General features: G+C 39.3%; 3 protein-coding genes across 6 annotated transcripts in view; 2 read left to right on the top strand and 1 right to left on the bottom strand.

The window, feature by feature from the left end:
• Nucleotides 1–16,761: 16,761 nt before the first annotated feature.
• Nucleotides 16,762–41,870, bottom strand: AP3S1 (adaptor related protein complex 3 subunit sigma 1). Of its 3 annotated transcripts, XM_057430835.1 has the most exons (7): nucleotides 41,733–41,870; nucleotides 39,499–39,590; nucleotides 37,193–37,304; nucleotides 29,495–29,566; nucleotides 26,819–26,926; nucleotides 24,026–24,067; nucleotides 17,897–18,035 (listed from the first exon to the last, which is right to left on the bottom strand). In XM_057430835.1, the coding sequence occupies exons 1-6, from the start codon at nucleotides 41,799–41,801 to the stop codon at nucleotides 24,032–24,034; spliced, it is 489 nt and encodes a 162-aa protein (XP_057286818.1). In that variant the 5' UTR covers nucleotides 41,802–41,870; the 3' UTR covers nucleotides 17,897–18,035; nucleotides 24,026–24,031. The 3 variants fall into 3 exon arrangements, with proteins under 3 accessions (XP_057286817.1, XP_057286819.1, XP_057286818.1); XM_057430834.1 differs by lacking the exon at nucleotides 24,026–24,067 and having other exon boundaries at nucleotides 16,762–18,035; XM_057430836.1 differs by lacking the exons at nucleotides 24,026–24,067; nucleotides 37,193–37,304; nucleotides 39,499–39,590 and having other exon boundaries at nucleotides 16,762–18,035.
• Nucleotides 41,871–42,066: 196 nt separating this feature from the next.
• Nucleotides 42,067–45,012, top strand: ATG12 (autophagy related 12). Its single transcript, XM_057430845.1, has 4 exons — nucleotides 42,067–42,248; nucleotides 42,387–42,523; nucleotides 44,124–44,186; nucleotides 44,560–45,012. Exons 1-4 carry the CDS (start codon nucleotides 42,077–42,079, stop codon nucleotides 44,617–44,619), a joined length of 432 nt encoding a protein of 143 aa, XP_057286828.1. The 5' UTR covers nucleotides 42,067–42,076; the 3' UTR covers nucleotides 44,620–45,012.
• A 9,568-nt stretch (nucleotides 45,013–54,580) lies between these two features.
• CDO1 (cysteine dioxygenase type 1) overlaps nucleotides 54,581–60,948 on the top strand; it is a 9,827-nt gene continuing 3,459 nt past the window's right edge. Inside the window, exons 1-3 of one of the 2 annotated variants that reach the window (XM_057430838.1) lie at nucleotides 54,581–54,902; nucleotides 57,107–57,184; nucleotides 59,370–59,527. In XM_057430838.1, coding sequence (XP_057286821.1) covers nucleotides 54,688–54,902; nucleotides 57,107–57,184; nucleotides 59,370–59,527 — 451 coding nt within the window. In that variant the 5' untranslated portion in view covers nucleotides 54,581–54,687. The remainder of the gene's footprint in view (nucleotides 54,903–57,106; nucleotides 57,185–59,369; nucleotides 59,528–60,948) is intronic. The other variant, XM_057430837.1, reaches the window with a different exon arrangement.

Genomic DNA, 60,948 nt, shown 5'->3' with positions numbered 1-60,948 from the left:
GAATATGAAGCCACTCTGTCCCTTTAAAGAGGAAATGAAGAGAGAGGAAGAAGGGAAGCAATGATGAAGTGGCATGGCATGGCATGGCACTTTTCCTACTTAAAATTGAGACATCTGAGAGCTGACAAGCCAGAGCAAACCCCAGATTGGCTTAACAAGACTGAATTTTTATCAAGAATATTAGTATGAAACCAAATTAGTGCAAATGGTATGACTCTGCTTCCTAAATTTTGCGTTTATACTCTGTTGAATTAAAGAACTAATGACTTGCATGGGGGTTACACCCACTTGTCCCACACAGCATTGGCTGAGGAAGACTCTTGTCAGTTATAATAACATTAAAACGAAGAAAACATTCTCAGAGGAGCAGACAGGAATGGAACCAAATCACCTTTTTCTCAGCCACATCAAGATTGCTTTTTCTCTTGAGCCCAGAATATACTGTCCTCCGCCTTTGAGGTGTTTGGCTGAGAAACAGTGTAGGTATCCCACATAAATTATCATTGATTCTAAACTTACTGTATGCTGTTATAGAGCCTACAGTGTCAAAGAGCTTTACATAGTCCTAGGATTTCTAAGGCAAAGGTAATAAGCTCAAAAGAGCTTTTTGCAGAGTATTTCTCAACTGAAGAAACATGGTGTAATGGATGGCTGTTTAATTTTCAGTTGAAGTCATTGTAAGATAAAAGACTTTATCCCAGTGCAGATATAGCAGAGAATGGAAAATGTAAACCATCTGCCTGTGAAAAAATGTAAAGGATTTATGGAATGGTTTGGAAGACTTCTGCACAATGTATAGCCCATAGCAAGCTTTTGCTTTCGATCAAGAGACAGGATATGCTGAAGCAGCCACAGACTCTTTGTCAGCTCATGGTAAAAAAACCCACAGCAGTCGGTGGAGACACAGTTCTGACTTTAGAATGTGTAGGGAGACACAGTCCCAGACCTGTTCACTTCAGCATTTTACCACCTTTGCATTTATTGTCTTAGGCTGTTTAACAAAGAGAGCTTTACCCTAGAGATATTTGAATAAGCCAGCTTGTCGTGGTTTAAACCCTAGCCAGACAGCTTGTTCACTCACTCGCAGTGAGTGGTGCTGGGCTGAGAGCAATCAAGGGCCTCCCCTCCCCCCCAGGGGCTCTCCCCTTCCCCGCTCCCGGAGGAACGGGGAGTAGGATCGAAAGGGGGCAACTCCTACGGGTTGAGACAAGAACAGTCCAGCAACCAATGTACAACACAAATCACCACCGCTACCACCAACGACAACAATGATAAGGGAAAATAACAAGGGAAGAGAATACGATACCACCGGCCAAGAAACGAGTCCCACCCGGAAGCCCGTGTCCTTCCGGGTAACTCCCAGTTACCCCCCACCCTGGGCATGACGTGCTGTGGTATGGAATACCTCTTTGGCTAGCCTGGGTCAGGCGCCCCGTCCCTGCTTCCTCACGGCTTCCCCTCCTCCCTGGCAGAGCATGAGCCTCACAAAGTCCTTGGTCATGGTAAACATCACTTAGCAACAACCGAAAACATCGGTATCACCAGCGCTGTTCTCAGGCTGGAAGTCAAAACACAGCACTGCACCAGCTACCACAAAGGAGAAACATGACTGCTACTGCTGAACCCAGGACACAGCTATATGCCCAAATTTCTCAGAAAGATTATACAGCATATATTGCCTGTATATGCCATAGGAGCATCTGAAGAAAGCCCACCATTTGGCTCTCTACATATTAACTTGGTGTTATTTAAAATGGAAGTCATAGAACATATATGAAGATTCAGAAAAACACCTAAAAATTGCTCCAGTAAAATTGGCTGATGTAATCATCAGATTCATTCAATTGTAATACCAGGAAATACAAGAGGTCCCACTGGGTTCAGTTAATTCATCTGGGTTTGACAGGTGAGAGTAAAACTGTGGCCTCAGGCAGCAGGAGGTTTTGCAGACAGGAAATCACAGGAATAGAAAGTCTTGGGGAGAAAGCTTAGCCCAAGGTTTATGTTCTGCTATTGTTATTCAATAACCAATGATGCCTAACCCCTCAAAGTATAGCTAAACTATGCAGTTATAGGGCACACTGTATTTCACAGGCCAGCAATTCTTTTTCTATGCTGCAGGATCATAGTAAAGCAGAAATACTCTTTAAGGGCATATCAGCATACTCCAAGTCCTATAAAAAACTGAGGAGCAGCACGAGGTTGCTGTATTGAATTACCCTTTCACACTTTTTATACAGCACCTGTCTCTGAATCTCCTGTCAGGAGCCCATTTTCCTTTCCACTTCTTGTAGTTTATCGGCCTTACCCTTGCACTTTTTAATGGACTGCTAAAGCTGAATCCTCTCAAGACTGGAGAAGAGAGGCAAGAGACACTCCTGCACCACAAGGAAGCAGAGATCCTGAGACTGATGAGCAACCTGGCAATCCATCATGCACATATGACATGGAGGAGCCTTTATAAACAAATAATGTCATGTGTTTTGGTAAAATCTGTCTGGTCCTAAAAAGCATCTTATGATGCAGACAGAGCAAGCAGCTGCCCCTCTCCAGGAAGGCAAGTCAAGGTAATAATGAGTAGAGGCAACAATTACTGAAGCCTACTAAAATGGCACAATGGACACGGATGATCCATTCATTTGCCAAACGAAAAATATTTGGTACAAAAGGAAAGAGAAGGACAGAATATATAGGTGTTGAGCATTAGAAAAAAATGCTGCTACTCACCTGCATGGAGTAGTCAATTTTGCTGTAGTTTTATTCAGAGAATGAATTGAGTATCTTACTTGAAGTAGATAGATACTTAGCTCTCTTCACAATAAATAGATATAGACAGATAGATAGATAGATATTTAATTCTCCATAATTTTGAACTCCTGTGATGGTGAAGGGCTGTCTGTTAAGTACCTTTGTAGTAAACAAATGGCTGCATCAGAAAGACATTTTATATGTAACTGCTATAACAGCAATTATTAAAAGTTGCTTTCTGAGCTGTAAGATACCAATCTAGCATTTTTAATATTTCAAGTTAGCTATTTTTATGTTTCCATTACATGGCATTTACTTGTACTGAATAGCTCATATTTTTTGATCCAGTTAAAATAGCCACTTTTTTAAACAGTCTTGTTTCTTGAGACTTGAATGTAATTGCCCTAGCCGCATGAAGAAAACTCTCCTGAGATGAAAAGACCTCTTGAGAGTAGTCAAGTTACATTGCTTACAGTAATGTGGATTATATAAAACACAGGAGTTAAATTTTAAGTTCTAGAAAGAAAGAGTAAAAAGGATTTAAAATAAACCATTTTCTTCAACACAAACCCATAGTGGCAGCAGAAAGCACAGAGAAAGGGGGGAAATAAATGCGTGCAAGAAGACTCAGAATTAGCATTCATGTAAGGGCTAAAGCACTCTTTTTTTTACCCCCTATGGATGGAGATCCCATGATAATTACATACACCATGGGGTTGTGACATCACAACTCCCATAAACACAGCCTCTTACGATTGTTATTTGAATGACTACATATACCGGTGCTGATTTATTTGAATACAGTTGGCATGGCTGGGTGATGGAAGACACATAAAACTTTCCAAATGCTAAATAAATTTATCCAGTCCTAAATAATAACTCATCTGGGAAGTGAGAGATGGTTTTGGTTACTCTATTAAAGAGGACAAAAACTTCAAGAAAAGGATCTATAGAGCTTGAATTTTGTTCTTTATACATTATTTAATTAAGACTGAGAAACAGTCTTATTTAAGACTCAGCTGACTCTGAGTCCATTTCCTAATTTACAAAAGAATCCTCCAGCTCAGTGGCATTCTGCTGGCTTTTAACCTAAACTTCATTACCCAGGTTTTTGAATTTATCTGTACTACAGTCATGCCATCCAAATGTCTCAAACAGCTTATGCTATGCCTATCAATAGTAGATGGCAGATATTCTTACTAGCATTACAGCATACCTGCTTTTTCAGTCTCTTCTTCACACTTTTGAACCTGTTGATCCATTTCAGCCTGTGTGGCAGAACTAGGCACCACAAATATATTCAATTACCCAGATTTTACATATATACAGAGAGAGAAAATAAAACCTGACATTTGTACTGAAGGCAAAGCTGGGGAAACAGCTATTTCCCATTCCCTTTGGCATATGGTGGTGGGTTGTTCATCCTATGAGCATTGGCTGACCCCTCGGCACGTTGCACTGCTTAGCTCATTAGGTCATTCTGAACTCCAGAGTGTTTCTCCCCTCACCTTAGAAGTAGGGAGAAGAAAAAGAAAAAAACAAGAACACAGAGGCAAATGCTGAACTGGAAACACTGCCAGCACAGGAAGATCTCAAGTTACTGAGATGCAGATCTCATGGGATGCTGGCAGGGAAACCAGCTAGTTGCAGGGAGAGGTGGTGGGTGACAGAGTGTACAGATCTGCAGATCTGGAGGAAATCAGGCTTCATTAGCTCTGTTGCTCATGGAATAACTTGTCCTCCCTTATTGTGTTTCAGCAAGCATATGGAGCATAACTAGTCCAGTAGCATCTTCTGAACTGGGCGAATACTTAAGGGCTACATTCTACTATAGGTTCTGTTTTTCTAGTTGTTGTGCATTAGATGAAAGTGTTACGGGATACTGTTACTCAAAAGTAACTGTTGGCTAAAGATGTCTGGATAAGGATGGGTAATCATTCCAGTTACGGGACACAACACATGTGCCCAGCAGGGAGGAAAGGAGGAGACAAATTTAATTTACAAATTCCGGATAAGGAAGGTTTCAGCTGGAAAAATGTCTCTGTTGCAACATGTAGCTTCCTCCCCACACTTAAAAAGAACCCAGATAGTATCTCCCTTTTGTAGTCATCCATTTACTTTTATTTAACAGGAAATCTGAGACTATCATGCAGCTGTCTGCATTCCCCTTGCAGCTGGAATAAATTAATGTACATTTATTCAGATTAATTTAGGACTAGAAACATCGGTACACCCTTACCTGTCTCAAAATCTAAGCTAGTCAGCTTGGCAATGATCTAAATCACAAGACAAGATGCTTCAGTCCTCAGTGAACCTGAAAAGGTCCCAGGTCACTGGGAGCTTCGGGGTACACAGCACCTTCCAGAATCACCTGTTTGGTGCTGTGGATGTTGGCGTCTTGTCATTGTGTGGTTAACAAGGGTATACTTGACCACACGGTATCTCAGGAAGACACATTCACCCAGACACTGGTGGCTGGCTTTACTTAAGTCTCATTTCTTTCCTCAGCACCTCTATTGATTATTTTCGCATGCATTAGCCTGCTTTGGTGGCTAGAATCTCAGAAACCCGGCTCTCCACTGGAGAAGAAAATCCCCTGTGAAATCCAGGCAGCAGGAAGGCACTCCAATCCTCTTTTTGTTTTTTTTTAAATCTTGTTTGACGTTTTGTTTTTTCTGAACTTTGGAAGCCAATTTGCATAAGTGGGTAGATGGAGACCTGCAATTCCTGTATTAAGGCAGAGCCTCGTATTAATGCGTTTATCTAAAGCTAGGCAGATTACAGGCAGGAATTTTTTTTCTGTGTGAAAAGAGAACTTTAATTTAGACTGCTCCTGGGAGTTTTTTACTGTTTGGAAACAGAAACTGCTACCTAGAAATATTAGATTTTTGCTACTGCATCATACACAAAATAAAAATGCTTTATTTCTATTAGTTTGAGATGTTACATACTAAATCAATAATCTTTTGTAACGGTTTTAACAGAAGATAGATGAATGTGTTGGATGTTGTATGTTTTCAAAACAAGCAAAAACCCACGAAAATTAAGTGAAGGTCAAATTTCTTGTGGTTGAACCCATGAAGTAAATACAGAACTTATTTTGTTTGTACCTTGGGGGAACAAACTTTTTATGGTGGAGTAGTTGTATTACACTGAAGCAAGCAATGTAAGGTATTGCATTTCAAAATCATGTATTCGTAAAGTAGGGAACGTACTGACATCCAACATAATCAGTCTCAATCACAAAAACTGGAAACAATTCTGAAAACTGAAAACTTAAAAAACCCTCACCTTTTGTTTTCAAAACAAAGGTATACAAAGGAGGAAGAAAAACTGCACTGAATGCTGGGGTAAAGCTTCATATCATAGAGGGGGGTCTAATAGTGAAAACCTGCTTATTATACATGACTTTCTTACGTGAGTCTAATTCAGACTGGCAATTCAAAATGGCTACAGTTGAAACATCCTGTCTTGCTAAACCCCACTAACCTTTTCATGATCCAGGTCTCCGTGATGCAGTATTTTACCTTAATTCCCATACTTGTGTTTCACAAGGAAAATGTATGATAAAAATAAACATTGTACAGCATCTTTATTGAACATGACCTGGCAGGTATTTTTCAAGTTTTACTAGTAAAATTTAACAAGATGGTATCTTAAGACAGTAATGAGAAACAGGAGGAGTGACTGGAAACCTGTCAGACTTCGAAAACTGTTCCTGTTCTATCCAAGGAGAAAACCAAGATCCTTTGAGATTTACTGCAAAGAATCAGAGAATGAGGAGCTCGGAGTAGAGAATAACATTCTGTTACTGGAACTACTATTTAACTGCAGGGCATTGGCAATTCATGCACAGGTGTTCCTTTGGGAGCTCCTTTGGATTTAGGCAAAAAAATTGTATGCAGTAAACACCCTCAGCAAAAATTCTTGTCAGCTCTGACTCACTCATTAACAGCTGTGGTTGAAACTAATCAACATCTTTTAAATCCCTGATTTTGCAAAATTCCTAACCTGCTGAACTGATGCCTCTCTCCCAAAGTAAACAAGCTGCTCTGTATTATGAGTGGTTTCATTTGGGAATTACTATGTGGTAGGAAATTATGACATTTCTAAATAAACAATGATATTGACCATTAAAATGATAAGCCTTCATGTGTGATCCACTGAAACACAAGATGGATCTACTATTCCTAAAGGAGGAGTAAGTTAAACTCATTAGTTTTAGGGAAACAAATAAACAGTGTGTTTCTAATTATATCGGTGAGTCACACTGACTAATATAATTGCACATTAGAGTGCAGATTTAATAGGATACTTTTGTATGCCTGAAGTCTGTCAACCTTTTCAAAAAACAATGTTCTTGTCACTTTTCCCTTTTCCAAGCACAGCCGATCACTAGGCAGCATTAGTCCACCATCATAGCCAGGACAGTTTAGGCCACAATCCTTAATCTTTTTTATACGGGGACATTCATACTGTCACTACACAAACACTACACAAAGAAGTAACACATTCCTCTTCGCTGATTGTGCCAATTAGCTTAAACACTGTGTGCTGGTGAAGCTTAAGAAGTGTACTGCTGCATAAGCAGATCTGAAAACATCTCAGTCACACCTCCTTAGGCTAAGAATATTTAAAAATCTCAAGGCTATCCTCATAATAACTGGGACAGAAAAGTGAACATATTTAAGTAAAACCCAAATTTCAAATTGGGGATTCAAGTACGGTATCTTCACAACCTCTTACTGATTAACACTTTGCAGGCTATTACTTCTTCATTATGGAGATACGATTTTTCAGATTAGAAGTGCACTTTAGGCAGCTACAACTTTAACTTCCTGGTTGCTTAACTTTTCTAAAATTATGTTCATTAAGAAAACACAGGAAAGAGAACAGACTTTATCTAAACTGGAAGTTTTGTGTGGGGATGTTTTGCAGGTGAGGCATTGCTTTAAAATGCAGACACACCATGAAAAATTAAGTTTAATTATGACAGTTGTGATTATACCTCAATCACCACAAAATTGTAGATCATGTGTTCACTGCACAGTCATCTTGGCAAAACTGCCATCTAAGTATGGCTATGGTTTATTCAGGTTGGAGAAAGCACCTTTTCAAGTTTAAAACAAATGTTTAGAGAAGTAGTAGGAAAAAAATATTGTACTCTGTCTGTCTATCTATCTGTCTGTTCTATCATCCCTCCTGCACTGATTCCTGAACATTAGCTTAAAATTTCACGTTAACAAATTTCTAGTAGATCTCTGATCCCATTTTCCTCTGTAAGCATCAGCAATAACTCCTACATCCCCTCCTTGATTTACATTCTTCTCTCTGCTAGTCCCTCCATCCAAATAGTTCCACAACCAGAAAGGCACATGCAGTACCATTTCATTGTAAGTTAGTACTAAAACAATACACTAATAAAAACAATACACTAATAAAAACAACACAACTGCTATGTATTCATTCCAAGACCAAGAAGTTTTATAGCTCTCTTTGGACCTGTATACTTGGCAAATATGCTAGAGTAAGTCATGAAAGTTCTCTATCATGAATAAAATTGATTTTATTCTGGAACAGTTTGTGCTCACAAAATAGAATAAATGTGGGTTTGGTATTGAGATTTCACTTATGGTGGAAAAGTCTGTCCACCTGGAGAATACATTCCAGAGCAGTCTGAAAAGAAAATTTCCCCCATAGTCCTCCTCAGTGGCTTGATAGGATCCATATGGTTTATCCAGTCACACGGCTCTGCAGCAAAGTCACAGACCTTCCTGATTTTCCCATCTGGTGGTCCTCCAGCAAACTTTACCCTGTGCAGCAGTCTCCCTGTAGCATCTTTATTCCCACTCTCCCAATCCTACATTTGTGAGTCATCTCTTTGGTTTTTCTTCAGCAATTTCCTCATATGCCCCCTGCATGCCTGTTCTCCTTCCCATGGCTTTCTCCACCACATCTCTCTCAAACTGCTATTCCCAAACGGTCCTCAACTCATTCTCTCCTTCCCAAGAAACTCCTTTTTGTTGTTTCTACTCCAATGCCAAATTTTTCCATTTATTTGCTTTGAATCCATTGGATGTCATCAAAACCAGACTGATTCAAAGCAAGGAAGCTAAATGGCTTCTCATGCAGAAAAATGGCAGTTGCTTCTCCAGCTAAACAGGAGGTCTGCTTCTCCCCGCGTGTGCTGTGAGCCAATGGATTAGTGGATCTGCCTAAACATAAAGCTGTGAACCCTAACTTCTATAACACCACCTGTAAGCCACTGCTCCACTTGGACTGCCTCCCCAAAACTCTCACTGCAAAAACTCTGAAGGAGGGCATAGATTTTTATATGTATATGAAAACCCAGAAACTCTAGGGAAAGCAAAAGAGAAAATTCTGTTAAGGCAAATGAAATATATGGTGTAATAATTAACTTGGGGACAACATAAAATCATATTCTAATACACTTGCACTGGCCCTGTGCTGAAACTCTGTGTGCTAAACAGGTCTTTGTTTGGTCATTAGTCTCTGAAAACTCCCAGTTCTTCGGCACAATGGTCAAACATAATAAAAAGACTAAATAAATGAAAAGCCATTCTCAACATGTCTTCTGGCGATGCACTGTCTCTCTTTCCTTGACTGCTCTCCTTAACCTGAAACATCCCACATTCAGCCTCCCCTCTGCAGTACAGACACAGCTCTGCTTTTGCCATCCGAGGGTCTGCAGCCTGAAGCCACAGCAGCACATCCTCAGTCCTTGTAGGGCTCCCAGCACCGTGGGGCTGCAAGAAGTCCCCATCCCTACTGGAAAGAAAGGGGAAGGCAGCACAATCGCATGACTGAACCACAAGAAGCAGACGCACACATTGCAGGGCTCATTTCCTGAGCTCTTCTAATGATTGAATGGTACTAATGGTTCCATCTCCAGCTAACAGAGATACAATCTGCAGAAGCAGCCTGGAAGTGTGTGTCTGCACTTTGAAACTTGCTTACAGACTTTCTTATCTCCACTAGTGATTCCAGCCTTCCCAAATGGAGTGACCCTCGCAACATACTTGAACTGCTGTTTGGAATTTCATTCCTAGAAATTTATGACAAAGGCCAGGGGGAACAACGAGGAGAGACGTTTGAAAATCCATAGGCATGTCCTCCTAAGAGCAGTTTTACTGTTACAGTGCACATCAAACAGTGTGAGGACATTATTCACCATTACGGTGAAACTTGGAGAGGAACACCTAACCACTGAGTTACTAAATACATCTCTAAAGTATGAAAGAAGCTGTTACTGTCACTCTTGGTCCTGATCAAGAGACTTTGTGTTGCTTATATGCATTTATATTTCAGTTCTTAGAAATCAAATAATACCTGAAAACTTTAAAAACTTTACACTAAGAAAACTCACTGACTTCGGAATACTGTTCATTCTTTTGGTGGGCAGGAGAGAAACTTTAAAGAAAATATCTTTGGGAATCTTTTGGCACTGAAATTAACATACATACTGATGGAATCCAACTCTCTACTTTTAGCCTGTCATTTACTCAATAAGTAGTACTGCTGTGAGAGGACTAGGGGAAAGGGGATGCGAGGGAACTCATCTACACACCTTGAATATGCACCCCCCCAGCAGCCCTATTACCTGTTCTGTGTCAGAAATCACACAAACATGGTGTAAGCAATTTCTTGTATTTGCAAACACTTTTAATACTATATAGCACTTACTAAGACACAACAAGTTTTCTCTTTTCTCATATTCAGATCCATTTGCTTCCTTCCTGCATCTTTCTGTTACTGCTTCTGCATCACTTAAATCAGCTTTAGATAGAAGTTTGTCAGAAAAGTAGAATTAGACCAACCAGCAACTGTCAGAAAAAAAACCCACACATATTTTAGAAGCAGTTTAAAACTTGCTACCTTTGTCTTTACCTGAAAAATACCTGGTTTTGCAAAGGCTTGTCCATTTTTCCATAGTTAACCTAATAAATTATTTTACTACTCTATCACATTTTTATCCCTAGATTATAAAATAACCTGTTTAGCTCCTTCTTTTTTTATAACCTTCCTTATCTGTTGTTTTCATTCTGGCTTTTCTTTTGGGCAGCATTTTTTTTTAAGCTGCTCTGCAAACTGCCAGGTCTCTTCTGAACATTTCCCTCCTGGGAAATATGTGAGATTTAGCAGGAAGCCCTTCTTCACACATACTTATAAAAGAATGAATTTAAAATAATGAGTTCATGCATGAAGCATCCTACTACCCATTTTTCTGGGTTTGGTTGGGATAGAGTTAATTTTCTTCAAAGCAGCTCATTTGGTGCTGTGTTTTGGATCTGTGACCAAAACAGCTAGATAGCACTCCCATGTTCCAGCTGTGGCTAAGCAGTGTTTATGCAACTCCAAGGTCTTTTCTCAAGCTGTCCTGTCATTGAGCAGGCTGGGGTTGCACGAGAAACTGAGAGGGGGCACAGCCAGGACAGCTGCAATTTGTGTTGTGCTAACCCACACTGCTTGGAGAGGAATATTTTAGTAAACTGCAATCTAACTTAAACTAAAAAGATACTATAGTGGCATTAAACTACTTAAATGGGCTATAACAGGCTCCTAAGAATTGAAACTTTCAGGGCCAAGGGGGTTTATTTAATGGGGTGGTACTTTTAAGCTTCTAGAATCTGTTGCACTGATGCCAGGAGGAAAAGAATGAGCCCTGTGTTTCTCACCTTGCTACAGATCTCCTGGGTGACTCTAAATTTTGAAATGCTTTCTCGGTTCCTACTTGCTCCTGTTTTTTTTCCTGAAGATCCTCTCAGCCATAGCACCTCATGCTGGAGAGTTTCAGTTTAGGCCTTTCATGTAGCCTCATACCACCCCGGAGAACTGTAACACCTCATAAGGCTTCTTCACACAAGCAGTCCTATTTGTTAACAACCTCTCACATTAACTTTATCCCTCCTTTGCCTCCACCATTGCTCCAGCATGCAGGTCTGTGTAAGGGCTTGTCCCTAGCCAACATTTTTATGTCCTTGTTTTTAAGCTAACCTGAGGCAGGGTGCAGATGCCTGTATTAATATATTTTTATGTAGGAATATATTCTGGGAATTGCCAGGGCAATCACATCTTGAATGAGTGCACACCATCTTGCAGAGGGACAGCAGGCAGGACGTGCCCTGCTGGACTTTGCTGGAGGGATCCGTGACGATACCTGTCCTGAAAAGACACAAAAGGATGACAGACAGCCCTCCCTGGTGAAGCAGACTTTGTACAAAGATGTAGGCAAGCTAGTTTGTAACACACAAGACATCAGGGTGTCTCAGGAAAGAACAGAACCATGAGTTCCATCCTGGGCTGATCAAAACAATTTCTGACATCAAGTAGAAGAGCACCTCACATCGGAATAGGATGGCTACTTGAATCATGCAAGATCTTTGCTGTCCTGAAACACATCAGCACAATAAAGACCGTTTTGAATGCAGAGTCCATTCTGGTTTTGCTTTTCTCCATGCAATTCTGCGGACAGGTAGGTCAGATTTGTTGGGATGGGCCTTTGGAGGAGGAGATGTGGGTCGCTTACCATGGCCACACCAAAGGCTAAAGTTTCTTAGATGCGCACACAGAGCATTGATCATGTAGGCATCCTGCCATACACGAGTCCTGCAGGTGCCCTGAAAACATCTGAAGCTGTGAAATTCAACTTGTGTCCCACATCAATTCTGTCAAATGCTGAAAATTATAGCAGAAGGTCCATGGATCGGGTTGTGAAAGCCAAAATACAGCAGGGATGCCGTACACACATCCATCCAAGCAGCTCACAGTCATGGTTACAGGCCTGCTTTCAGCTCCAGCTCTGGTGACCTGTTTGTAGAGAGAATTTGGAATTGGATTTGCTCCACTCCTGGCGCAGTCCTGTTGGCTGGCCGGACAGCAGAGCCAGCCCAGAAAGGAACACCTGGAGCCTGTGTGTGCTGCCAAGCCTCAGAAGATTTAACCTGGGCAGGAAAGCAGCAGAATATGGCACAAGTGCCTGTCACTGTGCTTTCTGGGATGGATGACAGAACAACCCAAATGCATCCAGCACTCCAGCCAGAGACACACTCAGTCTTCGCAAAAAGGAGATGTCTTGATCCATTCAGACCACACTGTCACAGCACACCTAATGCATCACAAGGCCAAAACTTCTGCAGGAAAGAAATGTGGCTGCTAAGCTGGCATTGCAATGTGACTACCTTTGTGATTCCAAGCATGGAATGGAAATAGTATTACCTGAGCTCCTTCAGTGTTTTGCAGTAAACACTGAGCAACAAAAATTGCAAGGACAGGTAACTTCCTTATTTGAAAAGAGGAAGAAAGATTTAGAATTTGTAATGATAATCATAAAAGTAAATAACAAAATATTTTGTGTGAAATGAGATGTTCACCTTTAGTCAGTTTTGTGAAAACTTGGCTGCTTTCCTTGCTCCTAGTAAAATTATGAATACTCTGTGCAGACGTTGAGAAATCTATCTTGTGTGAGACCTAGGCTCTGTTTTTCTTCAACAGTTATGAACAGGAAAATATTTGATTTGTGACATTTTAATCTCCAGTATTTTATGCCCCACATACACTATGATTCTGTATCAAGGGGCTTTATGAGATAACCCTTACAATATTAGCAAATTCCCATTTGGCTGTCTGCATAGGCCTAAGTAAAATTCAGGACTAATTTTAGCATTTATTGGAATGTGCTACTAGAAAGGAAAGGTCATGTGCTCACAGGAAGACAGTGCCAACCTGGGTTTCTGGCTTGAACCTGTTTTTCTTTCGCAACAGGTGATGCTTCCCTCCACCTGCTCCTGTCAACCAGAATAAATCATAGCAGCAACATCTGTTTAAGAGGAGGAATTCTGTATACACTTGTAGTATGTAAAGTACTCCCTCTTCCCAAAATATATTCAAAACAGTGCTTCGCTAGCCAGGGAGGAGAGGGGAGCACACTGACACAGTACCTGTCTTGTCTGTGCTGTCAATACTGCAGACAGCATCCTCAGCTGATTCTAACACACAATACTGCTCCTTTAGTGAAGAACGGTCAGTAAGATTTTTCAGTAGTACTCACTGCCCCTGCCTCGGTGGAGAACTAGCTGCTCTGTTTCAAGTCTATGGAGGCAGCTGGGCACTCACTCTCTGGAACTTCTGTGCCTTCTGCCCTTTCTCCATTTGTTTACAAGAATCTGTCTTGCAAGAAGGAAGAAAATCATCTGTCTGTTCTACCTGGGCTTTCAGAGAAAGTCCTCGGATTCTGAAGGAAAAATGCGTTCAACACCTTTCCCCTTAATACTGGAGAGGGAGTCTGTACCCCAAAAATAATTCTTCCCAACACAGAAAAATTAGTTGCCGGAACTGGCAGTTGCTCTCACAGGCAAAGGAGACTTACTCTTCTCCCCATTACTGTTTCACAATAAATATCTCTGAATTTGAAAGGCATAATTCATAATGAGACTGTCACAGTTTGCAGACAAACAATCCGAACAGACATGACACTCAAACCTCAAGCGTGCTTCCAGAGGGTACTTCACCCTGCATCCCCACAATACAAACAAATGCAGAAAATACTTATCTTGTGGAATAATGAGACATGCAATACAGAGACCTTCTGACAATACAGAAACAAAAGGGGTGAAGAAATGCAGGAAAAATAGATTATGACATCCCAAAGGCTTAATTGCTAATTTGTGTTAATTTTACAAAGTCTCCTTAAAATTATCTCTGTGCATGATTTATCAAGGACTATCAAAAAGTAGTACAGATACTACTTACTTCAGTTAAGTTGCCATGATCACGTGTGATCACATGCCATGATCACATGAAATTCTCTACCCTAGAGCATTTCACTAGCAGGAAACTGAATTGAACAGGAAAGAAAACCTAACGTAGGAAACCAATAAATGAGGCATTGTCTCCGGTACCATACCTACCAAATAGCCTCAGCTACTGTTTAATAAAGTTTCATCTGCAGTTCTAAGAAATATCCAGTTAGGAAAAATGGATGTCAAGGATTCATTTACACATGCTGGCACCCTCATGAATGTTAGTAAAAGGCAGGCCCGATGGAGTATTGCAAATTAGTTGCTTGGGTTCTGCAGCTGAAGGATGACTCAAGATGTCCTCCTTTTTAATATCAATTAGTGCAAAAGGTTGATATTTTATATATACATACACACACACATAAATGTATATTAAGGATTGGGGAGGTGTGATTATAAAAGCATTAAAATATTTAAATTTATAATCAGGAGCTTAATCATTTGCAGCACATAGCTAATTTCCATTTTAAATCCCAAGCACTAGTTAAGAGGACACTGAAGAAATAGAATTCAAAAGGCGTATCGTTTTCACAGAAGTGACGAATAGAAGCAAATCAGCATTGTGGAAACCCTCTGAACATTTGCAATACAAAGCAAGCCCTAGAAGGTAGAGTTAGAATACCACTTCCGTAATTTCTATCAATCAAGAATACCATCTTTCTCTGACTGGTTTAAGGCCAGCCAGTGCCAAATGACATGGTAAGAAGATACGATCTGAAGATCATATGGCAATCTGAAAACAGTTCCCTGGCAGAGGGGTGGCCAATAGGTCCAGCTACCCTGAGGAAGCCCACATTCTCATACCACCTCTTTTTATTTAAGTTAAAAAAAAAGAGAAAGCCACCACTCAGGTTTTCTCTGTGGTACCTCTTCGGCACACGAGAGATCTCTCTTTGAAAGCAGCGTGGCTTTACCGTGAAAACCTTACAAAGAATTTCTTCCCATCCAAGGACTTTCTGAATAAGGAAGCTCCAGTTGTTACCCACAGCCCTGCATTAAACAATCAGAAACAGAGAAGCTTCTTGAAAAGTCTGTTTCTACGAGCTGTCCAGAGAAGAATCCTGTCAGAAGCCATGTTGTCAGGTAGGAGAAAGGAAATATAAACAACATCAATGCAAAACACACAGCTCAAAACAAAGTCATAATTGCTAAGATCTAGTTCACAAAAATGAGTGAAAGCTTAGCTACTGATAGATAAGAGAGATGAATCTGAAATATGCTTCATGTCAAGATGCATCTCAGACATTTTCTCTAAGGATTTGGAAAAATATTTTGATTCAAGTAAATTCAGATGAGATTTCTCTGCAAGGGACAAAGTTTTAGCTACATAAGCTTACAAATCTGAAAATGAAGAGAGGGAAAAGAGCGAAACTTGGAAGAATTTCTGAAATTGTGAGTTGCTCTCACAAATAGCCAGAACACTCTACTTTCTGTAGGTAAGAGTACCATTTTGGCAGCAGCACTAACTAAAGCCTCAAAGGGGGAACACTGCAGAAAATTTTCAGTATCTTTACTTTGAATGTCACATGGTCTATGCATTAAGCAGAAAAATGAAAGTTACAAAAGCAGTTAACTTCCAACAACTCCAGATTAGTACCAGCTAAACTGTCTAACTTGGGCATACTAAAAAATACTTCATGGGGAAAAAAAAAAAGTCACGTTTCATTCTCCCCATTTCTTCAGTGGAAATAAGAAAGTTTTCTACTTAAACCCCAAAACAAAATTTCCTGAAGCCTCAAACTAAGAAAGTTAATTTTCAAGAGATATGGAGAGGACAATTTGTTTTTCAAAAACATTTATAAAATAGCATTACTTGATGCTTCTTAAATGTAGTACAAACAACATATATGAAGCTTCTTTTTCTGCTCCTTAATAAATAAATTAAAATTCTTTGGATTGTACCAGATATTCTACTTCATAAGTAATTTCTCTTTTTATCTCTCAAAAGGGACCAGCAATAGTTACTATGGATCAAACAGAAAATGTGATGTGATTCCGAGTTTATACTATGGGGTATGTCTTAACATTCAGCTCAAAGAATGCTTGATTTACACAAAATCCAAATTTCTGAAGTAACACAGGGCCCGTCAGACTAGTTCTGAAATGTGTTGCCCTTGATACAATTATTATTGTATTTTCATACACAGTATTAGGTGCATAATTTTTTGGAGAAGAAAACTTTACAGGAATCCTCAGGTATGCCAACGGTATTTTTATTGTTTATTTAAACAGACTTGTACATCACACAGAGCTCAGAAGCATGATTATAAAAAACAAGCACTACCTGCTTTACTTTTTCTTAAATCACAGAAGAGTAGAAGAGCTGAGCAACTTACACAAGAGGTGATTGCATTTAGATTTTCTGAGGTCTTGACAATACTAAGCATCTTACAAATCCAGTTCTCAAACTACAGAATCACAAATATCACCAGTCACAGAGGCACTATTAAAAGTATCCTTATTTATCTTTCCAGAGTGTCTTTATCACCTTACTTGAAACCCTCATGTTTACAGTTCTGAGCTGCCCAATTTTCTCACCCCATTGGGTACTTTTTAAATAACACACAGAAATCTTCTTCTCAAAACAAATCAGACCATCAGAAAGTCTAATAGATTGTGTAAGTATCTTCTCAACATCTATATGTAAACAGAAGTCATCAGATCTTCAGTAAAGGCAATTTTTCCTTCAGAATAATAATGAACAGCTTTTGTGAGAAATGTAGAGGCAATATGTTCAACACAATATCCCCATGTAATTCCTTCAGAGATTAAGCTACAACATTAAGCCTGCTACAACAGCATTTATATATACTCAACTGGCTCCATGAATAGGAAGTAACATGACTTCTTGCGAAGAGTAGATTTTGGACAAACAGGTATTTAGAAGTCCAGTTTATTATTTTACTTGGACAAGAGTTTGGTGTTTTCATGCAACATTTGCACTGAAGTCTTAGATAATCATGACAACAGCAGAAATAGTTAAGGAATGCACTAATTACAGACTTCAGTGAACATACAAAAAACCTCAGCATTATAGGTTGTACAAAGTAAAGAACATCTTAAATACTTTCCCGAAATACTGCAGCAGCCAAGACACAGTGATATGCCTTACAAGGGCATAGGAATGTAATTTGGAACACATGGGAACTACCCATTTCCTTTAATTTCACAAACAAGACAAAAGCAACATTCAACTCCACACAGATTTTTAAATTATGTCGATACAGTACCTTGAATTTTATCCAAATAGTAAAAGTTAGACATGTTGTTTATTAAGTGGTAAACAATTACGTGGTAAATCTCTGTTACATTTCTTCCCTGGTTTTACCTGGAGTAGCCATGTTATCTAAAAGAGGGCAGGTTTGGCACTTTTATACTGATGTCACCAATATTAATATTTCTTGGGATCTCTGGCAGATTCATATTCTTCACAGCTGAAACAGCCCGGGCTGGAGCTCCTGCTAAACCAGCCTGTGTATAAAGTGAGGAAAAACACAAGTCAAGCAAAGTTGGTCACAAGAAAATTCACAAGCAATACACACAGACAACTAACTTTTCAAATATTTCCATGGTTACACAATTATAAAGACCAGATGGTAATTGTGTTTGGAATGAAATGGGTTATTTGAAAACATTAAACCAGAAGGAGAAAACAGGTCACACATTCCTTTTTATATGGTAAGACATGTAATGTCAACTTGATGAAAAAGTATGTGGGGAGGAACAGGAGGCTTATCCAAGTGTGTGTAACATGTACATTACAGAACAGACAGTCTTGAGGTATATCCCATATGCTGCCTTTTCTCTTACCTATTCTAAGAGTTTACATGACTGACAGTTGATTAATGTTGGTTTTAGGTTCAGAATATATAACCTCAAAGTAATGAGCTACTGAATGTCAGTTGAACCATATTACTTATCTAAATGACTATATATATGAATGTATACATATATGGTATTTCATGGTTGTTAAAATGAAAAGGATAAATACTTTGCTTTTGTGGCTAATAAAAAGCATGCAGAGGGATCATTTCTACAGACCAACTGGAGTAATCCATTATCCCACAGTATCAAATTAAATGCTAACGTACCTACAGCCCCCAGGCACACCGGAGCATGACAAAATAACTTGGTTATGCCAAATTAAACGTTGCAGTAACTATTTTGTATTAAAGTCCTCTACTGTGCATAGTCTCTATTTAAAACTAGAGCCTTCCTGCATAAACATGCAAGTTTTGCAATACAGAAGGAATCTCATTACTGACTCCCATTTAGTTCTACCTTTTAGATAAAAAGACTGCTAAGTTTACACACTAAGGTATATTACTGAAATGCTAACAAACAGCATTCAGCTGTAATGATTTACAGCTCAGAGGTCTGAAGACATACAGAACAGGATCCTTCCCTGTTGCTGCTGAAGATCACCCCTTCAAAACCTTGTTATTTCAAGGACTATTAAAAAAGGCCTATCATTAAGTATTGTATTTGATGCTGTGTATAAAAAGTACTAGTACGTATGGAAATGTTTCTCCTAAAAGTTCACTTCTCTGTGTGTATTTAGAATTAGCTGTGTGGTTTTACTTCAGGCTTTCCACAAAACAGTAAACACAATTTTTGTTATTTTTGTTCTTATTGGGGAAAAAAGAAAAAAAAAAAGAAAAAAATTCTGGAAGATTTTAAAAATGGCTTTATTGTAAGAGTGTCAAAGACTGAGAGCATTTGCGGATAAAATAATTTTGAACAAGGAAGACAGCAAAAGAAAAAAAAAAAAATCCGGAAAAGTCTGAGTCAAATTTGATTCTTAAATAGTGTCAGTATGTGACTACTGCTTAAAGTATAACCTTTCCAGAGTCTTTATTTCCACTGATATTCATTGCAATTAATGGGTATAATTACTGAGTACATCTGACACTGGTGCCCACGTGTACTACTGCACTATTCTCCTCAGATAACAACTCTACTTTTCAAAGGCTGTCCAAAAAATAGTATTTTCTCCCTTTTACTACTCTTTACAAGAAATAAATGTAAGGTCAAATTAACATAAGAATTCCACTTAAAATGGTACCTTCTGTTTCTCTTCTCCCTTCAAAAGCATAACCCATAGTCACAGTAAAACCGATTAAAGTTTCCAATTTTGAACTAACCCTTTTATATCATGTGGAAAGGCTAAAGCATCATAAATCCCTAAATTTTAGTCACAGGAGGATTCCTAGTACCAGGAACAGAGACCAGAGAGCCATGAATCATCTGTTACAACATCCCCCCTGCCAAACCCTCATATATGAGAAATGCCAGAGCTGGGTAAGGCATGTAGGGGTAGAGGAGAAAGCTCAGGATATCTTAAATCTCAAATGCAACCAAATAATTTGCTCTCACTTTGGCCCTGACATAATCCAAATTATTGGCTCTCAGAAGTACAGGCCAAGTAAAACTAAAAATGTACGAAAAGGTATTTTCAAAGACTCTTTCTCTTTGGTTTCCCTTAACATCACCAAGTCTATCAGATCATTCACTTTTTCATTTGCTGTTTCATTTTCAGTACCTTCATGAAGGGGAAAACCTGGACCTAACACTAGAAGTTTTAAGAAATCCAAGTATCCAAAATCTTCATCCCTGAGTCTGCAATATCTTAGAGGAGCAGTATGAGACACTGCAATTTATTTCTATCTATTCAAAAAGAGTGCAGAAGATACCAAGCTGCTCAGCATTGTTCTTCTACATTTGAGAACTTGGAAATATTAATTTGAAACCAAGAGGTAACTATCAGTGAAGAATTCCCAGATTAAAAAAAAAAAAAAAAAGCATGTCCCTTTTATTTGGTCCTATCCTTTAAATTCTGTATTCAGCAACTTTCTGAAAAGATCTGTAAGCAAAACCAGAAGTGGGGCAATGTAAACTGTTTTCCACAGAGAAGATGAGAATACTAATAAAATATTAACAAAAGCAATGAATCTGTAACTGAAACAATGGGAAAACAGGAAAGTATCTTAAGTTATGGACATGGTCCACACAAACAGGCATGGCTGGCAATTCAAGACAGAGATGCCTTCTAGGTGACTAGTATGGAGATTCCTTACCCTAATTTAATGGAAGTTTATTATTCTTAATGGACAAATAAAAGCTTTTGTATAACTGGTCATTATTTTTACCTACCTGCAGCTATCCTCTTTACACAGACTTAGCCCCTGCCTCCCGCCCCAATGGCATAGGATACAATGGAGACACAATTGAGAATTATTTAAAATACCACAATTGACATGACCCTTCCGCCCCCTATACAGTCACAGCTTCCATCAGTCACATTTCACGAGGACAACTCTGGATCAGGATCAGCAAAGATCCCTGACGAAAGCACGATGAATTTCAGATTACCTCTTTTTTTTTGCCATCGGGATTGTTTTTCACTATCATATGCTGGAGTAGAGATTTTCAAACTATTACATTCTCTTCTCCTGTAATTCTCTATATTAAGTGGGTTTGTAAGTCAATATGCATAGCAGAATGTGATTTATCGCAACTAACATCAACCCTATCAAGCACAACAGTCACATACAGTATTTCTAAGAGAGAACAAACAGTTCATAAAAATGTCTTAATGGATAAAAATGACTGAAAAGTACTTAAACTTCCAAACTGGATAGCTAATACATTATTGCAAACAAAATATAATTATACAAGTACCTTAGCACTCCTTTTTAGCATGTCAACAGTGAACTAGTATGCAGTCTTCCATTTATTTATAATTTACAGAAAGTGAACTGTGCTTACGAACACAAGGTTACTACAAGAAGTACTTCCAGCCCAGTGTGCCTTTAATGAGTCTTATAGAGGTACCTGATTAAAGAGCCATCACTGTAACACTGAGCTGGATGAGTTTCAACTGCCTTTTTTGTAAAATAACTCAGTGGGTAAGTTGGTGAGGTGCAAAGAAAACACTGCTTCACTTGAAAAAAAACAAAAAACAAAAAACAAAACAAAACCAAAACACGTAGCAAGCTTTAAACATGCAGTGAATGATGGTTGTCTGCCACAGTAAGCGAATGACTAAAGCAAGTGAACCTGAAACTTGACATATTAATAAAATTTCAGAAATACAGTATGAATTGCATACAGCTGGTATTACAGAACACCGCATTTTTGCCACAGCTGTTTTGTATTCTCAATGTAATTTGTTATTGGAGGTTGCACTTTAATGTTAAAACACTGTGTATTAAAAATTTTAGATTCGGTTACTGTAAAAAATGCATGTAAACATGCTCATATACTTTCAGAGTGAAAAAGCAATGACATTTACATTAAAAAAAAAAAACTATTTTAAAGGTTGGAATAGATACTTTTAATAACAGAACTTTCATTCTACTGGTCCTAGTCTACCAAGTGCCACCATGATCTGTTGTAAGTTTACTTAAGTTATTATTTATTACTGCAGGAATCCATTTTCTTAATTCTTATCATCACCCTTTTTCATAATGCCCCACTAATAACTTTATATGAAAGTGATCTCAGACACCTTGTTTTACTCTTTAAAAAGAAATGCAGATCATTTCAAAAAAGTACCGCACATCACAAACGTAGTTAATATGCATATACAAATAAAAAAAATAATATTCAAACCTCCATCCCAAACAACTCTACACAGAGCTAGCTATACCAAAAATAAACATATAAAAGTACACAGCCTACTGGAAAACAAAATAATGAAGGCTAACACTTTGCAAAATAAGCCACCCTTTTCCAGGTATTTTGGAGGTACTAGGACTTTCTGCTGCTGGTGTTTCATACCAATGCTTCTTTCCAGAACAAGTATGACTTCAAAGCAGCAGGGTTATGAAACCATGAAAGGATGCAATACATAATATAAAGGAATGATCATGTCCCCTGCTTATGAAGTTAAATAAATGAACATAATTAGAGAAAAAACAAAATGAAGTCTGCAAGTATATCAAAATGAGGCCAAACAGATAAGAAGACTTAAGACATACTCTTAGAAATTTTAAAGCATTTGAATCACAAAGAGAGTAATGGATGGGAATGATTAATTGTTTGTTTGTTTTTCATTGCCAGACCCAAAAATAAAAAAAAGAGTATGTGTGAGCAGAACAGAAAAAAAAAGAAAATCAGCTTCTCACAAATTATAAAAAGAAAACAGAAATCAAGCTCCCTACTGCTACAATGAAATACAGATTGTATGTTACATGTGTTGACATATTAGGCAGAGGAAGGTCATTTGCTCGATTTTCTTCATGTGCTATAGGATACTTCAAATTTAGGTAAAGTGTTTCATACTTTCCAAAACTATTCTTAGCTAACACTTTACAACTTTGTGCTACTAAATCCAATTACAGAATCACAGTTATTAAATCTTGAAGGCATTACATTATCTTAGATCATGTAAAAAGAGCAAAGCTATTCATAAATCAAATAAACTTCATCTGCTTAAGATTCCAGCTATTTAAGATACCTGTAGTTTGAATACACAGATACTTAAAATGAGCGGAAATTACTTTTTAAGTACTGCAATTAACATTGACTGACATTCAAACTGTTGAGCTGAACTAAATGTTACAAACAGCAAATGATGGGGGACAATGACCATAAACTGAACTTCAAAAACACATTTTCCTTCTCCTTTTTCATTTCCTTATTAATATTCATGTTCAGTGACTGCAGTTACCAAGATATCTTAAAGCAAAATCCAGTGGTTCAGATTGCAAGGGCAGAAAATATACATCTGAAGTTGAATACATGCTGACGGCCCTTCTCATTTTATGTTTGATATACTTAAGGTTAGAAGATCTTTACAAATTGCACTCTTAATTTTATTCTGTATGCATAAAACTCTTTGAGTTTGTTAGTTTTGGTGTCTGGTTGGGGTTTTGGTTTTTTATTTGTTTTGGTTTTGTTTCATTTTTTTTAATGTCTTTTTTTCCTGAAACTTATTCTGACACTTCTCTTTGCAAACTGGCAAAAGTTCTTTGTTTTCATTTGGAAACACTAAATGGTGAAGCAAAAAGGTTCATATTGACTATTTTAAGTTATCAGGTACAAAATTCTCCCAATAAGGAAGCTATTTCTATTACATCATCACACCATATTTTGTTATCTGTGTGTTCAACTTTTATTTAGATTAGTGTTGCCTTTTTTTTTTTTGTAAATATTCATATAAGTTTATATTCCTTTGTTTCTTAAACAATGATAAAAAGAAAAGTTAAATTCTAAAATGCAGGAAGAGAAATAAAATAAAAAATATGACGTCAATGGAAAGCTAGTAAAATACACTACAGCCAATAAAAAGATGAGGGAAGTACAAGAAGAAACTAGCACAAAAAGTAGGCTACAAGGACTAATATGGGTATTTTTACACATAATTTTTGAGTCTGGCCTACATAATTTATTGCCTTTGACATCATTTTGCTTTCCCTTTTTGTTAAAAGTACATTTTTTCTAAAAGTCAGCAATACCTTTGTCTACCTGTCCTGTCTGGGAGACTGAAAGATAAAGGTCTGCAAGAGAGAAGAATGGAAAGAGCTAGAAAAGATCAGGAGGTTCAGAAAAAATGAGGTCCAACTTAAAAGTCTAAATCACACGCAGTTGAACACTCCAAATAGAGAAGAGGTAGCCCAGGTTTATCCATAATACTTCCAGAGGCTCTGGATAAATTCCCAATGACCCCTCTCCCAAAAATTCCCTCCCTTAATCACAGTGATCCTTCGGCTTTAGGAGGATTTGACCAGAAATCCATTCACAGATAAACACTAAACTGAAAGGTAGGGAAATGCATTTAAGACAACATTTCTTTGGGTAGAAATAGAATTGATGTCGTAGCCCACCCAAGCAATGTAAAAGCTGGATCAGAAATCAAAGCTAGGGACTCCCTCATCATGGTTTATAGAATTAATCTTTGCTGAAAGCATTAAGAAATTTTTTGAGTTAGTAATTTTGCTCAACTATTTGTGGATTTATAAATACATTCAAATTTCTTCACTGAATTCTAACTGAAGGCCTGTTTAGAAACTTGATAACATAACTAAACAAATACCTGATATCAAAGGGCTAAATTCTGTATATTATAGGAAGCCATGCGAGCACAATAAAAAATTCATTTCTGAAAACATAGTTCAGTTACAACTTGGTTAGCTTTACCACTTCAACTACAAAAGAAAAGATAATTAAACCTTAAAGCAGCTATTTTATGGATGCAAGACAAAAGGTCTAACAAGCCAAACAGACAAAAGTGAGAGTGCTGTGGCTCAGGTGGCAGCCCTATGAACTTCAGACTATATCAGTAATAATTATTACATTTTTCAAAATAATCTTTTAAGTTAAAGAAAACTAAGAAGATCCACTAGTTTTGATTTCTCACTGACCAGCATTCAAAAATATTATTATTACTGATTTTGATTTACACAAAATGGGTTTGCTTATATCTTGAAAATATGTATTTAGGAAAGACATGTTCAAAGACTTACAATCTTGATCAGAAAGACAAAAGCAAAAGAAATAGCAATCAGGAAATTTCTGTGAATATACATGAAACAAATGATTAATGATCTGAGGAAACAGTTACCAGGTATTGTGAAGTATCTCAGCATAACAGTATCTCAACTGTTAAACTTGAAAAGAGTCACTGAACTAAGAAAAAGAAATTTGTGGTGAGCAGACTGCGAAATGCTCCACTTGATCCCAGTCACCAAGTGATTTAATTTATTACTGCTACTTCTTTACCTTTTATAATTCATTGCTGAATGGAAAGGAACAGATTGCTACTTGCCCTGCATACGCTCTGAACTCTACATGGCGTTTTTTTATATCTTCTACCACCTATTTTTATACTAAAAGTATCTTAAAGAAGAATGAATTACTGATGAATAATGGAAAACAGCAAGCATTGCAGCTGGCTGCACTGAATTGATGTTTCAGATGAGTAATTAGAGACTGGTCTACAGTTGATTTAGTAACAATTCACATAATTAAGAATAAATACCTTAATTAAGTGCTTTCAGGTAAAACCAATATGCACATAATACATGGTAGAACATAGTTGCTCAGTAAGTTCAGCTTCTGGGACCCTATGTTACTTTTCCATCAAATAAAGAAAAATATATGTATACAGAAGTTATATTTTGCTAAAATATAGCAAAAAGTTACAAGAATTAGAAGAAAAAAAAAGCAAAATCAGGAGAGCAGTATACACTGTACCACAAAAAAAGCTGAAGAATTCTTTTCTCTCTTTGTTACACTGACGTTAAAATTAAGAAGTTCTCTGGGTCTTGTCCTAAAATGTCATTTAGTTCATATTTATGTGACCTGCATTATTTCAATCTACTCAGCTGACTTCAACTTTAGAAACAGTCTCCAATTCAAGCACAGGTTTGTTCAGAAATCTGAGTATTACACTTCAAAAATCAGATGACGTGTTCTTCTGTAGAACTGCTCTTAGCAATAAGAATTAATCACAAGCTAAGCTAAAATGTACAAATAATACTTTAGCTTACAAGAGCTGCCTAGTGATGTTAAAGGAACAGTAATATTCTGTCATAGCTAAAGTAATTCTAGAACCCTTATTTAGTCTAAGTTTTTCCTATACATAAATTCAACAACTGCTGAATTGAAAAGGGATTCCCACAACTTATGTGAGTAACCCCCACTCAGACTGCTATGGGCATACACAGAGTATCACTTTCTTACTCGAACCTACTCAGCTGAAGACCAAATGTTCAGATAACAGAAGAATTCGCATTTACTTTGAAGGTCTAAAACTGGGCTTTTAGTCCATTTCAGTCCAATTTCTTGTTTTTCATTGCAATATTATTATTGTGATGCTAAATACGCTGCAAGAAATTTCAGGTGCTAGAAACATTCTAGCAGACAGGAATATGTAGTCTTCGTATATACACTTTAGTTCTTTACCTATTTTCATTTAAGTATTAGAATCACTAGTCCAGTGTAATAAATACACTGGAAATAAAATGTTTTCTTCAAGAGAAAGTTACAGAACTACAGAAGTATGCCAATAACAATGGCTAACAATGCTATTATACACAAATAGCAAGAACTAAGCAGAAGCACCTCTAAGAAATTATTACTTATGATGACAGATGCAACATCCTAACCTAAAGATACATTTTTCATTTTTAGCATTAGAAGCAAGCAGCTGTATATTTTTTACTACTGAACACAAACAGCATTAGATAGCACGCATTTACTGCAACCATGTTTTTAAGTTTAGAAACCACACAGTACGTCACTCTTACCTCAGATTTCTCCAGTTTATTTTGAGCATCAATCTGAGTGACAATTTCATTCATATTGGTCTCCAAAACCATTCCACCCATGACCATTTCAGCCAATATATTATGGACCTGAAAAAGATCAAAAGAAAATTTAAAAATGCAGTATGTTCTAAATGCATCTGTACAGATCATACCCAGATTCCTCAATACAGAAATACATATTTTGTAAGTCACTTAATGTTAGCAATTTATTAAAACCATCTGTGAACAACTTGAGGTTCATTTCTCCAATATCTTCTTGTTCATAGGTCTGCTACAAACTCATCAGCTATACCACTTCACTTATTAATACTAGAAGAAACTTTCACCTTCATCTTTCTTTCAGGACTTGGTTTCTATCCAAGGACTATGGACAAGAGTTCCAATTAATATCCATAGCAGCAATACCTTTAAGGAGCAGGCTCTACAAGTTTAAACAAATTGCTCACACATGGATGTGTAAAAACTACTTTGGGCTACATCTATGCAGGAAGAGACACAGTGATGCTCGCCTACCACAGGTATAAAGACTAGGCTTATAAGGAGAATTAACACACCTGAGCTACACCATGAACAGGGAGTTTCAGCTTTTACGACTAAGACTAACAACTAGGTCTCAAACTGTAGGACTACATAAGCCATCTGGGGACATTAATCAAAAGGATATGTCTACATAGCCCTCTTCCCCGCAACCCTGATATGGAGATGTAAGCCCTGCTTCATGAATCTCTGCTTCAAGAGTCCACATCTGCATTTTATCTAAGACTTTTCCTTTTTTTTTAAGGCACGCTTTCATATTGTAAGTGAAAATTGAGAGATAATATGTAATGTGTAATATTTTAATTCCATTATAATTCTAAGAACAAGGAACATTTTATTACTTTACTACTTTTCTGAAACAAACACACTGTACAATCTGATTCTTCAAAGCATAATTCTGCTATTATTTTGGATAGTCTTGCGATTTCCTTGTGGATCAAGGATAGAAGTAAATCTCTGAATCAAACAATCCTAAAGATGAGATGCAAGTAGTATATCAAACTACCACACTTCCAATTTTTGTGCCATACCTCCAAAACAAAACTGAAGAGTTGTTTCCCTGATAAATCATTAGTGTATTTCAGTATAAATATACAATTGTGTTTAGAGAAGCTGAAAACAACTCTTCCTTTCTGCCTATTGCTTCTGAGTATAGCTTTAAGAATCAAATAAATACTTAGGGGAAAGTATAACAATCCTTACTTAAATTCTTGACTCAAGGTTTCATTCATCTTTTATTTTGGAAATGGGCTGCTTCTGCTAAAGTATATAATTAGTATTTAGGCTTCACATTTTTTTCAGAGCTTGAAAATTCTAGCCTAAATATCTAATCAAATTTTAGCTTCCCTTTAACAAATAGTTTTCAAAAAGAAAATATCATTTCATATCTGATACAAAGTAAAATATTCTCCAAGAAATTTAACACACTGAAGCACCTCAGTTCTCTATATTTTATTAGAAAGATGTTTCTCATAAAGTGTAAAATAATACTTATGTGAAGGAATGCTACTGAAGGAAACATGCAACAGCGTAACAGCTCAGACAGCACAGAAGATAAAACATTCGGCAGCTGAAGATCAAACTCTTTGCCACAAAATGACTGCAGTATTTTGTTTTTTTTATGCTCAGAAGCCAACGTATAAGCCACTAAAATTCTTCTGTATTTTAGTATTTTATTTTGGAAACAACCAACATCTTCCAGCCAGACTGCAAATCCTAATGATTCGTCATGAGCATGATACCAGTTTAAACACCTACTCAAGGTCATTTGCATTTCACTGTCTGGTCACCGTACAAACGCTTCTTCCAAAAGAACTTCCTGATTTTTAAACAAACTGAGTCAGTTCTAAATGGTTGTTTCAGATACCTAACTTGTTACTGTTTTCAGTTCACTTTTAGTGATTGTCTTACTTTCCTTTCACATCTTTTGCTGTTGATACAATAAAATTTTCACAGATGGGGAAAGGTGACCGCACAGAAAGGAGCAGTAGGCACAAAATGCAACCGAAGGAATAAATTCTGTATATTCAATTCTCAGCCTTGTAAGTTAATACTCCAAGAGGTGCCAACAACCTTTTAAATAAAAGACTACTTTAGTAATTCCTTTAGTATTACCATTTCCCAAAACTAGCTTAATAAATAAACCGCCTGTTCCTGATAACTGGGAATATTCAAACAAGACTGGCTCTGAATGGCTGAAAAAAGACATAATGCCTGTTTGAAATTTAGAAGAGAAAGATTCACACAGCATTTAAATTACATAATCATAGCATCTGAAAGGCAACTACCAGCCTTAACTGGAAAACCCTGTAACAGTTTCAGTTGTGAGGAATATAATACTTAACCGTAAACAAAACAGATTATTTCTTGAAACTAAGTCCTACTCTGAGAATATCTGATGTCTCCAATTTTACAATTATATGTGCAGTAACACCATGCAAATCTCCCATCTTATTATTTTTCCTCAGAAAAAACACAGCTTTCAAGTCTTAAAAATAGTATGTTGAAACTTTCTAGATCCGACAATAAAATTGGACTCACTGCAGAGTTTAATACCAAGTATCAGTTGAACCAAACATTTTACTTGACAAGAAGTATTACAGGAGTTCACCACAGTACCTTGTCTACATGGAAAATTAAATCCAGTTCACACACATTTTCAAAACATTTGTCTAGTGTCTCCACAAATACCTGCAAAAAGGAAAAAAAAGCCAGAGGTCAAACTTAACAGAAACTCAATAGTTTCATCAGGGCAGATTTAGGGCATTAAAAGCATCTATAGAAATTATGTGGTTAACATTATTATGCCAACAGTATGTTCTCCGCAGAGGGCAAAACTGTATGCACAATTCAGTTTATGTTACAACACCACTAAAAATCAGAGTTTTAAACAATACGTGCATCATCTATGCTATAATTTTCTCATCTGTGATTCAAAGTGTTCCTTCCCAATCCAACCCAATTATTAAAAAAAAACAGCTAATTTTTCCATTATTATTATTATAGTTGGTTTTGACAATTACTATGTTGTAGGCATCTCCTGGTTAACCAGACTGTTAACTACTTCGCAGTACAGAGACACATAAGCAATAAAAACTGTCAGCATCATGCAAGTTTGTCAGCATTATGGCTCCTGGTAACTATAGCAGCTTTCACCTGGTTTATAGACCTGCTGAATTCAGGATGAACCAAGGGAAAAGGCAGCTGTCCTAACTGTCTTAATGTCACACCTGCTGATCCTGTCAGGCATACCACCAAATAAATTCAGAGAAGTCCAGCAGTTTGTACCCAGGCAAATAACCCCTCCCTGAATCTAGAATATAACCACACAAAACAGAAAAAATCAAAGCAACTTCTGAAGCCTGGCCACTGATGATCTTTGCCAGATATGAACTGCACGTTACAATGCTCCAGGTATTTCTGTGACAGATTTCCTGGCACTCAGCCAGTATTGGTACACTAATTGCATCCCAGACTTCCATTAGGCCTGATAATGAAAAGATGATTGTACTTGCACTTGTGAAGCCCCTGAATGCTTCACTCAAAACAATGTCCTTGTGGAAAGTACTGACAAGACTCCAGTCCTAGAGAGGTATGAGCAGTTCCCTTATGCAAGGGTAACTCCTATTCAGATGAGATGTCAAGACTTCCAAGTTAAACATATGCTTTATTAACGACAAATAAGTAAGATGCAACTTGTGGGAAATTCTGACTTTAGTTTTGTTTCAAGACTGTTTTGTCACAATACGCATTTAATATTTTTTATTTAGTTGTCACTGTCTTTTTTTCTTTTTTTTTTTCAGTACTAACCTCAAACCCTAAGGCAGAAATATGGAAGAAATATGGTCTCAATTCTCTCTTTTTTCAACATGGTTTATTAATCCTATCTTAGTCTTTGAGAGGAACCAGATTTCAAACTGCTTAGGCTCAGAGAAATAAGAATAAGAAGCCGTGTTTTGCTTGACAAAAATTATAAAATAGTTTAGGTTGGAAAAGACTTTAAGATCATCAAGTTCAACTGTTAATCTAACACTGCCAAGTCCATGACTAAAACATGTCACTGAGCAGCACATCTATATGTCTTTTGAGTCACCAGGAATGGTGACTTAAGTACTTTTCTGGGCAGCCTGTTCCAGTACCTGAAAACCTTTTAGGTGAAGAAATTTTTTCTAATATCCAGTCTAAGCCTCCCCAAAGCAACTTGAGGCCACTTCCTCTCATACTACCACTTGTTACTTGGGAGAAGAAACTGATCCCCACATCTCACTACAACCTCCTTCTAGGTAGCTGTACAGAGTGATAAGATCTCTCTGAACCCTCCTCTTCTCCAGACTAAACATACCCAGCTCCCTCAGCCATTCCTCATCAGGCCCTTCAGTAGTTTCACTGCTCTTCATTGTGCTCCAGGCCCTTCAGTAGTTTCACTGCTCTTCTCTGGACCTGCTCCAGCACCTCAGTGTCTCTCTTGTAGTGAGGGGCTCAGAAGCAAACACAGGATTGGAGGTGCAGCCTCACCAGTGCCAAGTACAGGGGGATGACCACTGCCCTGGCCCTGCTGGCCACACTATTTCATCAGAAAAGAAGCCATTGGCCTTCTTAGCTGCCTGGGCACAAGCTGGCTCATGTTCAGAGGCATCAATCAGCACCTCCAGGTCCTCTTCTGTGGGCAGCTTTCCAGGCACTCTTCCTCCACCCTGTAGCATTGCATGAGGTTGTTGTGGCCCAAGGGCAGAACCCAGCGCTTTGCTTCGCTTTGCTTCATTAAACCTCATACCACTGGCCACAGCCCAATGATTCACTGTCCAGATTCCTCTGCAGAACCTTCCTACCCTCCAGCAGATCAACACTTCCACCCACCTTGGGAGGTGCACTCTACCTTACCTACTGAGGGTGCACTCTATCCCCTCATCCAGGTCATTGCTAAAGATACTAAACAGAACTGGCCCCAGTACTGAGTCCTAGGGAACAACACTTGTGACCAGCCACCAACTGGATTTAACTCCATTTATCACGGCTCTTTGTGGATAAAAGGACTGCTTCTATAGGCAAAGATTTATGTCTGCAGACCCCGTGAAACAGGCCTACACAATATTAGCCATTTACAGTCGTCTACTTTGGATATCCATGAAGAAAGATTATTTTCACATCTGAATCCCTGATCTCGGATCCTGCTTGCATTTATTCTCCTGTAACAGAGAGGAGGATCACCGTTTGTTGTTTTTATAACTACTATTATCAAACTACATCTAACTGATGTTCTATGCATTCAGAACAAAGATTATTCTTTAATACCAAAATACCAATTCATAACTTAAACCAGGAACAAACAGCATTTTCACAGGCAGACTCAAGACAGCAAGGTTCATTGACAACAGTTAACTAAGTAAATGAAAGCTTCAGTGTAATTTAACAGAAGCACAAAGCAAAGCAGATTTTCCTTCAATTAGCTGTTAATCTGTTGTGATGAAAACAGTTGTGTAAAGAAGAAATGTGAGCAAAGTGAAAAACTTACAAGTTAAGCAGAACAAACTACACAGTTCACAACTATGTACAGCTAGACAAATGACCAGAGATGTTCTCTTACTTTACTTGAACCTTAGGAGAATGTGGTTACAAGGACAATGCTGTTTGATAGCAACTGCAGGAAGAAGATTGGAAATAGATTGTAAACATTACCTTTATCCAAAGGTTTTAGTTACAGAAGCTAATAGTTTGATGCCATTAAATATATATATATATATATTCCTCATATACATCACCAAGTTTGCACATGAATTTACATACTCATTGACATCCATCTAGTTCTTTAGAAAATAAATGAACATGTTAAAAACTCAAAAATTCTCATAAAAGGCCCTTGCTAATCTCTATTTAGTAGCAGCTTGTATGTCCACACAAACAAGACATATGTTTCATTCTTCTGACCTTCTTCCAGTAACTAGGTCTTCTCCTATAAGAACACTTGAATCACAGTTACAATGGTTACTTTTAAACCTTTGTTCATTACATAGCGACAACACAACCCACTGAATCAAGCCACAGATCTCTGCTTGATGAATGACCAGTAAAATGTATCAAGCATTTTTTATTCTAAGGGAAATCAGCAGACACTGAGTATTCTTCAAAGAGATTTTTCACTGGCTAAGGATTTCTCACAGAAATTTCAGAAACTTCCTCAATCTTCCATTCATGGAGAAGAGTAGAGAGTAATGTCAGCACTGACAAGGTATACATCCATAATGAGTAACTAGTCTTTAAAAGCATTAGTCTGCAAGGTGAAGTAGATTTTCCACACTAACACTCCTTAACCTACCTAATTTAACATGTCCTCAAATAATCAATATGGTAAATAAAATTAAAGCCTTCAGCATAATTTTAGCCGAGAGTCAAGTGAATTGCACACTGTGGCAAGCAGTGATAGAATTCAAGTACTTCAGTAATTGCTCGAGATGCTGCAGCCACAATATCCAGAAGAAAAAAAAAACAACAATTGTTTTGGGCCACACGCACACCCTCCATACACCAGTTCAAATGAGCCTTGTGATGCTCTTGGAAAAGAGCCACAAATAAATGAGTCAAATAGCAGGAAAATAAGGATACATGGAATACAGGCACAATGTATTACTAGCTCCCCCTTGTGCTTTATTTTTTAAATCATAATCTTAAAAGAAATACGCAAGCATATCCCCATGGAAGTAAAAAGGGGTGGAGTGGGGGGTGAGGGGAACATAAGAAAATAAAACGAAAAATAAAAAAGTGGGGAAAAAAATACGAAAAACCCCACACTTTTGTAGTAACTATGCTTTAATAAAGCCAGATACACACCTACAGAGTAAAGTACATGAAGCAAAATACCAAATTGCTATCAGATATATACAAGCTCCCTATAAAGAGCAGCATGTCAAAACATAAAACACCTCTTTACCATGAAGGGCTTTTTAGGTCAGTGTGGCTTTTTTGTTCTTAATTCCTGCCCTTTGCTTTTCACTGAACTCTAAAATAAATTAATAGTGTTACCTGAGAAGTATTTCGTGATTTTTCTGCTGTCAAAATAGGTATCCCAGTCATATGCCTCTCCCTGTTTCTTACCGAACATCCTTACCTTGATAGGCTATATACAACTTTTCATGGAAGACTGATCTCATACTTAGCTGCTTATTGAGTCAATATGTCTTGGAAGTACATCAGTGTGCTAAACTCCTAAAAAATGCGCAGGTGTTATAAGTTTTTAGGTCCCTAGGCTAGTTAGGCACCATTTAAATGTCACTCAACTTTTCCACATGGCAGCCTACAGCTAGTTATATTTTCTTATGTAATTTCCATGCGCTATAACCTTACACTTCACAGGCTAATGAGAAGAGTCTGAAATAACTACAACTCATGAATTAATTTACACTGAATCCAAAAGACTGCAAAACCTATCAAAAGCATAGCACAAATGCTGATGCATCTCCCATCCAATTAATCAAAAATAAACAGACTCTTGTGCTTATTAAAAGCAAGAAAGAAAATGGACAAATCTTAACAGTATGAATTTGCCTGAACTGTTCAAACACATTTAGTTTGAAGACAGTACAAAATCTGAGGCAGAGTGTATGATTTGCAACACATACAGTGTTGCAAATTTAGCCTGGACCAGTGTTGCAAAATTAAGCCTGAACCAAGATGACTTGTGAAACAGTTCTGACCTAATGGTGATGTTAACAGGCCTTCACGTAAGTACCTTAAGTATTACAACAAAATCTTTATGCTGAAAATAACTGCAGAATGAATATGTAATCTAAGCTACCACAGACTTACTCAGTTTACAAGAGAGAAAACCCTTAAATTCTGGGTTCATTTCACCAGTTTATTTTCATGAGATCATAATCTGGCCCTTCACATAACTACTTAAACAGTTCGGTATATGTATTATCTATAACTAATTCCAAATGGCTTACTCTTACCTGTGTTTTCTCTGAGCTATAGTAAACAAAGATGTAAGAAAGTGGTTCAACACTTCTCAACAAAAAAAAAAAAAACAAAACCCAGACAAAACGTATTTGCTTGAGTAGATGTATATGTGTACATACTGCCAATCTAATCTGCATTGCAACTGAGGTTGAGATGTGCTAATAAACCTTGAGGGCACTTTTCCAGTGCAAGATATATTTAAATTTGATCGCTATTGCTAAGAAATTAAACAGATCCTTCCTGTGAGCCAGACTGGAAAGAAAAATATTTTATTGATCTCTGTATACTTTCTACTATAATCAAATGGTTGAATTACAGTGACCTAGACAAATGAGAATAATGAACAGCTGCTGGTCCTATGGTGAGACTATTCATAAACAAAATCATATGGGTAAGAAAAAAGTAAAGTATTTCTATAAATAGAAATAGCATTCTTACTATTTCTGATTCCTTCAAGTAATTATACTGACAAGTAACTAAACATTGGAGAGTAATGAAAAAGATGATAAAGACTGAGAGATTATAATCCATCAAAGTATTTCTGGTACAAGAAGCAACACAATTTAAAGAAAAGTTTAACATCTCCCCAATTCAGAGAATTTGAGGGCAATCTGGATCTACTGTCCAGAAGGGCACTAAATACTGAAGAGCAGCTGTCAACACTAACAGGTGACCATGAGAAGCTATACAGATCCAAGAAAGGTCTGCAGGGAACTGTGATGCCTTTAAGACTCACACTGCTTTCTTCAGTGAAATAATTAATAGATACAGGCCCATTTTTCAGGATATGTAATAAACTAATAACCTTGATGTGCAAGGTTCTGAAAGGCTTAGTAGTAAGTGAATCATACATATACACCCAAGACCCATTTTATGTAATGACATACATCACATCATGCTGTGAAACTATTTTTTGCCAAATCTGACTACACTAAAAATCATCAGTGAAATTGTTTATGTGCAAATTTGAACTTGGAAAATTCACTGGTACAGTCAGAGTTCTCTCGACATGTGTTCATATTACCAGGCCTAATTTTGTTGGTGAGTAGATACAGACATATTTAACAGTTTAAATCACAACTGCTGTACTGGGAGCCCTTCAGAAGACATTGTATTGAAGGAGTCTGCGATCTATAGGCTTGAGTCTGCTCTAACAGGCTTCAGAAGCCTGTATCTTATTAATGTGATCTTTAATTTATGTCTTTGGGAAAGGTGAACTATAGTTGTGTCAAAGAGTGGAATGCACTGATCCTGACCAAGAGACTGTTAGGAATTAGTGATCCAAGTTAACACTTAAACTGAGTAGGCACAGGCCTGTGCTGTGCTGCACAAACTCCTTGGCTGCAAGATAAACTCAGCCCGCTCACTGTAACAGAGGAGCCTGCAGGAAGCTCCTGCTTGGTATCAGTGACTGCACCACTTGTATGACCTTGTCTGTACCTCAAACTGCAGCAGGAAGTTGTCATGAGAACTTCCTTTAGGTAAAGAGTTGTTTTCTTGTGAGGAAGTTATGTAACGGCTCAAAGGTCCAATAAAGGAAAAGCATCCCTCCATGGACAGGGTACACTCTGCACGGCACACTGTGAGAAAGTCCACCTGGGTTTTCACCATTGATGCTGCATGAATATGGGATACAGCAAGGGTTGTAAGATTTATTATCTACATTCCTATTCTTAATTCTGTTTTACTAAACAGTTAACTTACTAAGTCATTTTAATTCTTATTGAGACTCAGAAAGAAACTCTACTTCTTTCTCCTAACTTCTCCCTGCCCACCTCTCAGTGCAGAACATATGACTAGGGCAGCATTTCCTCTCATTTTCTAAGGTATATGTGACCCAAAGCTCATAAACCACAAGGAAATTTTCATCCAAAAAAGTTCTGGATGTGTTAATCCATTATATATTTGTAGTGAATACATACATATGCATATATATGTGTATGGCTGTGTGTCTATGTGTCTGTGTGGGTACATAAAGACACAGAGAGAACCTTATCTATCAAGGTTCTCATAATCCAAATTTCTCTAGCAAATGTTTGAACTGCACTATTTTTTTGCCTGCAGAACCAGGCATTGAAAAGCTGCACCAAAAAAACAGCTGCTGATTTTTCAGTCAGTTCCAAACAACCTGTTTCCTTCCTTTTTCATCAATTTGGGAAATAATTTTTTCAGAGACAGTCCAGAAAACAGAAATAAACATACTATCAAAAAATACTTTCTGATTGCAAACAACTTCATGTGTGTTCACGTATGAAAGCCACCTTCCCTTCCAAGTGTCACAGAAAAAAATACAGCTAAATATTGAAGCTCTCAAGTACTTAGAAGTTCACTTACTAAAAAATCAAAGCAGAAAAAAAATCTTACTTGTATGAGGTCTAAAATGCCAAGCTCACTTTCTGAAGAATCCACACAGAAGACAAAATACAAGGTGGCATAGTGTCGGTAAATTAGTTTGTTGTCAGATCCACCTATTAATCTAAACAGGAAAAAAAACAGGAAAGCTTAGTTAGCCTCTCAGGATAAGCTGGGCAAATCCTCACAGTTATTCCAGTTAATAGGAGGCCTATTGTTAATGGTTGGCTGGAACTTTCCCAAATCCAACCGTACCACAACTTTTATTTTGTGATATAATTATGTTGGAAGAATACTAGGTACCAAACAGCCCAAATTACATTTATCACAGAAGCACAGTTATTGTTATCCATATGGATATTAATTATATCAACATATGTACCATTTTATTAAAATCAATTAAAAAAGATAATGCAGTGTCATTTAAAAAAAAAAAAAGTATTGAATGTACTTCCATTACACACTAACAGGCACCGTACAAGGATTAATCTGCTTTACAGATTAACAGAGCACATGTCTATGAATTCTTCCCTGCCCTTCTCCGAGCGGCATCAACGGGAAACTATAACATAGACTGGCATTTGGATTACAGAAATAGCCTTAAGTCAGGTTTATGATCCACTTAATAACAAAGAACACGTAACACTCACATGCTACAAAATGCTTGGTATCTTAAGAAATAACACTGTACTACAACCAATAGTTTGTGATGCAATGATAAAGTCACAGAAGCAATTAAGTTTTTATGGACTCACTAATCATCAAGTTACTAAACAAGAAGATAAGAGGTCTGAACAGGTATTTCCTTCCACTCTTCTCCTACAGCCTTCCCAAAGAAGGTACATAAATCATGTTTCTTCAGATCACTAACATTTGCTTTGAGCAATAGGAGGCTCATTCAAATAGAAACGAAAATATTTTGTAGCTTGAGGCTTGTGCTATGTATATAATTCTTCCTTAATCCTGTACCAGAACTGAATCACCCATCTGGAGTACCATGTCTCATCCCTTTATCACAGGGAGAGAATACTTAAATAAATAAAAAGAACAAGAAATCTTTTAGGCCACTTTTGCTTCAGCTCGTTGTTTTGCATTAATGCTTGGGTGATGGGAGGGAGAACCCTGAAGAGCAAGAACTATGTTTAAGAAGTATCAGACAAAAATATTACCAAAAAAAAATGTGGCAGGGGAAAGAAATGGCAAATAATTGTGCTTTATTTAGCCAATTCTTCCAAATACTTCACTTCACAGAGTTAGCGTATATATAAACTATTGAGGCCTTTGGGTAAAGTGCAAACTACAAAGTGATCCCTGTCTTGGAAAAACAAAAAGTACTGAAAAAATATATTGATATGGTAACTCTGGAATTGAGCAGTAGGAATAAAGCCAGAATTGTATCTTCTGTCTTAGTTTCTTTCTGTTGCACAGCTGTGATTTTTTAAAAAAGGCTCCAAATGGCTTGTCTTTCACTTACACAACTCAGGCCAGCATGTTCCAGCCTGAAATCACCTCCAAGAACCTAAAGACAAATCAATCATTGGAAGAGAACTATTTTAGTTTAAAAAAATAATAAAAAAAAAAAATCAGGAATCGTCTTGATCGGACATGGTACAGGTAAGCATTTAACTGACTCTGCACTAAATTTAGGCATTAGCATACTAACTTTCAGTTATCAGAAATTTCCACAATTAAAGTACTTAACACGCTGTGACAATCTCTGTTTAGACTGGAGACCATGAGCATACTCTATTGTGACCACTTTTCCTAGAAGGTGGTTTTGTAACTATTTAATCTTGATGACAAATATCTCAAAATAAAACACTTCCATCTCAGAATTCATTCTCTTCAACTAAAGCAAAACCACATTAGAAAAAACAACATGATGATTCGAGAAATAATATTTTGTGTGTGTCTTCCAGAGACAGAAGACATGTGGCTTTCCTCCTACCTTACTCTATCTAATGAAAGAATCTTGGTTTCTGAATGGAGACTAGAAATTCCTAGCTTGATTTAGGGAAAATGGTTAGGTATCATCTGCCTGCTTCTTTGCCATCTTGTGTCTGAAACAATTATAGCACTAGATATGGCACTGTGTCAGTTACTGCTCTAGAAAAAACAGTTTTACTGCCTAACTCATATTGATACATACATATATACATGTATATGTATGCTTCAGTTAGTAAAGAATATGTATGTGCAACATATTAGTCTTTCTGTATTAAAATATCTCAAGTGATGCAGCATTTACATTAGAACTGTACAAACAAGTATATTATAATCAGAAGTAATTATATTTGCTAGCCAGTATTTATACTTACAATCCTCCTTCTAGGAAGTTACAGACATTTTCATCACGTTTTGATACTAAGTGGAAAGTTTCTCTGATAACTTGTTGCTGCGTATCTTCACTCTATGAAAGAAAACACATTTTGCTATCAAGCTAAAATGGATTCATTAACAATGCACACTATTCACATCTAATAAATACAACACAAGGTATATAGCACCCTCAAATGATTTCTGAAGCCTCAGATCTGCCAATTGACAAGCTGCATATCACTGCTATCATTTCAGCACAAAATATTTTTGCAGGTCACAAAAGAATACATTACTGATAAACAACTGTAGAAAAAAAGTTACTGTTTTTAAGAAACTTCTAAGGAAAAATAAATTCTAAAAACAGTTTCTTCAAGTGAACAGAAAGTCTTCTCAAATATTATGAAATTTTCTTATCTCCACCATAGCCTGAACTTCAGACATACTTTGAAAACTACTGTAGAAAGTGGATGCTTCCCCTTGCAGGAAAAAAAAAAAACATGAGATTTGCCTCCAGTACTGGTTCAATCGATGTTAAAGTATGTGTAAGTTTCAAAATGACCATAAATAAACCTGTCTCACTGAAGCCACACTCAAAAAGATAACCAAGACAACTGCACTGGTCTCTGTGCACCACAAAGCTTTAGGGAAATCACCTGATCACATAATTTTACTCTCATGTGCTGTATTTTTGTGGAGACACAAAAGTAGACACATTTGAATGGAAAATGACAATGGAAGTTAACTGTTTCACACTGATACATGTTCTGTATACCTTTCCAAAGTGTTTCACTTACTGGTTACCTCCACACAGAGGAAAAAAAAATAAAACCAATCAACTTCTCTAGTAAGTTCCTGTAGCTCTGCATTGGAAGTGACCAAGAATAGAGTGGGAATGCACACAAGGGTGTAATGATTTTGGTTGGGATAGTTTTCTTCTTAGTACCTGCTGCAGGGCTCTGTTTTGGCTTTAGTCTGAGAACAATGCTCCTAACACACCAATTTTTAGTTGCTGCTACATAATGCTGACCCTGATCAAGGACTTTTCAGTTAAACCATGACAAAGGGCAATGCTTATCATGAAAATTAAAATATACCGTTTTAATTTTTAAATCAGAAAGAGTAAATACAGAAAGACATCTGCTTGGTAACCCAGAACTGGGACAAAGAAGAAAATGGGTTAACAAACAAGTATTAGTATTTCCCAGTATTGCCTTTCTAAAGAAAAGGGATCAAATTCAGTAGCCCATAGCAACAACTTCTGTCAGTTACACTCCTCCAATTAAAAGCCTGACTGTGGAAACAGAAGTGTCGCAGTTATCATTTCTGCTTCAATATGCAGAAATAAGATACACCCCTTCCAATAAATATGACTTCTGTAGTAGCCAGAACTGAAAGTATGTAGCCATAAAACCAAGTCAGCAATAGCACTACTGAACAAGAATATTTTGTTTACACTATCTGGGGAAGCATCAGTCGTTTTTTGTGTTTTAATGCCCAAGGTTTAATGCCCAGAGCTTAGTTTATCTGCTAGCAGATACACTACATGATAAAAACACTGCCTTAATTTTTTTTTTATCCTTGAATGACATTGTTTCCACGTCTCAATTCTCTGTGGCTGCACTTCCATTCAGATCAAGCCCTTGTGCTGCATTTTCAGACCTGCCTTGCTACTTGCCTTCTCCCCAGTAACAGAATATACTTTTCTATTCCATCACATTTCTTTTTCATGTCAACTCTATTTTTACAGTATTCTGAAAGTTTCCAAGGGAAGAGGCTCTGCTTATTTGTGAACCTGTGGATCCCATAAAACCCATCTTCGCATTTCTGACACCCTTGCCACAGCACTGATACATGCCGCACTACATCAGAGATGCCAATTAGGCTAAAAATCATGGCAGCTCGGCGCTTCCACAGATAAACTCAGAGAGCCGAGTCCGCCGCGGAGCAAAACTCCCTTCCTCCACCCTCGGTGTGCCAAAGGGTAATTTCCAGAGAAAAGAACGGTGTCTGGAAAACCTGGTTTCGGAACGTCATTTCCCTTACCGATACGTCTCACAAGGCCCCAGCACACCCATTTCCCCACGCCCTGAGCCCTGAATCGCGGAGCAGCAGTCACCACGATTCACCCCAGGCAGGGGGGGCAGGGCCGGAAGAGTTCCCGGTTACAACCGCCCCTCACATCTCCCTTCCCCAGGCCTGGTGACAGGCCCCGCGCGGCCGCGGCCTCCCGTACATAGCGCTGGTAGAACTTGGATAGCCGCGGCTTGCCGTGGTTGTTGAAGATGAGGATGGCTTTGATCATGGTGGGGCGGCGGCCGCCGGGATCGCTGCCCCTGCTCCTCCTCCTGCCCGCCCTTCACGCCCCACTCTCAGGCCGCAGCAACTGCTCGCACTGCAACACGCCGCCGGCGGCCCGTTAGCAGCTGAACGTCCCGAACCCGCGCAACCTCGCGCAACGCCCCGCCCCGTCACCTGACAGGAAGGCAGTGGCCCACAAGGAACGAAACGCCTTGCGCAGCCACAGGCCCTCCCGCCGTGCAGCGTTACTTCCGGTCAGCTACTCCCCTCTGCAGTAGGATGGCGGAAGTGGAGGAGCAGCCGGTGCCTGCGTCGCCTCAGAGCGAGGAAAGAAGCGAAGCCGGGGAAGAAGCCCCTGACGGCGGGGCTGCGGCGGGGGGTGCTGATGCGGCCCCTCCTCCGGCCGGCTCACCGGGCACCGAGGAGGCCACTGGAGACACGAAAAAGAAAAGTAAGGGTGCGAGAAGCCACCGCCGGGGCAGGTGGGCGGGTCTGTGGATGACGGGCAGGTGCGCTGGCCAATCGGAGGTGGTGAGTGGGAGGCTCCGGCCAGTGGGGGCGCGCTGTTGACGCTCGGTAATCCCCGCAGTTGACGTCCTGCTCAAGGCCGTGGGCGACACCCCTATCATGAAGACCAAGAAGTGGGCCGTGGAACGAACCCGCACCATCCAGAGCCTCGTCGACTTCATCAAGAAGTTCCTCAAGCTAATGGCCTCTGAGCAGCTGGTAGGCGCAGCTGGTAGCCTGGCCTACACATCCCGGGGAGGGCAGGAATAGCCGTGGCAGGGAACTCTGCACACCCCGAGGCCGAGTCGTTTCACCTTGTAGGGATGCTATATGTATGTAGACCACGGCTTTTGGTAGACAACTGGTGTAGGGACACCAGGAAAACTATTCAAAGTACACACAGCTGTGCACATTTACATGAGCCATCGTGGTGCAGTTTGGATGTGCTCAGGTGCTCAACTCCATGCAACCTATGGGCTTTTTGCAGTGTCTGTTCTTGTCTAATGCTGCCATACAGAGCTGTGTGCAATGTGAAATGCAATGATGCGTTTCAGTGAAAGGTTCATACGCACAGTGTAATTGTAGAAGTCAGGTATACAGAAGGGAGTATTTGGGGGAAAGTCTATAAAGTGTTTGGGGTTGGTGTTCTGAATATTGATGTCTGTTTTCTTCAAAACTTCTCAAACAGCTTACTTACTAGTAGGACTGACTTCTCTTTAAAATGGAGTACCTTAGAAACATTCACAGTTTGGCAGCATATTACCAATATTGCTTATGTGTTCCTTCATGTGCAGCCCAAGTGGCCTTCTGATAAAATTGGAAGAGCTGGAACAGAGTCAGAAATATGATTGTACTAGTTTTTTGCTTAACAGGGATACATACATTTCAAAGCTTTCATTTAAGATGTAAAGTTAAAACTGGACTCATTAAAACAGTCAAATGTGTAGCCAAAGTGTAGATTAAATCACCCTGTTCTTGGTCTACAGGCACTTATTTAAACACATAAGCTAAAGAGTTTCACTATGTATCTCTTATCTAGAAATCCTGAAGGGTTTGGTTTTTTTTTCCCCAAAGAAGGGGAAAAAAGAATCTTCTATCTCAAAGAAGACTAATAGTTCAGGTATTTATTGTTCATAGATATTATCAACAGTGTTCATAGGTATTATCAACAGTTTAATTCATTAACTTCCATCTCATTATCTCGGGGGGGGGGGGGGGGGGGAAATACAGGAACATGGAGTCTTCCAGTGTGGTTTAAGCTTACAGCTATACTTCAGGAACAAAGCCCTGGGAATTTAATAACTCTTCTTTGGAAATAGCAGAGTTTACTGTACTACACATCACGATCTCACGCTGCAGATTCCAAGGCCCTCTTAGACATTATGGAGTAGCTACTGTGTGCATGTATGTACGTTTGGTAGAGGAAGTGAGAAGGATGACTTTAGAACAAAAAGTTTTGTAATTTCTGTGACTGCTGTTATAACTGAGCAAATTTGGGATAGTGGGAATGGTTTGCATACTTGAAATGAGAGTAAAGACCAAAACAGTAGGTTCATTTTGTGCTGCTGTATGGGAGGCTGATGAGTCAGTTTGCTGCAGAAGGAAAGCAGCACAGCCAGTCAAGGGTAGCTCCTGGAAGTCATGTTACCCCTCCACACCAAAGTAGAAATACTAATTTGTGGTATTTTGGTGTGGACTCTGAAGATCATAAATGGTGAACAGCGGACAGATTTACCCAGTTCTGGCAGCAGAATGTTTCTTCCGTGTAATCTGTGAGAGGTATGGGAGCTCTCCATCTTCTATTTTCTTTTTCTTCCAGTTCATATATGTAAACCAGTCTTTTGCTCCATCTCCAGACCAAGAAGTTGGGACCCTCTATGAGGTGACTTTCTCCTTAAATATCCTTTCCAACTGTGCTTAGCAGAATTTGCTGGTATACTTCTGGGACTTGAAAATTGTTACTATGCCTAGCAAAGCTGGTGGTCTCTTGCATTTAATGTAATGTAATTGATAATGACAGATATGTATAAGTATGATTTAGAGAGACATGACTTCATACAATCCCTGTAAATGTATTCATTCACATACAGGATGTTGTCATGCCTCCCATTATGATGGAGAGCTTTGTTACCAGTAGCTATTCTATGACACAGTTATCTGGTGGGGGGGCTTTTTTGTTTGTTTTGATTCATGTATATGCTAGCCCGTGAATAATCTTAACAGCCCTTGTCTTGATTTCTTTTGTTTTCTTGCAGTGTTTTGGAAGTGATGGCAAGCTTGTACTGCATTACTGCAAGACTCAGGCATGGGGATGAATGACAAGCAGTAGAATTGTTTAGATGTTGTCTTCAAAAATGGAAAAGGGAGAAACTTTCTTAAATTTGGCCTGTAAATACACAGAAAGAAAGATTTTTTTTTTTCATTTCTGCTTAAATGTATAAAAATTATCCAGATGAGTAGTGTAAAAGAAGACCTACCTAGGCTATCTGATCATGGAACTTTTTTTTGATGTACATCTGAGGTACAGAAGAAAATTGTATTTGCCATCTGTAAGATGGAGCCAGCTTCCTTGCTGCCAAATTCTCAGTTGCTGTATCTGAAGGGAAGCTATTTCATAGTTGTCTGAAGGGCTGACTAGACAGCTCTGTCACTCTATATGCTGTACTGAATATAAAAGTTCCTTTTTATTAAAAGGGATGTTTATTGTATATGTAGCGTGGAATTCGGTTTACTTCTGACATGTTGTACATCCATTATGTGGATTCTATTCTTTGTGAAGTTTTCATCTTGAATGTGAATTAATCTCTTTTTTTTTTCTTATAATTAATATATAGGTGTTGGTATATAATCTGATTACCTCACACTGTGCCTTCATCATGTCATTACCATAAGTACCTTGTTTATATGGCACAACATAATGATAGACGTCAGAAGTACTTTTCATCCTGCCCATATTGTATAGTGATTTGTTGAATGCTGAAAATTTCAGCAGTTCCCAAGGTGCTTCTTCTGGTAGTGTTTAATGGCTGGCATCTTTATCTGAATGCTGCAGCTAGCTGTTTCTTCAGTTAATGAAGAAATAGATATGAGTTGCTATAAACTTACCATCTGTATATTCTCGTTTTGGCTGCTGTTATTTTCCTGTTTCATCACCTGCATGTTCCCTCAACAAAATAGAATGCACTTTACAACATTTGCTAAATCCTTTATTTATTCTGGAGTTTGGATGGGCAGGATGGGTTTTTTTTGTGTGTGGATTTATTTTGTAGATGTTGTACAATCTTTTATGTTTAAGCCGAACTAAATTAAGTGGTAGCTCTTCACTTGCAGAGTGTTCTTACGCTGGAGGACAGTTTTGATCCCTGGCACAAAACACTTCTTCAGCACATACAGGCAAAATGGCCTGTTCTAGGTTAAAATGTCCTTGTACAATAGTTTTGAGCTGTTCATTGCTGTTTCATGTATAAGTGGCTCTTCCGTGGTCACTGCAACCTGTGTACCAAATTGTTTCCCTCCTTAAAGGACTACTGGTGAACTAATACTCAGCTTAACTTACTGGTGTTGCTGCAGTTTGCATGCATCCTGCATACATGGCACAGAAACACAGGCATGTGCCCTGAATGCTTGCTTGATGTGTTTTACCAGTTATTTCTTTTCATTTCATTTCCACTTATTTCTTAAGTGGAAAACCCAGATTCGTTGGATTAAGCTAACAAGGCAGAATTTGTTGTAAACTCAAATCTTCAAATAATGCATACTGTTGCTGTTTAGAACCCTGATCTTAAGAATATTTGTCTATTTAAGAGAACTGTTGTAGAGGTTAGCACTCTGATTCTGTCCTTTTGAGGAAATTCCTTTCTCAACTAGTGAGGCCAGTGTAACCTTGCACAGCCACTAGAGGGTACACAAGGACAAAAGTATCTGCATTTTTTTTTTCCGACCATTTTTGTAATATATCCACTTGCCAGCCTTACAAATAGAAGTAGTTTGTTCTCCTGTGTGGCAGTGTGTTTACCTAAGCTAAGCTACTAGTCCGTCTGTCTTTAAAGAATGTTCTATTGGTGCCTTTCACCTCATTTGATCTTAACAAATGAGACTACTGATATTCTGTAACTGTGCTCTTTAAAAATAATGCAAGAAAGTTGTTGGGGGTGAGGGGGGTATGTTTTTTTAAAGGGGGTTCTGTGGATATTTTATATATAGATTAAATTTTTTTAATAAAAAAACACAAGGTTTTAGAGGTGAAGGAGAGATACAGATCACTGTATCTTACCAGCAAATGTTAGAAGGTTGTCCTTCATGTTGAAACTATAGATAATTTCTATCCTCTGAAGCTGGGGGGGGGGGGGGGGGAAGGTTTGCCTTGAACCCTTCAAAGTCCAACATAACACCCACAGTAATGGTCTTGATTTCTTTTATTCACCAGAAGAGTTTTTGAACTTCGATAACTTATGCAGGTTTCAATCATAGAATAGTTTGGGTTGGAAGGGACCTTCAAAGGTCATCTAGTCCAACTCCCTGCAATGAGCAGGGAATTATTAATCTATTTAAGGTTCAGCTTATTCCTTGGACAGTACTTAATTACTGTTTGCTCCAGCATTTTTTCTGCTCTTAACTTTCCTCCAACCCCAACTAATTATTTCTTGGCCCCTAGTTTACCAGTATACAGTGACTGCTCACCTGATTGAGCTCTTGCTGTTCCTGAATGCTCTAAGTGGCTGTCTTTATTCTGTTCCTTTCCTTTTAATGACTGCCAGTTCCAATTCTACTAATTCCCCCATGTAGCTTCAGTATCTTTATAGAAAGAGTCCTCCTTTTTGCTTGTAGTTGTCCACCTTTTCACCTCAGGGGGGTGGTTGGTGCTTGCTTATCTCTGGTAACTCCTTAAGGACCATGGGCTCTCTCCATCTGGAGTCAAGGTGCGACTGGTTTAAGTGGTAAAAACTTTTCCTTGTGCATGTTCTTAAATAACAGATTTGGCTGCAAACATGCCAAGTAAGTAATGTATTGGATGAACAAATAAATAATTAGGAGCACAATGCGTGTAGAATTTGCAAAAGATGAATGTTGCAAATATGTTAAATCTCATATGTTTAAAAGTGACAGTTGTAGCATCTAAAATAATAGATTAAATAAAAGGCTTTCAAAGGTATATACTTACCTCTTTAAAAAGAATAATTCCAGTAAATCAGAACTATCAGAAGCTTAAGCAGAACATAAACAGAGAACATGTTCTCTGTATTCACTATGCCTTAAGCAAAAGTGTTGACTGTATAGTTTAAGTGATTTCAATTGCTACAGAGGGAGGAGGAAGATTATGAAAGTAAGGGCTGTTGTTTTGGGCAAATCTGTGCAAGTTGCACAGGCACAAAAAATTTAAAAATAGTGTAGTTACTTAAGAGTGCTATGTTCTACCCAAAGATGCTACAGTACTGAGATACCAATATTTGTGATGTGATGTAATTTAATTCACTTTATGTAATTAATTAACAGAACAGGCAAACTGATAAAATCAGTTCAGTAAATTTTAAAGATTTATATATGAAGGTAAGTATTGGAAATGAAAACTATTATACTGTTTTTATGAACGACAGTACTTCAAAGCTTCCTAATACTGAAGAACAGTGCTATGCAAAATTCAGTTATCCTGTTTCTAAGATAACAGTCACCAGCTTCAAACCTTAACTGGGGGACATTATTTATATTAATTATTCAGATTATAGTTTAAAGACTAGGATTAATTATAAATTTCTAATTTGTAGGTTGAACTAGTCATAAAAGCACATGAAGAACAGGGAGGGGCTAAGTGAAACTCCAAGATACCTTGAAAGTGAAATTATACAATAATGTCATCTATGTGCATATTGAGCAAATGTCATCTTTTAAGCTTTGAAGAATTACTGCTAAAATATGTTGTGGGGATATCTTCTGTTAATAACTTAATCTTGGATGTACTGATCTACAGTAAATTCCAGGTGGGGGTGGAAATTCACACATCCACTCTGCAAACTACTTCTGAACTCTAAGGCAGCTTCTTTTTATCCATTGCTGATGTTCAGGCTCATTTTGCAGATCAAATTCTGCTTTTAGTTGCACAAGCTTTTGGCTTATGCTAGTTGTAACTATCCTGAAGTTTTAATTGCTCTTCAGGGATGTTGTACAAAGGTTACTCAAGGCATTATCATACTACAGCATTGTCATACTTGCAGATGAGACAATAAAGAGGGAAAAATACCTTTAACAATGGGGTTTTCATGGTCATGATGACTATTGCAAGCTTATATAAATGCCATGTGCATTAAAAAAAGGTGTTTCAGCATTGGTTTTATTGGATCATCAAGAGAAGAATCTGACAAAGTATGTTAAATGTGATTGTTGTCATTTGCAGAGACCACACTTCAGCTTTGCATCATACTTTATATGCTGCCAAAGCTAAAAATCATAAAGTCCTACACTATTTTTTTCTTGTACCTGCTTTGCACTTGCCTCAGTAGCCATAATGACATGAGGTGTGAAGTACATCTCACTATATTTCAGTCACAAAACTTTTGGCTTTATGCCAAAATATCTAGAGAAACAAAAACTCATTAGGGATTGTTTCCTCCTAAAATGAGTAGTTAAGAAAGGTTAAAGGAATCACATTGACTAAAGAGACCAAAATAAGTATGTTAAAAGCTTAACATTAAGCCAGTCACACTACATCTGTGTCACTAGACTCGGTAGCGCTGGAAGTTTTCTGCGGCACTGTAGCTCAGTCATATACAGTTAGTTGGTAGAACAGTTGCTGGCACAGACTTTGGCCTGTGCACAATTTAGGAGTTGGCAAGGGACCATTTCTGGTGGGCACTTTGAACATTACCAGCTTGTTTGGGAGGTTAGAAGATAAAAATTGTGGATACAAACTACACAGTTGGCCTGTGCACCAAGGAGGCTAGATTCTATCCCTTGTATATGCAGTAAGAATTAAGCTTGAGGGAGAAAGACTTTGTCCCTCTTCTAAGTTCAGGAGCATTCTTGGAATTTAAGTGCTTCTCCAGCTTACCCTCCATCATTAGATATATGCTTGCTATAAATGCTTGCAATATTTTTTGTTAAGAAGATTATAGATGGTGAGGAAGTACTACTTGTACATCTCAATTCACTCATACTTTTGCTTATTAAAAGTAGTTGACAAATATTAGTAAGATTTAGGGAAAAGTACAGAGTCTCAGTGTCCTTGCTATCTCTCTTCTCATGGAATAATTTCACATGAAAATTATTTAAATATATATAAATATATATGTATCAGTTGGACTGAGTGAATATAATTGTGTGGAGGGCTTGAACATTAAAAATGTTTGAGTTGTATGTTCTAATGGCAAAAAACAGCATATGATATTAAAAATCAGCCTGTGACATTAAAGCAGGCAAAAATGTGTTTAGCTCAGTTTGGTAACAGAGCTAATAAACCTAGCAGCTCTTGGGAACTAAAATGCACTAAGAGCTCATCAGCTCTGGAAGAGGAAACCTCAAAGAAGAAAAGGTCTCCAAACAGAAAACTACACTGTAAATAGTGCTACTACCGAGGAGGCTACCCAGTGCTTAAGCTTTCTCATATAAATACCACAAATTGAAAGAAATCAATTTTAACGTTTTTTTTTTCTCACAGAAAGAAATGTCGATATTTATAACGCATGCATAGTGTACTAGCCTCCCACCAAAAGTGGACCAAACTGATTTCTTCTGAGAGTTCGTTCTGAGATGTGTGGTTTAATGCCTCACAGCTCTTCAGTATAGTTTATTTTTTAACTTCAGCAGTACACATGCTGTTCAGTAGTTAGTGTTTTCAGCATAAGGCATGTCTTGGTATGTGGAGCCCTTGTTTCAGTCACTGAATACTGCATTTTGTAGTCTGATGGTGTTTCACTGCATCATCTATGCTTGATACGATCTGTTCTCGGGCTTTTTTGGTGAATCACTGTGCAAGCAGCAGGTTCTCATGCAAAATCTGTTGTGTACTAAGGGATCAATCTTGCTTTCCTGCTTATATCACTGAGGAGCAGCTGCAGTGTTGTTCCACAGCCCCAGAAGGAATCATCCCACTTGAATATAGGGCTCCCTAATCATTTAGCTTGGTCTTTCAGATCACAGTCTGGGAACAGCTGCTTCAGACAGTGCATTGCTTCCAAATATCAATCTGAATGACGTCCGCAACAAACATTTACTTACGTTCCCTCCTGATTATAACCTGAAAGGTGATATCTGTGCAGTCAGTGTCCTTTCAGGAGTCCAAAGACCTTCATGTGAAATAAAAGGGACAGAACTCTAGGCATCATAGACTGAAGCACTTTGGGTTTTCAGATGCAGGATGCAGATCTTAAGTCATATAAAGCTTAAAGGAAAAGTCAGTAACCCTTTTGTAATGCTTTGGGACTACACAACACAATGTTCTGTTTCAGTAGGGTGACTTCCCTTGCCACAGATTATTAACCTTTTGTCTGTATTATGATCAATGTGACAAAATGTTCTCTTCTCTTAAGCTTCCTCAGAGTCAGGCAGCCCCAAAACTTGCACTACACCTGCAGATCCAGATTTTCCCTTTAAAAAGTGATCTCTATAGATGTAAGGAATCTTTGGAGAACAGAGACAATACCATTGGTAGAAGGGTAAGTCATAGGATCTGGAGGAGGAGAGGTAAATTCTTAGAATAGTTAGGGCTGGAAAGGACCTTAAGATCATCAAGTTCCAGCCCCCTGCCATGGGCAGGGACACTTCACCTACCATGTCATCCAAGGCTCTGTCCAACCTGGCCTTGAACACTGCCAGGGATGGAGCATTCACAACCTCCCTGGGCAACCCATTCCAGTGCCTCACCACCCTCACAGTAAAGAACTTCTTCCTTATTTCCAATCTAAACTTCCCCTGTTTAAGTTTTAACCCATTACCCCTTGTCCTATCACTACAGTCCCTAACAAAGAGTCCCTCCCCACATCTTTACAGGCCCCCTTCAGATACTGGAAAGCTGCTATGAGGTCTCCAGGCTGAACAGCCAGAACTTTCTCAGCCTGTCTTCATACAGGAGGTGCTCCAGTCCCCGATCATCCTTGTGGCCCTCCTCTGGACTTGTTCCAACAGTTCCATGTCCTTTTTATGTTGAAGACACCAGAACTGCACACAATACTCCAGGTGAGGTCTCACAAGAGAAGAGGGGCAGAATCACCTCCTTCGACCTGCTGGTCACACTTCTTTTGGTGCAGCCCAGGATACGGTTGGCTTTCTGGGCTGTGAGCCCACACTGAAGCCGGCTCATGTTCATTTTCTCATTGACCAACACCCCCAAGTCCTTCTCCACAGGGCTGCTCTGCATCTCTTCTCTGCCCAACCTGTAGCTGTGCCTGGGATTGCCCTGACCCAGGTGTAGGACCTTGCACTTGGCATGGTTAAACTTCATGAGGTTGGCATCAGCCCACCTCACAAGCGTGTCAAGGTCCCTCTGGATGGCATTCCTTCCCTCCAGCATATCAACTGAACCACACAGCTTGGTGTCATCAGCAAACTTGCTGAGTGTGTGCAAAATCCCACTGTCCATGTCACCAACAAAGATGTTGAACCAGACCGGTCCCAACACTGACCCCTGAGGGACACCACTCGTTACTGGTCTCCAGCTGGACACTGAGCCATTGACCACAACTCTGCATGCAGCCATCCAGCCAGTTCTTTATCCACTGAGTGGTCCGCCTATCAAATTGATGTCTCTCCAATTTAGAGACAAGGATGTCGTGTGGGACAGTGTCGAACACTTTGCACAAGTCCAGGTAAATTCTCATTAATGGGTTGAAGTGCTATTATCTGTCCAGGCTAACAGACCAAAGAGACACAGTATAGTTGTTTGTCACAACAGACTGAGGATTCAGACACCTTGGATCCCATATATGACTAGCCCACAATTTCTATTGGGAATGACAAGATGCATCCTGAAGTCTTCAGACTCAGGCTACATATTCAGGTCCAATACATGGTGCAAAATGTCTAACACTGGAGATCATTAATTCTATCAATCTTAACTGAAAATTTTCCTCAATAGGTTAGGAGAAAAACCCTGTTATCTGCATTCCAGTAGGAGGTGAGGTGCCAATGTGTGCTCTGGCACTTCAGCTGGTCTCTGTTGGAGTGAGATTTCATGTCCAATGATTGCTTGCAATGCTTACACCTGACTTATGGGTAATAGTTGGGTGGTTTGGCATTTGTCCATAAAACAAAGTTTCTGTGGCTAAAGCCCAAACTCACATTTCCCAAGGCAAGATTTTATCTGTCAGGGTATCAACAAGAATGGTTTATTGGTTTCCTTTCTGCCTCTCAAATTTAAGTCATGAGGAATGCAAGAATGACTCACTTTCTGTGTGAACCCTCTGAGGTTCTGTGCTTTCCACAAGGGCTGTGTAATGTGAAATACAGGAAAAATCTTTAGACCTTTAGATGCTTCTCCCCTGAAGCCACAGGCTTGCTCTTTTTCTGTAGCACGATAAATATATATATCCACTTTAGGGACTGTGGTGTTTTATACAGGAGTATGAAGTACCTATGTGTCGTTCTGCAGATGTCATCGCATCTTGCAGATTCAGGAGTACTGAATGTGATTACGTATCTCCTCCAATAAACACCAAGGCCTGCCATCATTAAGCAGAGCTCAACAGCTCATTTATCAGAGAAACAAGATAAGGAGACCCTGATTACAGGAACTAGCAAGTGTAACTCTTGCAGAATTATTTAATGGGATATTTTCTCCTTTAGCTACACAATGGCTGTTATCAGTGCTGGGGTATCCTAGTTGTGTTTCAGAGACTTGGGATGGTCTTAGTTTCTTTCAGACCTCAAAAAGTGCTTGAAATCATCACAGTTCTCTGTTAGACACATGCACACACAAACACAACTTCTTTAAAAAGCGGCAATAATGTTGGCTCTGCTTTCTGTGTTGCAGGAGGGGTTCTGGACCGGTGTCTGGCAATGTAGCTATTCAGTGCATTTATTCATAACTCACTCCAGCGTACTAGACCCCAGCCCACTTAAATCTATGGGAGAATATTCCCAACTGCAGTGGAGCCAGAAGTTCATCCAGCCTTTCAAGTTGTAGCTGTTGTACTCATGGCCCCTCTTTTTCTCACACCTACTTCATGCACAGATCAGGATTAGAGAAGAGAAAGCAGCCACACTAGAAATCACTCACTGTAACTGTCTTTAACGTAATTGCAAACTGCTGCTATGGTGAACACCTTTAGGCCTCAGAGCTACAGCAGACCATACAACCAATCTGCTTACTTCTAGCCCCACAATCATCAGCAGACCTAAATAGCTGAACTCTTTTTTCTTTTCTTTTTTTTTTTTTTTAAGAAAAGATGGATTTCTAAAGCACAATTCTATGATGCATGGTGAATGCGGCTGTCAGAATTCATGATTAATAAACATCCTATTAACAGCTGGACTAGAAATCACAGAATCAAAGAATGGTTATTGTTGGGAGGGACCTTAAAGATCATCTAGTTCCAACCCCCTGACTCCTTTTGTCCCATTCATTACATTTCTAGGTAATGACAGGCCACAGTAGCCTGTCTGCAGAGTGCGCAGTTTTCAAGGAACAGCACTTTCCACAGGCAGGCTGTATTATGTAACCTCCAGCAGCAATTTTCTGTGATACTTTTATACCACTGTGGTTTGTTTTGCTTTTAAATAGAAGCTTCTAAGTGTAGTTTTGTAAGGCTGGGCTCAAATTAATACTTCTCTGCTGCAGCTTATCTGCTTGAAAGCTTCCTCCTCTGTGATACAAGCAACGGAGGCAGCGGTGGACCACACTTCCTAAGCCCCAAAGCTTGTTGAAAGCAGATGAAAATGCACACACGAAGAGGCCTGGCAGGGAGAGGGAGATCTGCGAGGCCATATTCCTTCCACGGGGAATACCAGAGAACCAAACGCTTCCCCGCCCACCCACGATGTGAAAAGCGAGCCTTGCCAGGGTCGCTGGAGGGACTGGCTGTGGTCCGGGAAGGAGGTAGAGTGGGATGCAGGGACAAGGACAAGGACAGGGGCAGTAGCAGGGGAAGAGGCAGAAGGAACAGGGGTAAAGGCAGGAGCAAGGGCAGAGGCAGGGGCAAGGGCAGAGACAGGAGCAGAGGCAGGCGGTGAGGGGCGCGCCCCTGCAGCCGGCTCCGGGTGCCCCCGCCCGCCGGGGTCGGTGGCCCCACTCCCGAGGACGGGGACGGGCACGGTTGGCCGCGGTCCCGCCCGCCGCCGCCTGGCCCCTCCGCCCGCCGGGGCGGTGGCAGGCTCCCGCCGTGCCTCCCAGTACATAAAGGGAGGTGGCGGGGGCCGGCCGTGGGCAGCGGCTGGCGGCGACGAAGCAGCCTGTGCAAATGGAGCTGCCGGCGGTGATGGAGCAGCCGGTGATGATGGAGCAGCCGGTGCAGACGGAGATGTGGAAGGCGCAGAGCCTGGAGGAGCTGATCCGCATCCTCCACCGGCTATTCGCGGAGGACAAAATCTGCGTGGAGGAAGTACAGGCGCTGATGGAGTCGTACGAGAGCAACCCCGAGGAGTGGCTGCAGTACGCTCAGTTCGACCAGTACAGGTACAAACCACGCCGGAGCAGAAAGCCTCCGGTGCCGCGCCGCTCACCGTGCTAGCGGAGCTGGCGGAAGGGCAAAGTCGCGAACGGAGAGGGAGGACCTAGGGGATGCAGAGCAGACGCACCACTACCACCCTCTTCCCCATCCCGACCCGTCCGACGGCCCCTCCGGCAGCGCTCCGACATGGGCAAAGGGCAAAGGCCCCCGGGGGGGTCCGCGGTGGCCAGCGGCGGGGCCGGGCCGGGCCGGGGAGCGGGCGGGGCTGCAGCGGCCAATTGCAGCACCGGCGGGCGCGGGCGGTGGCTGCCCCGCACCCGCTACCGGCAGTATCACGTGTACACCCCCCACCGGCACCGCAGCAGAGCCGGCATGCCGCGGGGGTTGCGCGGCGAGCCGGGGCGCGGAGCAGACCGCACCGACGTGCGTGTTCGGTGTCCGCAGAGGAGCAGGTGCGTGCCCTGCCGCACCGGCGGGGCGGGAGCCGACCGCGCCCCACGCTGCAGCCCCTTACTCCTCTGGGGATTTTTGCTGTTTGCCGGGAGTGAGGCAAATACCCGCGGGGGTTTGGAGTCACTCGGACTTGCTAACAGCTGATTTATCACGGCCATTGGTGACTGCCCCGTCTCAGGTTTCAATATAAATATATTTTATTTGAGCACTTCGTTAAGAAAACAACAAAACTAACCGCAACAAAAAACTCCCAAACTTTTACTTTTAGCCTTACTTTCATGAAACCATCACTCTGGCTTGACTTTTTTAGCCTTCTTTAACCTCGTGTTTGCTATCCTCCATTCGGAATAAAGCACAGAATTTGCAGCAGGACGCAGGAAACTAAGAATCAGAAAAACAAAGTGTGCTAACATTAGAAGTATGTATGGCAGCCATATTTTCTTTTTTATTCCCCCAGCCGAGCCCATACAGAAATAACAGCACTTGAAAGGTTTGGTCAAAATGCCAGAATTGATTGCTTATGTTCTGGCATCACAGGAAAATATGTCTACCTAAAATATGAGCAAAATGTGGATGAGGTGAAAGGCAGCATATAGACATACATGTTATGCTTTTAAAGTAATTTGTTATGAGCCTCCTATCTTGAGTAAAATAGAGTGGTCTTATGGGAAAACTAATTTAAAACTGACATCAGTGCCCTTTCTGTGTGCCCTGCTTGCATCTCCTAGCTGAGAGTGAGGCATCCTGTAATCAGTGTGTTTGCTTTACTTGGCAAAGTAAGGTGCAAATAGTCATAACTAAAGCTGAAATGAAATCAGAAGGTCCAACTGGGTTATTTGCATTAAAACATCTAGAAGCACCAGCCCCAGATCAGAAGAGCTGCACTACAGAAAGTAATGTGTAGAGCAAAATCCCAGTCCCTTCTCAAGTGAACCTTTCAGTATAACAAGACAAGCAGCAACCCAGGGAGGCTTGCAGGGGTGTTCCCTAAAGGGAACAAACGTAAGATGTTGCTATTAAAGATATTTGCAAGCCCTGAGTGCAAATCACAGTCTAGAATATCCCTATCGGTAAAAGCATTCAGAACCAAGCTTATGCCACCTGTAAGATAGCACATGAAAAATCTTTTTAGGAAATCTTGTAGTGATAAACTTTGTTTAGAAGTAGATGCTGGCAGAAGTTATCCCACAGGTGCTTTATCAACACACAAATGCTGCAGTACAAGACACAGAACTTTCAGGATCAGACTAGGAGAACCATGGACAAAAAGCCCAACCTCTTATTTCTTTTTTGGCTTTGTACAAATGAGTGCTGCATAACAGAAGGAAAGCCAAGAATATTTGAAAAGGAAATGCAGAAGAATGTAACCATTTATTTTTCTTGTTCCACTGCAGGCCTCTGTTTCTAATTATAAGCCAGATGCTGAAGTGACTTCATTCAACAACTATTTTGATTTGATCCTGTCTACCACCCTAGTCTCAGACTCACAGTTCCCAGACTCCAATAGTCTATGTAATTCAAAAGCAATATGATTATAAAATATCAAAATTACTTTTTTTCCCCCAGAAAAAAGAACTCTTACCAAAAAATGAAGTTCAAAATACAAGTTTGTTTTTTTTTCCAAGTACAACTTGGCTTTCAAGAAAAGGTAGAAAAAGCATTCTTATACATCACAATCTTCCTTCATAAACATTTGTATGATTTTGTCTTTTGTAGGCATATCAGTACGGTAAAATGCAAACACTTTGTATTTCAGGTATACAAGAAATCTTGTGGACAGTGGAAATGGAAAGTTCAACTTAATGATCTTGTGCTGGGGTGAAGGGCATGGCAGGTTCGTATCCAAAGACTATGGGTTTAGCAAACAGACAAAAAGACACCGTATCTTTCGCTGTCATAAAAAGGAGAAAAATAATCAGCCCTTTGAAAGCTATTGGAAAGCATCTGGAATCAAAGCAGAGGTATTGGTATAGCAGTGCTGAATATTTGCTGTATCTTTTGCAGGTTTGTATGTCATTGACATCTTTAGATCACTCTTTTGGTTTTCTACCAAATCTAACCTTCTCCTCTGTCAGAGGAATTTTTTAGTCCCAGAAATACAGTGGATTCCGTGGGTAGCAGGGACTGTTCAACCAGTTCCATGCAACACTTGGCTGCAGAAGCAGGACTTGGTGGTATTTACATAGTCTTTGTTCTTTGTTTGTAAGGGTGCTTAAATTCTGCCTCTATGACAAGATGAGAAAGGTAGGTTTGGGTCAGGACTGCAGGCTGTGAGGAGAGAAAACCTTTCCAGGAGCACATGGCTTTCTTTAGGTTCACACATCACACCTCTCTCAAAATGGACCACACTGCTGATGTGGCCTCCTGAGTTGTATACACAGATGGTATCCTACGTTGTTTAGTCTTACAAATGTGAGGGCAGGATCTGTCCCTTGGAGGTCTTTCACAAAATTTTGGCTAAAATAAAATATGGAATAAAAAAACTTGCAGGTTTTGACTTATTATTCTCACATATAAATAGAAAACCTAATGAGATGTTGGACCATTTTTTTGTTTGTTTTAATTGAGCGTGCAATTGAGCATTTACAGTATTATCTAGGGGATGCCATGATGTCATACTCAGAGGCATATAGGAATTGACCCCATCACCTCTAATCCTTCCAGGCTATGCCCCCAAAGCCTGTAATTTATGTCAAGCTGTGTTTGGGTTGAATGAGCATTTGCTAGAGCTAAACTGGACAGAAGGATATAAGGAAGAATATAAGGATGTAAGGAAGAAGTTCTTCACTATGAGGGTGGTGAGGCACTGGAACAGGTTGCCCAAGGAAGTGCTAATGTTCCACCCCTGGTACCCCTGGTAGTGATCAAGGCCAGGTTGGACAGATCTTAGGGTGACATGGTCTGGTGTGAGGCGTCCCTTCCCATGGCAGGGGGATTGCAACTGAGTGATCCTAAGGTCCTTTCCAACCCAAACCATTCTGTGATTCTATGATTCTATGACTAAGACCACAAGTTGGTTTTGCTTCCTGCATGAGGAGGATCAGGTTGTTCTCATGGCTTGTGGAAGGAGCGTGACAATGTGGCATTTGTGAATTGCTCTGTGCCTGAAGCAACCTCTGCTCTCTTGGCATCTCACATTTGTTTACTGGAAACAGTAATGAACAAGAACCAAGTTTTTGACTGAAACCCATTAGCACTGTATTTCTGGGAGAATCAAATTCTCCCTTTTCTGTCCCCCTGGATGAGTGGAGGGCTCTCTCTTCTAATCACATTGACTTCTGTAACAGGACTCTACTTAAAATGCCCAAACAAGCCTGAACTACTTATCTAGCCTGTATGTCTCCAAATGTAGCAATTAAAACATACTTCAGATCAAGCAAGCAGACAAATCATACCAGATCCTGCTGTTTTGTTCATGTTTTGCCAAACTAGAGAAATTAACAGCTTACTGGAGCTGGTTGTACTTAGTACTACCAGAGCAAGAGGTACAGCACTTTTTTTTACTCAACAGATGTCTGTGCACTCCAGCAGTAAGGAGACCATAGAAATTAAGCAGAAGTAGCTCATTTCTCCCACAGTTTAGGATCTGCAAATATCAGGTATACTTGCAAGCTTATACCAGCCTCTGCCTGAGGTCATTTTGTTTCTTGACCACTGAGAGTTTTTGTGTTCTGAAGACTTTTTCTGTCCTCCTCCCTCCTCCAGGCTTCCTTTGTATTTCTCTGTGCAAAGCCATAGATGATTGAACAACATCTGACTCTCCTCCAAGTGCTGCTGTATGCGAGCTTATCACAATGCATTTCCACCATAGGAGTTTTAAGTAGGTTAAGTAGGCATGCCTTAGCGACTGTGTTGGAATGTTTTTTTCCTAAGACTTTTGTGCATGACCTGTGTGCAACAGCACTTGATTCTACGGCTGTGTCCATATGCAATATGCTATACCATCTGTCCTGAAATTGCTGTACTAAAATTGACTATGTACATCACACTGAGTTTGGTTATTCCTTTCGGGTGTATAGCAGCATCCATGATCACACCGACTCACACTGCTTTATGAAGATCCTCCAGGGAAATCTAAAGGAGACTCTGTTCGAATGGCCTGAGAAAAAAGGGAATGGTGAAATGATTAAGAAATCAGAACGAGTTTTGAGGGAAAATCAGTGTGCCTACATTAATGGTAAGTTGTTAAGCTTGTTTTGACAACTGCCGATCCATGACTTATTCCTAACAGAACAGTTCATCTGCTTTCTAGTTTCCTACCTTTAACAGCGTAATACTAATGGCTTTATGCACAGTTTAGGAATGTGACTATCTAGATTCTACACAAATGTGTTCAGTAAACCAAACAAAACCATGTTCTTTTAACTCACTCTTAAGACACTGCAGCAATCGCTTGATACTTATATAAGCTGGGTATCTCCTCTAAACCAAGCAGCCTTCAGCATTGTGTCCCTAATGTCTCTCTGAAATTACTTGGGACAGGGGTTCTCAGACTCAGTTGGGTTTTCCTGCCTAAGCAGATCTTTCCAGTGCAAGCAATTGCACCCTGTGTGCATCTGATCTAAAGATTCCTTGGTTGTTTTAAACAAATTTGGTATCCAATTCTCTCAGGCGGTTTGGATCTCTGCCATATTTTGTAACAGATGTTTTGATTTCAAAGAAACAGGTAAAACAAGTAGAAGGAAAACACTGAGTGTTGATGGCCTGAGCTACTTCAATAGTGGGTGACCTTCATGCTTCTCTTGCATGCTTCTTGATTGCTCTGTAATTTATATTTAAGGTTAGAACCCACAGTGTTTATTTGAGTTTCCCACTGGATGAGCACAGATTTAGGACTTTTTTTCCCCTATTTTCCACTATTTAGGTAAACTATGTTAACAACACTTAGGGCTTACACTTCAAACGTATCAGAGTTAAGAGTGTACTCAAGATTCTCAGAGTATCATGCCTGTGTTGCACTATACAGGTCCAGGTATTATATAGCATATTAATTCTATTAATTCAAGTACAAAGGCCTTAGTTGTTTTTATAGCAGGGTCATAAGTTTAAATTCCAGGTCTTTTAAGTAACTCAAAAACTCAACTTCAGTGTAGAATGGAAATTATTTGTTTCATAGATGTGATTCTTCATACCTTACATTTTTATGTAACAGCTCGGTTTCTACTCCACCATCACAGAATGTGCCGTTACTTCGTTAGTAACCACATGACAGACAGTGAACAGATGTGTTCAGTTATACTTGCTATTCAGCTAAGCTTGGAAGTATGCCAGTCACTACTAATTTGTCACCTTAGTCAAAAAAGCAGACAAATGAAAAGCCTGTTCTCCAAACTAATAAACTGGAAGGATTAATTGGGAAACAGATGCCTGTAGAGAAGACAATTACTTCTCTGTCTAGAAGTGCAGACCCCAAATACACGTAGCTGACTTTTAATTTGACTGATGTCCTTGTTTCCAGGCTAAGAGCTGGCAGTACGAAAACTTCTTCCCTGTAAAACATCTTGCTAATTTTTAGAAACACAAACCTTCCTGCTTTTGGAGGAAGCTTCCTCCTCGGAACAGCAGCATCTCCTGGGAAAGCAAATAAACTTGAAGCCC

Source organism: Pezoporus wallicus, unplaced genomic scaffold (genome assembly GCF_028554395.1).
Source record: "Pezoporus wallicus isolate ANWC-B61680 ecotype Strahan unplaced genomic scaffold, APGP_CSIRO_Pwel_v1 contig_7000, whole genome shotgun sequence".
In the NCBI taxonomy this organism is placed as follows: Eukaryota; Metazoa; Chordata; class Aves; order Psittaciformes; family Psittacidae; genus Pezoporus; species Pezoporus wallicus.
Note: the sequence above shows the minus strand (reverse complement) of the source record. Positions and strands in the feature narration are given on the sequence as shown.

Excerpts from the sequence above, each read along its gene's own strand:
- AP3S1 (XM_057430834.1), bottom strand. The coding sequence starts at position 41,801 with ATGATCAAAGCCATCCTCATCTTCAACAACCACGGCAAGCCGCGGCTA. Across the intron at positions 39,591-41,732 it reads CCAAGTTCTACCAGCGCTAT|AGTGAAGATACGCAGCAACA; the intron begins GTACGGGAGGCC and ends TTTCTTTCATAG. Across the intron at positions 37,305-39,498 it reads AACTTCCTAGAAGGAGGATT|ATTAATAGGTGGATCTGACA; the intron begins GTAAGTATAAAT and ends TTTCCTGTTTAG.
- ATG12 (XM_057430845.1), top strand. The coding sequence starts at position 42,077 with ATGGCGGAAGTGGAGGAGCAGCCGGTGCCTGCGTCGCCTCAGAGCGAG. Across the intron at positions 42,249-42,386 it reads TGGAGACACGAAAAAGAAAA|TTGACGTCCTGCTCAAGGCC; the intron begins GTAAGGGTGCGA and ends TAATCCCCGCAG. Across the intron at positions 42,524-44,123 it reads TAATGGCCTCTGAGCAGCTG|TTCATATATGTAAACCAGTC; the intron begins GTAGGCGCAGCT and ends TTTTTCTTCCAG.